Source organism: Pleurodeles waltl, chromosome 9 (assembly GCF_031143425.1).
Source record: "Pleurodeles waltl isolate 20211129_DDA chromosome 9, aPleWal1.hap1.20221129, whole genome shotgun sequence".
NCBI lineage: Eukaryota > Metazoa > Chordata > Amphibia > Caudata > Salamandridae > Pleurodeles > Pleurodeles waltl.
Window position 1 is genome coordinate 9,050,634 of NC_090448.1, and position 65,201 is coordinate 9,115,834.

Sequence of the window (65,201 nt, forward strand, 5' to 3'; positions counted from 1 at the left end):
GTCGCTGGCTCAGAGGCAGGGCTGCTCTAGGCGCTGAGAAGGGGGCAGAGTCGCTGGCTCAGAGGGGAGCAGAGTCGCTGGCGCAGGGGCAGGGCTGCTCTAGGAGCTGAGAAGGGGGCAGAGTCGCTGGCTCAGAGGCCGGGCTTCTCTAGGCACTGAGAAGGGGGCAGAGTCGCTGGCTCAGAGGCAGGGCTGCTCTAGGCACTGAGAAGGGGGCAGAGTCACTGGCTCAGAGGCAGGGATGCTCTAGGCACTGAGAAGGGAGCAGAGTCGCTGGCTCAGAGGCTGGGCTGCTCTAGGCACTGAGAAGGGAGCAGAGTCGCTGGCTCAGAGGCAGGGCTGCTCTAGGCATTGAGAAGGGGACAGAGGCGCTGGCTCAGAGGGGGCCAGAGTCGCTGGCTCAGAGGCAGGGCTGCTCTAGGCACTGAGAAGGGGGCAGAGTCGCTGGCTCAGAGGCAGGGATGCTCTAGGCACTGAGAAGGGGGCAGAGTCGCTGGCTCAGAGGCAGGGATGCTCTAGGCACTGAGAAGGGGGCAGAGTCGCTGGCTCAGAGGCAGGGATGCTCTAGGCACTGAGAAGGTGGCAGAGTCGCTGGCTCAGAGGCAGGGATGCTCTAGGCACTGAGAAGGGAGTAGAGTCGCTGGCTCAGAGGCAGGGATGCTCTAGGCACTGAGAAGGGGGCAGAGTCGCTGGCTCAGAGGCAGGGATGCTCTAGGCACTGAGAAGGTGGCAGAGTCGCTGGCTCAGAGGCAGGGATGCTCTAGGCACTGAGAAGGGAGTAGAGTCGCTGGCTCAGAGGCAGGGCTGCTCCAGGCACTGAGAAGGGGGCAGAGTCGCTGGCTCAGAGGCAGGGCTGCTCTAGGCACTGAGAAGGGGGCAGAGTCGCTGGCTCAGAGGCAGGGCTGCTCTAGGCACTGAGAAGGAAGCAGAGTCGCTGGCTCAGAGGCAGGGCTGCTCTAGGCACTGAGAAGGGAGCAGAGTCGCTGCTCAGGGCTGCTCTAGGCACTGAGAAGGGAGCAGAGTCGCTGGCTCAGAGGCTGGGCTGCTCTAGGCACTGAGAAGGGAGCAGAGTCGCTGGCTCAGAGGCAGGGCCTCTCTAGGCGCTGAGAAGGGGGCAGAGTCGCTGGCTCAGAGGGGAGCAGAGTCGCTGGCTCAGAGGCAGGGCTGCTCTAGGCACTGAGAAGGGGGCAGAGTCGCTGGCTCGGAGGCAGAGCTGCTCTAGCCACTGAGAAGGGAGCAGAGTCGCTGGCTCATAGCAAGGGCTGCTCTAGGCACTGAGAAGGGAGCAGAGTCGCTGGCTCGGAGGCAGGGCTGCTCTAGGCACTGAGAAGAGAGCAGAGTCGCTGGCTCAGAGGCAGGGCTGCTCTAGGCGCTGAGAAGGGAGCAGAGTCGCTGCTCAGAGGCAGGGCTGCTCTAGGCGCTGAGAAGGGAGCAGAGTCGCTGGCTCAGAGGCAGGGCTGCTCTAGGTGCTGAGAAGGGGGCAGAGCTGCTGGCTCAGAGGCAGGGCTGCTCTAGGCGCTGAGAAGGGGGCAGAGTCGCTGGCTCAGAGGCAGGGCTGCTCTAGGCGCTGAGAAGGGAGCAGAGTCGCTGGCTCAGAGGCAGGGCTGCTCTAGGCACTGAGAAGGGAGCAGAGTCGCTTGCTCAGAGGCAGGGCTGCTCTAGGCACTGAGAAGGGAGCAGAGTCGCTGCTCAGGGCTGCTCTAGGCACTGAGAAGGGAGCAGAGTCGCTGGCTCAGAGGCAGGGCTGCTCTAGGCACTGAGAAGGGAGCAGAGTCGCTGGCTCAGAGGCTGGGCTGCTCTAGGCACTGAGAAGGGAGCAGAGTCGCTGGCTCAGAGGCAGGGCTGCTCTAGGCGCTGAGAAGGGGGCATAGTCGCTGGCTCAGAGGGGAGCAGAGGCGCTGGCTCAGAGGCAGGGCGGCTCTAGGCGCTGAGAAGGGGCAGAGTCGCTGGCTCAGAGGCAGGGCTGCTCTAGGCACTGAGAAGGGGGCAGAGTCGCTGGCTCAGAGGCAGGGCTGCTCTAGGCACTGAGAAGGGGGCAGAGTCGCTGGCTCAGAGGCAGGGATGCTCTAGGCACTGAGAAGGTGGCAGAGTCGCTGGCTCAGAGGCAGGGATGCTCTAGGCACTGAGAAGGGAGTAGAGTCACTGGCTCAGAGGCAGGGATGCTCTAGGCACTGAGAAGGGGGCAGAGTCGCTGGCTCAGAGGCAGGATGCTCTAGGCACTGAGAAGGTGGCAGAGTCGCTGGCTCAGAGGCAGGGATGCTCTAGGCACTGAGAAGGGAGAAGAGTTGCTGGCTCGGAGGCAGGGCTGCCCTAGGCGTTGAGAAGGGAGCAGAGTCGCTGGCTCGGAGGCAGGGCTGCTCTAGGCACTGAGAAGGGGGCAGAGTCGCTGGCTCATAGGCAGGGCTGCTCTAGGCACTGAGAAGGGAGCAGAGTCGCTTGCTCAGAGGCAGGGCTGCTCTAGGCACTGAGAAGGGAGCAGAGTCGCTTGCTCAGAGGCAGGGCTGCTCTAGGCACTGAGAAGGGAGCAGAGTCGCTGCTCAGGGCTGCTCTAGGCACTGAGAAGGGAGCAGAGTCGCTGGCTCGGAGGCAGGGCTGCTCTAGGCACTGAGAAGGGAGCAGAGTCGCTGGCTCAGAGGCAGGGCTGCTCTAGGCGCTGAGAAGGGGACAGAGTCGCTGGCTCAGAGGGGAGCAGAGTCGCTGGCTCAGAAGCAGGGCTGCTCTAGGCGCTGAGAAGGGGGCAGAGTCGCTGGCTCAGAGGCAGGGCTGCTCTAGGCACTGAGAAGGGAGCAGAATCGCTGGCTCAGAGGCAGGGCTGCTCTAGGCGCTGAGAAGGGGGCAGAGTCGCTGGCTCAGAGGGGAGCAGAGTCGCTGGCTCAGAGGCAGGGCTGCTATAGACGCTGAGAAGGGGGCAGAGTCGCTGGCTCAGAGGCAGGGCTGCTCTAGGCACTGAGAAGGGGGCAGAGTCGCTGGCTCAGAGGCAGGGCTGCTCTAGGCACTGAGAAGGGAGCAGAGTCGCTGGCTCAGAGGCAGGGCTGCTCCAGGCACTGAGAAGGGAGCAGAGTCGCTGGCTCAGAGGCAGGGCTGCTCCAGGCACTGAGAAGGGAGCAGAGTCGCTGGCTCAGAGGCAGGGCTGCTCTAGGCACTGAGAAGGGGGCAGAGTCGCTGGCTCAGAGGCAGGGCTGCTCTAGGCACTGAGAAGGGAGCAGAGTCGCTGGCTCAGAGGCAGGGCTGCTCCAGGCACTGAGAAGGGAGCAGAGTCGCTGGCTCAGAGGCAGGGCTGCTCTAGGCACTGAGAAGGGGGCAGAGTCGCTGGCTCAGAGGCTGGGCTGCTCTAGGCACTGAGAAGGGAGCAGAGTCGCTGGCTCAGAGGCAGGGCTGCTCTAGGCGCTGAGAAGGGAGCAGAGTCGCTCGCTCAGAGGCAGGGCTGCTCTTGGCCCTGAGAAGGGAGCAGAGTCGCTGGCTCGGAGGCAGGGCTGCTCTAGGCGTTGAGAAGGGAGCAGAGTCGCTGGCTCGGAGGCAGGGCTGCTCTAGGCACTGAGAAGGGGGCAGAGTCGCTGGCTCATAGGCAGGGCTGCTCTAGGCACTGAGAAGGGAGCAGAGTCGCTTGCTCAGAGGCAGGGCTGCTCTAGGCACTGAGAAGGGAGCAGAGTCGCTGCTCAGGGCTGCTCTAGGCACTGAGAAGGGAGCAGAGTCGCTGGCTCAGAGGCAGGGCTGCTCTAGGCACTGAGAAGGGAGCAGAGTCGCTGGCTCAGAGGCAGGGCTGCTCTAGGCGCTGAGAAGGGGACAGAGTCGCTGGCTCAGAGGGGAGCAGAGTCGCTGGCTCAGAAGCAGGGCTGCTCTAGGCGCTGAGAAGGGGCAGAGTCGCTGGCTCAGAGGCAGGGCTGCTCTAGGCACTGAGAAGGGAGCAGAATCGCTGGCTCAGAGGCAGGGCTGCTCTAGGCGCTGAGAAGGGGGCAGAGTCGCTGGCTCAGAGGGGAGCAGAGTCGCTGGCTCAGAGGCAGGGCTGCTCTAGACGCTGAGAAGGGGGCAGAGTCGCTGGCTCAGAGGCAGGGCTGCTCTAGGCACTGAGAAGGGGGCAGAGTCGCTGGCTCAGAGGCAGGGATGCTCTAGGCACTGAGAAGGGGGCAGAGTCGCTGGCTCAGAGGCAGGGATGCTCTAGGCACTGAGAAGGTGGCAGAGTCGCTGGCTCAGAGGCAGGGATGCTCTAGGCACTGAGAAGGGAGTAGAGTCACTGGCTCAGAGGCAGGGATGCTCTAGGCACTGAAAAGGGGGCAGAGTCGCTGGCTCAGAGGCAGGATGCTCTAGGCACTGAGAAGGTGGCAGAGTCGCTGGCTCAGAGGCAGGGATGCTCTAGGCACTGAGAAGGGGGCAGAGTCGCTGGCTCAGAGGCAGGGCTGCTCTAGGCACTGAGAAGGGAGCAGAGTCGCTGGCTCAGAGGCAGGGCTGCTCCAGGCACTGAGAAGGGAGCAGAGTCGCTGGCTCAGAGGCAGGGCTGCTCCAGGCACTGAGAAGGGGGCAGAGTCGCTGGCTCAGAGGCTGGGCTGCTCTATGCACTGAGAAGGGAGCAGAGTTGCTGGCTCAGAGGCAGGGCTGCTCTAGGCGCTGAGAAGGGAGCAGAGTCGCTGGCTCGGAGGCAGGGCTGCTCTAGGCGCTGAGAAGGGAGCAGAGTCGCTGGCTGGGAGGCAGGGCTGCTCTAGGCGCTGAGAAGGGAGCAGAGTCGCTGGCTCGGAGGCAGGGCTGCTCTAGGCACTGAGAAGGGGGCAGAGTCGCTGGCTCATAGGCAGGGCTGCTGTAGGCACTGAGAAGGGAGCAGAGTCGCTTGCTCAGAGGCAGGGCTGCTCTAGGCACTGAGAAGGGAGCAGAGTCGCTGCTCAGGGCTGCTCTAGGCACTGAGAAGGGAGCAGAGTCGCTGGCTCAGAGGCAGGGCTGCTCTAGGCACTGAGAAGGGAGCAGAGTTGCTGGCTCAGAGGCTGGGCTTCTCTAGGCACTGAGAAGGGAGCAGAGTCGCTGGCTCAGAGGCAGGGCTGCTCTAGGCGCTGAGAAGGGGGCAGAGTCGCTGGCTCAGAGGGGAGCAGAGTCGCTGGCTCAGAGGCAGGGCTGCTCTAGGCGCTGAGAAGGGGGCAGAGTCGCTGGCTCAGAGGCAGGGCTGCTCTAGGCACTGAGAAGGGGGCAGAGTCGCTGGCTCAGAGGCAGGGCTGCTCTAGGCACTGAGAAGGTGGCAGAGTCGCTGGCTCAGAGGCAGGGATGCTCTAGGCACTGAGAAGGGAGTAGAGTCACTGGCTCAGAGGCAGGGATGCTCTAGGCGCTGAGAAGGGGGCAGAGTCGCTGGCTCAGAGGGGAGCAGAGTCGCTGGCTCAGAGGCAGGGCTTCTCTAGGCGCTGAGAAGGGGGCAGAGTCGCTGGTTCAGAGGGGAGCAGAGTGGCTGGCTCAGAGGCTGGGCTGCTCTAGGCACTGAGGAGGGAGCAGAGTCGCTGGCTCAGAGGCAGGGCTGCTCTAGGCGCTGAGAAGGGAGCAGAGTCGCTGGCTCAGAGGCAGGGCTGCTCTAGGCGCTGAGAAGGGAGCAGAGTCGCTGGCTCGGAGGCAGGGCTGCTCTAGGCACTGAGAAGGGGGCAGAGTCGCTGGCTCAGAGGCAGGGCTGCTCTAGGCACTGAGAAGGGAGCAGAGTCGCTTGCTCAGAGGCAGGGCTGCTCTAGGCACTGAGAAGGGAGCAGAGTCGCTGCTCAGGGCTGCTCTAGGCACTGAGAAGGGAGCAGAGTCGCTGGCTCAGAGGCTGGGCTGCTCTAGGCACTGAGAAGGGAGCAGAGTCGCTGGCTCAGAGGCAGGGCTGCTCTAGGCATTGAGAAGGGGACAGAGTCGCTGGCTCAGAGGGGAGCAGAGTCGCTGGCTCAGAGGCAGGGCTGCTCTAGGCACTGAGAAGGGGGCAGAGTCGCTGGCTCAGAGGCAGGGATGCTCTAGGCACTGAGAAGGGGGCAGAGTCGCTGGCTCAGAGGCAGGGATGCTCTAGGCACTGAGAAGGGGGCAGAGTCGCTGGCTCAGAGGCAGGGATGCTCTAGGCACTGAGAAGGTGGCAGAGTCGCTGGCTCAGAGGCAGGGATGCTCTAGGCACTGAGAAGGGAGTAGAGTCGCTGGCTCAGAGGCAGGGATGCTCTAGGCACTGAGAAGGGGGCAGAGTCGCTGGCTCAGAGGCAGGGATGCTCTAGGCACTGAGAAGGTGGCAGAGTCGCTGGCTCAGAGGCAGGGATGCTCTAGGCACTGAGAAGGGAGTAGAGTCGCTGGCTCAGAGGCAGGGCTGCTCCAGGCACTGAGAAGGGGGCAGAGTTGCTGGCTCAGAGGCAGGGCTGCTCTAGGCACTGAGAAGGGGGCAGAGTCGCTGGCTCAGAGGCAGGGCTGCTCTAGGCACTGAGAAGGAAGCAGAGTCGCTGGCTCAGAGGCAGGGCTGCTCTAGGCACTGAGAAGGGAGCAGAGTCGCTGCTCAGGGCTGCTCTAGGCACTGAGAAGGGAGCAGAGTCGCTGGCTCAGAGGCTGGGCTGCTCTAGGCACTGAGAAGGGAGCAGAGTCGCTGGCTCAGAGGCAGGGCCTCTCTAGGCGCTGAGAAGGGGGCAGAGTCGCTGGCTCAGAGGGGAGCAGAGTCGCTGGCTCAGAGGCAGGGCTGCTCTAGGCACTGAGAAGGGGGCAGAGTCGCTGGCTCGGAGGCAGAGCTGCTCTAGCCACTGAGAAGGGAGCAGAGTCGCTGGCTCATAGCAAGGGCTGCTCTAGGCACTGAGAAGGGAGCAGAGTCGCTGGCTCGGAGGCAGGGCTGCTCTAGGCACTGAGAAGAGAGCAAAGTCGCTGGCTCAGAGGCAGGGCTGCTCTAGGCGCTGAGAAGGGAGCAGAGTCGCTGCTCAGAGGCAGGGCTGCTCTAGGCGCTGAGAAGGGAGCAGAGTCGCTGGCTCAGAGGCAGGGCTGCTCTAGGTGCTGAGAAGGGGGCAGAGCCGCTGGCTCAGAGGCAGGGCTGCTCTAGGCGCTGAGAAGGGGGCAGAGTCGCTGGCTCAGAGGCAGGGCTGCTCTAGGCGCTGAGAAGGGAGCAGAGTCGCTGGCTCAGAGGCAGGGCTGCTCTAGGCACTGAGAAGGGAGCAGAGTCGCTTGCTCAGAGGCAGGGCTGCTCTAGGCACTGAGAAGGGAGCAGAGTCGCTGCTCAGGGCTGCTCTAGGCACTGAGAAGGGAGCAGAGTCGCTGGCTCAGAGGCAGGGCTGCTCTAGGCACTGAGAAGGGAGCAGAGTCGCTGGCTCAGAGGCTGGGCTGCTCTAGGCACTGAGAAGGGAGCAGAGTCGCTGGCTCAGAGGCAGGGCTGCTCTAGGCGCTGAGAAGGGGGCATAGTCGCTGGCTCAGAGGGGAGCAGAGTCGCTGGCTCAGAGGCAGGGCGGCTCTAGGCGCTGAGAAGGGGCAGAGTCGCTGGCTCAGAGGCAGGGCTGCTCTAGGCACTGAGAAGGGGGCAGAGTCGCTGGCTCAGAGGCAGGGCTGCTCTAGGCACTGAGAAGGGGGCAGAGTCGCTGGCTCAGAGGGGAGCAGAGTCGCTGGCTCAGAGGCAGGGATGCTCTAGGCACTGAGAAGGGGGCAGAGTCGCTGGCTCAGAGGCAGGGATGCTCTAGGCACTGAGAAGGTGGCAGAGTCGCTGGCTCAGAGGCAGGGATGCTCTAGGCACTGAGAAGGGAGTAGAGTCGCTGGCTCAGAGGCAGGGATGCTCTAGGCACTGAGAAGGGGGCAGAGTCGCTGGCTCAGAGGCAGGGATGCTCTAGGCACTGAGAAGGTGGCAGAGTCGCTGGCTCAGAGGCAGGGATGCTCTAGGCACTGAGAAGGGAGTAGAGTCGCTGGCTCAGAGGCAGGGCTGCTCCAGGCACTGAGAAGGGGGCAGAGTCGCTGGCTCAGAGGCAGGGCTGCTCTAGGCACTGAGAAGGGGGCAGAGTCGCTGGCTCAGAGGCAGGGCTGCTCTAGGCACTGAGAAGGAAGCAGAGTCGCTGGCTCAGAGGCAGGGCTGCTCTAGGCACTGAGAAGGGAGCAGAGTCGCTGCTCAGGGCTGCTCTAGGCACTGAGAAGGGAGCAGAGTCGCTGGCTCAGAGGCTGGGCTGCTCTAGGCACTGAGAAGGGAGCAGAGTCGCTGGCTCAGAGGCAGGGCCTCTCTAGGCGCTGAGAAGGGGGCAGAGTCGCTGGCTCAGAGGGGAGCAGAGTCGCTGGCTCAGAGGCAGGGCTGCTCTAGGCACTGAGAAGGGGGCAGAGTCGCTGGCTCGGAGGCAGAGCTGCTCTAGCCACTGAGAAGGGAGCAGAGTCGCTGGCTCATAGCAAGGGCTGCTCTAGGCACTGAGAAGGGAGCAGAGTCGCTGGCTCGGAGGCAGGGCTGCTCTAGGCACTGAGAAGAGAGCAGAGTCGCTGGCTCAGAGGCAGGGCTGCTCTAGGCGCTGAGAAGGGAGCAGAGTCGCTGCTCAGAGGCAGGGCTGCTCTAGGCGCTGAGAAGGGAGCAGAGTCGCTGGCTCAGAGGCAGGGCTGCTCTAGGTGCTGAGAAGGGGGCAGAGCTGCTGGCTCAGAGGCAGGGCTGCTCTAGGCGCTGAGAAGGGGGCAGAGTCGCTGGCTCAGAGGCAGGGCTGCTCTAGGCGCTGAGAAGGGAGCAGAGTCGCTGGCTCAGAGGCAGGGCTGCTCTAGGCACTGAGAAGGGAGCAGAGTCGCTTGCTCAGAGGCAGGGCTGCTCTAGGCACTGAGAAGGGAGCAGAGTCGCTGCTCAGGGCTGCTCTAGGCACTGAGAAGGGAGCAGAGTCGCTGGCTCAGAGGCAGGGCTGCTCTAGGCACTGAGAAGGGAGCAGAGTCGCTGGCTCAGAGGCTGGGCTGCTCTAGGCACTGAGAAGGGAGCAGAGTCGCTGGCTCAGAGGCAGGGCTGCTCTAGGCGCTGAGAAGGGGGCATAGTCGCTGGCTCAGAGGGGAGCAGAGGCGCTGGCTCAGAGGCAGGGCGGCTCTAGGCGCTGAGAAGGGGCAGAGTCGCTGGCTCAGAGGCAGGGCTGCTCTAGGCACTGAGAAGGGGGCAGAGTCGCTGGCTCAGAGGCAGGGCTGCTCTAGGCACTGAGAAGGGGGCAGAGTCGCTGGCTCAGAGGCAGGGATGCTCTAGGCACTGAGAAGGTGGCAGAGTCGCTGGCTCAGAGGCAGGGATGCTCTAGGCACTGAGAAGGGAGTAGAGTCACTGGCTCAGAGGCAGGGATGCTCTAGGCACTGAGAAGGGGGCAGAGTCGCTGGCTCAGAGGCAGGATGCTCTAGGCACTGAGAAGGTGGCAGAGTCGCTGGCTCAGAGGCAGGGATGCTCTAGGCACTGAGAAGGGAGAAGAGTTGCTGGCTCGGAGGCAGGGCTGCCCTAGGCGTTGAGAAGGGAGCAGAGTCGCTGGCTCGGAGGCAGGGCTGCTCTAGGCACTGAGAAGGGGGCAGAGTCGCTGGCTCATAGGCAGGGCTGCTCTAGGCACTGAGAAGGGAGCAGAGTCGCTTGCTCAGAGGCAGGGCTGCTCTAGGCACTGAGAAGGGAGCAGAGTCGCTTGCTCAGAGGCAGGGCTGCTCTAGGCACTGAGAAGGGAGCAGAGTCGCTGCTCAGGGCTGCTCTAGGCACTGAGAAGGGAGCAGAGTCGCTGGCTCGGAGGCAGGGCTGCTCTAGGCACTGAGAAGGGAGCAGAGTCGCTGGCTCAGAGGCAGGGCTGCTCTAGGCGCTGAGAAGGGGACAGAGTCGCTGGCTCAGAGGGGAGCAGAGTCGCTGGCTCAGAAGCAGGGCTGCTCTAGGCGCTGAGAAGGGGGCAGAGTCGCTGGCTCAGAGGCAGGGCTGCTCTAGGCACTGAGAAGGGAGCAGAATCGCTGGCTCAGAGGCAGGGCTGCTCTAGGCGCTGAGAAGGGGGCAGAGTCGCTGGCTCAGAGGGGAGCAGAGTCGCTGGCTCAGAGGCAGGGCTGCTATAGACGCTGAGAAGGGGGCAGAGTCGCTGGCTCAGAGGCAGGGCTGCTCTAGGCACTGAGAAGGGGGCAGAGTCGCTGGCTCAGAGGCAGGGCTGCTCTAGGCACTGAGAAGGGAGCAGAGTCGCTGGCTCAGAGGCAGGGCTGCTCCAGGCACTGAGAAGGGAGCAGAGTCGCTGGCTCAGAGGCAGGGCTGCTCCAGGCACTGAGAAGGGAGCAGAGTCGCTGGCTCAGAGGCAGGGCTGCTCTAGGCACTGAGAAGGGGGCAGAGTCGCTGGCTCAGAGGCAGGGCTGCTCTAGGCACTGAGAAGGGAGCAGAGTCGCTGGCTCAGAGGCAGGGCTGCTCCAGGCACTGAGAAGGGAGCAGAGTCGCTGGCTCAGAGGCAGGGCTGCTCTAGGCACTGAGAAGGGGGCAGAGTCGCTGGCTCAGAGGCTGGGCTGCTCTAGGCACTGAGAAGGGAGCAGAGTCGCTGGCTCAGAGGCAGGGCTGCTCTAGGCGCTGAGAAGGGAGCAGAGTCGCTCGCTCAGAGGCAGGGCTGCTCTTGGCCCTGAGAAGGGAGCAGAGTCGCTGGCTCGGAGGCAGGGCTGCTCTAGGCGTTGAGAAGGGAGCAGAGTCGCTGGCTCGGAGGCAGGGCTGCTCTAGGCACTGAGAAGGGGGCAGAGTCGCTGGCTCATAGGCAGGGCTGCTCTAGGCACTGAGAAGGGAGCAGAGTCGCTTGCTCAGAGGCAGGGCTGCTCTAGGCACTGAGAAGGGAGCAGAGTCGCTGCTCAGGGCTGCTCTAGGCACTGAGAAGGGAGCAGAGTCGCTGGCTCAGAGGCAGGGCTGCTCTAGGCACTGAGAAGGGAGCAGAGTCGCTGGCTCAGAGGCAGGGCTGCTCTAGGCGCTGAGAAGGGGACAGAGTCGCTGGCTCAGAGGGGAGCAGAGTCGCTGGCTCAGAAGCAGGGCTGCTCTAGGCGCTGAGAAGGGGCAGAGTCGCTGGCTCAGAGGCAGGGCTGCTCTAGGCACTGAGAAGGGAGCAGAATCGCTGGCTCAGAGGCAGGGCTGCTCTAGGCGCTGAGAAGGGGGCAGAGTCGCTGGCTCAGAGGGGAGCAGAGTCGCTGGCTCAGAGGCAGGGCTGCTCTAGACGCTGAGAAGGGGGCAGAGTCGCTGGCTCAGAGGCAGGGCTGCTCTAGGCACTGAGAAGGGGGCAGAGTCGCTGGCTCAGAGGCAGGGATGCTCTAGGCACTGAGAAGGGGGCAGAGTCGCTGGCTCAGAGGCAGGGATGCTCTAGGCACTGAGAAGGTGGCAGAGTCGCTGGCTCAGAGGCAGGGATGCTCTAGGCACTGAGAAGGGAGTAGAGTCACTGGCTCAGAGGCAGGGATGCTCTAGGCACTGAAAAGGGGGCAGAGTCGCTGGCTCAGAGGCAGGATGCTCTAGGCACTGAGAAGGTGGCAGAGTCGCTGGCTCAGAGGCAGGGATGCTCTAGGCACTGAGAAGGGGGCAGAGTCGCTGGCTCAGAGGCAGGGCTGCTCTAGGCACTGAGAAGGGAGCAGAGTCGCTGGCTCAGAGGCAGGGCTGCTCCAGGCACTGAGAAGGGAGCAGAGTCGCTGGCTCAGAGGCAGGGCTGCTCCAGGCACTGAGAAGGGGGCAGAGTCGCTGGCTCAGAGGCTGGGCTGCTCTATGCACTGAGAAGGGAGCAGAGTTGCTGGCTCAGAGGCAGGGCTGCTCTAGGCGCTGAGAAGGGAGCAGAGTCGCTGGCTCGGAGGCAGGGCTGCTCTAGGCGCTGAGAAGGGAGCAGAGTCGCTGGCTGGGAGGCAGGGCTGCTCTAGGCGCTGAGAAGGGAGCAGAGTCGCTGGCTCGGAGGCAGGGCTGCTCTAGGCACTGAGAAGGGGGCAGAGTCGCTGGCTCATAGGCAGGGCTGCTGTAGGCACTGAGAAGGGAGCAGAGTCGCTTGCTCAGAGGCAGGGCTGCTCTAGGCACTGAGAAGGGAGCAGAGTCGCTGCTCAGGGCTGCTCTAGGCACTGAGAAGGGAGCAGAGTCGCTGGCTCAGAGGCAGGGCTGCTCTAGGCACTGAGAAGGGAGCAGAGTTGCTGGCTCAGAGGCTGGGCTTCTCTAGGCACTGAGAAGGGAGCAGAGTCGCTGGCTCAGAGGCAGGGCTGCTCTAGGCGCTGAGAAGGGGGCAGAGTCGCTGGCTCAGAGGGGAGCAGAGTCGCTGGCTCAGAGGCAGGGCTGCTCTAGGCGCTGAGAAGGGGGCAGAGTCGCTGGCTCAGAGGCAGGGCTGCTCTAGGCACTGAGAAGGGGGCAGAGTCGCTGGCTCAGAGGCAGGGCTGCTCTAGGCACTGAGAAGGTGGCAGAGTCGCTGGCTCAGAGGCAGGGATGCTCTAGGCACTGAGAAGGGAGTAGAGTCACTGGCTCAGAGGCAGGGATGCTCTAGGCGCTGAGAAGGGGGCAGAGTCGCTGGCTCAGAGGGGAGCAGAGTCGCTGGCTCAGAGGCAGGGCTTCTCTAGGCGCTGAGAAGGGGGCAGAGTCGCTGGTTCAGAGGGGAGCAGAGTGGCTGGCTCAGAGGCTGGGCTGCTCTAGGCACTGAGGAGGGAGCAGAGTCGCTGGCTCAGAGGCAGGGCTGCTCTAGGCGCTGAGAAGGGAGCAGAGTCGCTGGCTCAGAGGCAGGGCTGCTCTAGGCGCTGAGAAGGGAGCAGAGTCGCTGGCTCGGAGGCAGGGCTGCTCTAGGCACTGAGAAGGGGGCAGAGTCGCTGGCTCAGAGGCAGGGCTGCTCTAGGCACTGAGAAGGGAGCAGAGTCGCTTGCTCAGAGGCAGGGCTGCTCTAGGCACTGAGAAGGGAGCAGAGTCGCTGCTCAGGGCTGCTCTAGGCACTGAGAAGGGAGCAGAGTCGCTGGCTCAGAGGCTGGGCTGCTCTAGGCACTGAGAAGGGAGCAGAGTCGCTGGCTCAGAGGCAGGGCTGCTCTAGGCATTGAGAAGGGGACAGAGTCGCTGGCTCAGAGGGGAGCAGAGTCGCTGGCTCAGAGGCAGGGCTGCTCTAGGCACTGAGAAGGGGGCAGAGTCGCTGGCTCAGAGGCAGGGATGCTCTAGGCACTGAGAAGGGGGCAGAGTCGCTGGCTCAGAGGCAGGGATGCTCTAGGCACTGAGAAGGGGGCAGAGTCGCTGGCTCAGAGGCAGGGATGCTCTAGGCACTGAGAAGGTGGCAGAGTCGCTGGCTCAGAGGCAGGGATGCTCTAGGCACTGAGAAGGGAGTAGAGTCGCTGGCTCAGAGGCAGGGATGCTCTAGGCACTGAGAAGGGGGCAGAGTCGCTGGCTCAGAGGCAGGGATGCTCTAGGCACTGAGAAGGTGGCAGAGTCGCTGGCTCAGAGGCAGGGATGCTCTAGGCACTGAGAAGGGAGTAGAGTCGCTGGCTCAGAGGCAGGGCTGCTCCAGGCACTGAGAAGGGGGCAGAGTTGCTGGCTCAGAGGCAGGGCTGCTCTAGGCACTGAGAAGGGGGCAGAGTCGCTGGCTCAGAGGCAGGGCTGCTCTAGGCACTGAGAAGGAAGCAGAGTCGCTGGCTCAGAGGCAGGGCTGCTCTAGGCACTGAGAAGGGAGCAGAGTCGCTGCTCAGGGCTGCTCTAGGCACTGAGAAGGGAGCAGAGTCGCTGGCTCAGAGGCTGGGCTGCTCTAGGCACTGAGAAGGGAGCAGAGTCGCTGGCTCAGAGGCAGGGCCTCTCTAGGCGCTGAGAAGGGGGCAGAGTCGCTGGCTCAGAGGGGAGCAGAGTCGCTGGCTCAGAGGCAGGGCTGCTCTAGGCACTGAGAAGGGGGCAGAGTCGCTGGCTCGGAGGCAGAGCTGCTCTAGCCACTGAGAAGGGAGCAGAGTCGCTGGCTCATAGCAAGGGCTGCTCTAGGCACTGAGAAGGGAGCAGAGTCGCTGGCTCGGAGGCAGGGCTGCTCTAGGCACTGAGAAGAGAGCAAAGTCGCTGGCTCAGAGGCAGGGCTGCTCTAGGCGCTGAGAAGGGAGCAGAGTCGCTGCTCAGAGGCAGGGCTGCTCTAGGCGCTGAGAAGGGAGCAGAGTCGCTGGCTCAGAGGCAGGGCTGCTCTAGGTGCTGAGAAGGGGGCAGAGCCGCTGGCTCAGAGGCAGGGCTGCTCTAGGCGCTGAGAAGGGGGCAGAGTCGCTGGCTCAGAGGCAGGGCTGCTCTAGGCGCTGAGAAGGGAGCAGAGTCGCTGGCTCAGAGGCAGGGCTGCTCTAGGCACTGAGAAGGGAGCAGAGTCGCTTGCTCAGAGGCAGGGCTGCTCTAGGCACTGAGAAGGGAGCAGAGTCGCTGCTCAGGGCTGCTCTAGGCACTGAGAAGGGAGCAGAGTCGCTGGCTCAGAGGCAGGGCTGCTCTAGGCACTGAGAAGGGAGCAGAGTCGCTGGCTCAGAGGCTGGGCTGCTCTAGGCACTGAGAAGGGAGCAGAGTCGCTGGCTCAGAGGCAGGGCTGCTCTAGGCGCTGAGAAGGGGGCATAGTCGCTGGCTCAGAGGGGAGCAGAGTCGCTGGCTCAGAGGCAGGGCGGCTCTAGGCGCTGAGAAGGGGCAGAGTCGCTGGCTCAGAGGCAGGGCTGCTCTAGGCACTGAGAAGGGGGCAGAGTCGCTGGCTCAGAGGCAGGGCTGCTCTAGGCACTGAGAAGGGGGCAGAGTCGCTGGCTCAGAGGCAGGGATGCTCTAGGCACTGAGAAGGGAGTAGAGTCACTGGCTCAGAGGCAGGGATGCTCTAGGCACTGAGAAGGGGGCAGAGTCGCTGGCTCAGAGGCAGGATGCTCTAGGCACTGAGAAGGTGGCAGAGTCGCTGGCTCAGAGGCATGGATGCTCTAGGCACTGAGAAGGGAGTAGAGTTGCTGGCTCAGAGGCAGGGCTGCTCCAGGCACTGAGAAGGGGGCAGAGTCGCTGGCTCAGAGGCAGGGCTGCTCTAGGCACTGAGAAGGGGGCAGAGTCGCTGGCTCAGAGGCAGGGCTGCTCTAGGCCCTGAGAAGGGAGCAGAGTCGCTGGCTCAGAGGCAGGGCTGCTCCAGGCACTGAGAAGGGAGCAGAGTCGCTGGCTCAGAGGCAGGGCTGCTCTAGGCACTGAGAAGGGGGCAGAGTCGCTGGCTCAGAGGCTGGGCTGCTCTAGGCACTGAGAAGGGAGCAGAGTCGCTGGCTCAGAGGCAGGGCTGCTCTAGGCGCTGAGAAGGGAGCAGAGTCGCTTGCTCGGAGGCAGGGCTGCTCTAGGCGTTGAGAAGGGAGCAGAGTCGCTGGCTCAGAGGCAGGGCTGCTCTTGGCCCTGAGAAGGGAGCAGAGTCGCTGGCTCGGAGGCAGGGCTGCTCTAGGCGTTGAGAAGGGAGCAGAGTCGCTGGCTCGGAGGCAGGGCTGCTCTAGGCACTGAGAAGGGGGCAGAGTCGCTGGCTCATAGGCAGGGCTGCTCTAGGCACTGAGAAGGGAGCAGAGTCGCTTGCTCAGAGGCAGGGCTGCTCTAGGCACTGAGAAGGGAGCAGAGTCGCTGCTCAGGGCTGCTCTAGGCACTGAGAAGGGAGCAGAGTCGCTGGCTCAGAGGCAGGGCTGCTCTAGGCACTGAGAAGGGAGCAGAGTCGCTGGCTCAGAGGCAGGGCTGCTCTAGGCGCTGAGAAGGGGGCAGAGTCGCTGGCTCAGAGGGGAGCAGAGTCGCTGGCTCAGAAGCAGGGCTGCTCTAGGCGCTGAGAAGGGGGCAGAGTCGCTGGCTCAGAGGCAGGGCTGCTCTAGGCACTGAGAAGGGAGCAGAATCGCTGGCTCAGAGGCAGGGCTGCTCTAGGCGCTGAGAAGGGGGCAGAGTCGCTGGCTCAGAGGGGAGCAGAGTCGCTGGCTCAGAGGCAGGGCTGCTCTAGACGCTGAGAAGGGGGCAGAGTCGCTGGCTCAGAGGCAGGGCTGCTCTAGGCACTGAGAAGGGGGCAGAGTCGCTGGCTCAGAGGCAGGGATGCTCTAGGCACTGAGAAGGGGGCAGAGTCGCTGGCTCAGAGGCAGGGATGCTCTAGGCACTGAGAAGGTGGCAGAGTCGCTGGCTCAGAGGCAGGGATGCTCTAGGCACTGAGAAGGGAGTAGAGTCACTGGCTCAGAGGCAGGGATGCTCTAGGCACTGAGAAGGGGGCAGAGTCGCTGGCTCAGAGGCAGGATGCTCTAGGCACTGAGAAGGTGGCAGAGTCGCTGGCTCAGAGGCAGGGATGCTCTAGGCACTGAGAAGGGAGTAGAGTCGCTGGCTCAGAGGCAGGGCTGCTCCAGGCACTGAGAAGGGGGCAGAGTCGCTGGCTCAGAGGCAGGGCTGCTCTAGGCACTGAGAAGGGGGCAGAGTCGCTGGCTCAGAGGCAGGGCTGCTCTAGGCACTGAGAAGGGAGCAGAGTCGCTGGCTCAGAGGCAGGGCTGCTCCAGGCACTGAGAAGGGAGCAGAGTCGCTGGCTCAGAGGCAGGGCTGCTCCAGGCACTGAGAAGGGGGCAGAGTCGCTGGCTCAGAGGCTGGGCTGCTCTATGCACTGAGAAGGGAGCAGAGTCGCTGGCTCAGAGGCAGGGCTGCTCTAGGCGCTGAGAAGGGAGCAGAGTCGCTGGCTCGGAGGCAGGGCTGCTCTAGGCGCTGAGAAGGGAGCAGAGTCGCTGGCTGGGAGGCAGGGCTGCTCTAGGCGCTGAGAAGGGAGCAGAGTCGCTGGCTCGGATGCAGGGCTGCTCTAGGCACTGAGAAGGGGGCAGAGTCGCTGGCTCATAGGCAGGGCTGCTGTAGGCACTGAGAAGGGAGCAGAGTCGCTTGCTCAGAGGCAGGGCTGCTCTAGGCACTGAGAAGGGAGCAGAGTCGCTGCTCAGGGCTGCTCTAGGCACTGAGAAGGGAGCAGAGTCGCTGGCTCAGAGGCAGGGCTGCTCTAGGCACTGAGAAGGGAGCAGAGTTGCTGGCTCAGAGGCTGGGCTGCTCTAGGCACTGAGAAGGGAGCAGAGTCGCTGGCTCAGAGGCAGGGCTGCTCTAGGCGCTGAGAAGGGGGCAGAGTCGCTGGCTCAGAGGGGAGCAGAGTCGCTGGCTCAGAGGCAGGGCTGCTCTAGGCGCTGAGAAGGGGGCAGAGTCGCTGGCTCAGAGGCAGGGCTGCTCTAGGCACTGAGAAGGGGGCAGAGTCGCTGGCTCAGAGGCAGGGCTGCTCTAGGCACTGAGAAGGTGGCAGAGTCGCTGGCTCAGAGGCAGGGATGCTCTAGGCACTGAGAAGGGAGTAGAGTCACTGGCTCAGAGGCAGGGATGCTCTAGGCGCTGAGAAGGGGGCAGAGTCGCTGGCTCAGAGGGGAGCAGAGTCGCTGGCTCAGAGGCAGGGCTTCTCTAGGCGCTGAGAAGGGGGCAGAGTCGCTGGCTCAGAGGGGAGCAGAGTGGCTGGCTCAGAGGCTGGGCTGCTCTAGGCACTGAGGAGGGAGCAGAGTCGCTGGCTCAGAGGCAGGGCTGCTCTAGGCGCTGAGAAGGGAGCAGAGTCGCTGGCTCAGAGGCAGGGCTGCTCTAGGCGCTGAGAAGGGAGCAGAGTCGCTGGCTCGGAGGCAGGGCTGCTCTAGGCACTGAGAAGGGGGCAGAGTCGCTGGCTCAGAGGCAGGGCTGCTCTAGGCACTGAGAAGGGAGCAGAGTCGCTTGCTCAGAGGCAGGGCTGCTCTAGGCACTGAGAAGGGAGCAGAGTCGCTGCTCAGGGCTGCTCCAGGCACTGAGAAGGGAGCAGAGTCGCTGGCTCAGAGGCAGGGCTGCTCTAGGCGCTGAGAAGGGAGCAGAGTCGCTGGCTCGGAGGCAGGGCTGCTCTAGGCGCTGAGAAGGGGGCAGAGTCGCTGGCTCAGAGGCAGGGCTGCTCTAGGTACTGAGAAGGGAGCAGAGTCGCTGGCTCAGAGGCAGGGCAGCTCTAGGCACTGAGAAGGGGCCAGAGTCGCTGGCTCAGAGGCTGGGCTGCTCTAGGCACTGAGAGGGGAGCAGAGTCGCTGGCTCAGAGGCAGGGCTGCTCTAGGCACTGAGAAGGGGGCAGAGTCGGAGGCTGGGCTGCTCTAGGCGCTGAGAAGGGAGCAGAGTCGCTGGCTCAGAGGCAGGGCTGCTCTAGGCACTGAGAAGGGGGCAGAGTCGCTGGCTCAGAGGCTGGGCTGTTCTAGGCACTGAGAAGGGAGCACAGTTGCTGCTCAGAGGCAGGGCTGCTCTAGGCACTGAGAAGGGAGCAGAGTCGCTGGCTCAGAGGCAGGGCTGCTCTAGGCGCTGAGAAGGGGGCAGAGTCGCTGGCTCAGAGGCAGGGCTGCTCTAGGCGCTGAGAAGGGGGCAGAGTCGCTGGCTCAGAGGCAGGGCTGCTCTAGGCGCTGAGAAGGGAGCAGAGTCGCTGGCTCAGAGGCAGGGCTGCTCTAGGCACTGAGAAGGGAGCAGAGTCGCTGGCTCAGAGGGGAGCAGAGTCGCTGGCTCAGAGGCAGGGCTTCTCTAGGCGCTGAGAAGGGGGCAGAGTCGCTGGCTCAGAGGGGAGCAGAGTGACTGGCTCAGAGGCTGGGCTGCTCTAGGCACTGAGAAGGGAGCAGAGTCGCTGGCTCAGAGGCAGGGCTGCTCTAGGCACTGAGAAGGGAGCAGAGTCGCTGCTCAGGACTGCTCTAGGCACTGAGAAGGGGGCAGAGTCGCTGGCTCAGAGGCAGGGCTGCTCTAGGCACTGAGAAGGGAGCAGAGTCGCTGGCTCAGAGGCAGGGCTGCTCCAGGCACTGAGAAGGGAGCAGAGTCGCTGGCTCAGAGGCAGGGCTGCTCTAGGCACTGAGAAGGGGGCAGAGTCGCTGGCTCAGAGGCTGGGCTGCTCTAGGCACTGAGAGGGGAGCAGAGTCGCTGGCTCAGAGGCAGGGCTGCTCTAGGCACTGAGAAGGGGGCAGAGTCGGAGGCTGGGCTGCTCTAGGCGCTGACAAGGGAGCAGAGTCGCTGGATCAGAGGCAGGGCTGCTCTAGGCACTGAGAAGGGGGCAGAGTCGCTGGCTCAGAGGCTGGGCTGCTCTAGGCACTGAGAAGGGAGCAGAGTCGCTGGCTCGGAGGCAGGGCTGCTCTAGGCACTGAGAAGGGGGCAGAGTCGCTGGCTCGGAGGCAGGGCTGCTCTAGGCGCTGAGAAGGGAGCAGAGTCGCTGGCTCGGAGGCAGGGCTGCTCTAGGCGCTGAGAAGGGAGCAGAGTCGCTGGCTCGGAGGCAGGGCTGCTCTAGGCACTGAGAAGGGAGCAGAGTCGCTGGCTCGGAGGCAGGGATGCTCTAGGCACTGAGAAGGGGGCAGAGTCGCTGGCTCGGAGGCTGGGCTGCTCTAGGCACAGAGAAGGGAGCAGAGTCGCTGGCTCGGAGGCTGGGCTGCTCTAGGCGCTGAGAAGCGGGCAGAGTCGCTGGCTCGGAGGCAGGGCTGCTCTAGGCGCTGAGAAGGGAGCAGAGTCGCTGGCTCGGAGGCTGGGCTGCTCTAGGCGCTGAGAAGAGAGCAGAGTCGCTGGCTCGGAGGCAGGGCTGCTCTAGGCACTGAGAAGGGAGCAGAGTCGCTGGCTCGGAGGCAGGGCTGCTCTAGGCACTGAGAAGGGGGCAGAGTCGCTGGCTCGGAGGCAGGGCTGCTCTAGGCACTGGGAAGGGGGCAGAGTCGCTGGCTCAGAGGCAGGGCTGCTCCAGGCACTGAGAAGGGAGCAGAGTCGCTGGCTCAGCGGCAGGGCTGCTCCAGGCACTGAGAAGGGAGCAGAGTCGCTGGCTCAGAGGCTGGGCTGCTCTAGGCGCTGAGAAGGGGGCAGAGTCGCTGGCTCAGAGGGGAGCAGAGTCGCTGGCTCAGAGGCAGGGCTTCTCTAAGCGCTGAGAAGGGGGCAGAGTCGCTGGCTCAGAGGGGAGCAGAGTGGCTGGCTCAGAGGCTGGGCTGCTCTAGGCACTGAGAAGGGAGCAGAGTCGCTGGCTCAGAGGCAGGGCTGCTCTAGGCACTGAGAAGGGAGCAGAGTCGCTGCTCAGGGCTGCTCTAGGCAGTGAGAAGGGGGCAGAGTCGCTGGCTCAGAGGCAGGGCTGCTCTAGGCACTGAGAAGGGAGCAGAGTCGCTGGCTCAGAGGCAGGGCTGCTCCAGGCACTGAGAAGGGAGCAGAGTCACTGGCTCAGAGGCAGGGCTGCTCTAGGCACTGAGACGGGGGCAGAGTCGCTGGCTCAGAGGCAGGGCTGCTCTAGGCGCTGAGAAGGGGGCAGAGTCGCTGGCTCAGAGGGGAGCAGAGTCGCTGGCTCAGAGGCAGGGCTGCTCTAGGCGCTGAGAAGGGGGCAGAGTCGCTGGCTCAGAGGCAGGGCTGCTCTAGGCACTGAGAAGGGGGCAGAGTCGCTGGCTCAGAGGCAGGGATGCTCTAGGCACTGAGAAGGGAGTAAAGTCACTGGCTCAGAGGCAGGGATGCTCTAGGCACTGAGAAGGGGACAGAGTCGCTGGCTCAGAGGCAGGATGCTCTAGACACTGAGAAGGTGGCAGAGTCGCTGGCTCAGAGGCAGGGATGCTCTAGGCACTGAGAAGGGAGTAGAGTCGCTGGCTCAGAGGCAGGGCTGCTCCAGGCACTGAGAAGGGGGCAGAGTCGCTGGCTCAGAGGCAGGGCTGCTCTAGGCACTGAGAAGGGGGCAGAGTCGCTGGCTCAGAGGCAGGGCTGCTCTAGGCACTGAGAAGAGAGCAGAGTCGCTGGCTCAGAGGAAGGGCTGCTCTAGGCACTGAGAAGGGAGCAGAGTCGCTGCTCAGGGCTGCTCTAGGCACTGAGAAGAGAGCAGAGTCGCTGGCTCAGAGGCTGGGCTGCTCTAGGCACTGAGAAGGGAGCAGAGTCGCTGGCTCAGAGGCAGGGCCTCTCTAGGCGCTGAGAAGGGGGCAGAGTCGCTGGCTCAGTGGGGAGCAGAGTCGCTGGCTCAGAGGCAGGGCTGCTCTAGGCACTGAGAAGGGGGCAGAGTCGCTGGCTCGGAGGCAGAGCTGCTCTAGGCACTGAGAAGGGAGCAGAGTCGCTGGCTCAGAGGCAGGGCTGCTCTAGGCACTGAGAAGGGAGCAGAGTCGCTGGCTCGGAGGCAGGGCTGCTCTAGGCACTGAGAAGGGAGCAGAGTCGCTGGCTCGGAGGCAGGGCTGCTCTAGGCGCTGAGAAGGGAGCAGAGTCGCTGCTCAGAGGCAGGGCTGCTCTAGGCGCTGAGAAGGCAGCAGAGTCGCTGGCTCAGAGGCAGGGCTGCTCTAGGTGCTGAGAAGGGGGCAGTGTCGCTGGCTCAGAGGCAGGGCTGCTCTAGGTGCTGAGAAGGGGGCAGAGTCGCTGGCTCAGAGGCAGGGCTGCTCTAGGCGCTGAGAAGGGAGCAGAGTCGCTGGCTCAGAGGCAGGGCTGCTCTAGGCACTGAGAAGGGAGCAGAGTCGCTGGCTCAGAGGCAGGGCGGCTCTAGGCAGTGAGAAGGGAGCAGAGTCGCTGGCTCAGAGGCAGGGCTGCTCTAGGCACTGAGAAGGGAGCAGAGTCGCTGGCTCAGAGGCTGGGCTGCTCTAGGCGCTGAGAAGGGGCAGAGTCGCTGGCTCAGAGGGGAGCAGAGTCGCTGGCTCAGAGGCAGGGCTTCTCTAGGCGCTGAGAAGGGGGCAGAGTCGCTGGCTCAGAGGGGAGCAGAGTGGCTGGCTCAGAGGCTGGGCTGCTCTAGGCACTGAGAAGGGAGCAGAGTCGCTGGCTCAGAGGCAGGGCTGCTCTAGGCACTGAGAAGGGAGCAGAGTCGCTGCTCAGGGCTGCTCTAGGCAGTGAGAAGGGGGCAGAGTCGCTGGCTCAGAGGCAGGGCTGCTCTAGGCACTCGAAGGGAGCAGAGTCGCTGGCTCAGTAGCAGGGCTGCTCCAGGCACTGAGAAGGGAGCAGAGTCGCTGGCTCAGAGGCAGGGCTGTTCTAGGCACTGAGAAGGGGGCAGAGTCGCTGGCTCAGAGGCTGGGCTGCTCTAGGCACTGAGAGGGGAGCAGAGTCGCTGGCTCAGAGGCAGGGCTGCTCTAGGCACTGAGAAGGGGGCAGAGTCGGAGGCTGGGCTGATCTAGGCGCTGAGAAGGGAGCAGAGTCGCTGGCTCAGAGGCAGGGCTGCTGTAGGCACTGAGAAGGGGGCAGAGTCGCTGGCTCAGAGGCTGGGCTGCTCTAGGCACTGAGAAGGGGGCAGAGTCCGAGGCTGGGCTGCTCTTGGCGCTGAGAAGGGGGCAGAGTCGCTGGCTCGGAGGCAGGGCTGCTGTAGGCACTGAGAAGGGGGCAGAGTCGCTGGCTCGGAGGCTGGGCTGATCTAGGCACTGACAAGGGAGCAGAGTCGCTGGCTCGGAGGCAGGGCTGCTCTAGGCGCCGAGAAGGGGGCAGAGTCGCTGGCTCGGAGGCAGGGCTGCTCTAGGCGCCGAGAAGGGAGCAGAGTCGCTGGCTCGGAGGCAGGGCTGCTCTAGGTGCTGAGAAGGGAGCAGAGTCGCTGGCTCGGAGGCAGGGCTGCTCTAGGCGCTGAGAAGGGAGCAGAGTCGCTGGCTCGGAGGCAGGGCTGCTCTATGCACTGAGAAGGGAGCAGAGTCGCTGGCTCGGAGGCAGGGCTGCTCTAGGCACTGAGAAGGGGGCAGAGTCGCCGGCTCGGAAGCAGGGCTGCTCTAGGCACTGAGAAGGTGGCAGAGTCGCCGGCTCGGAAGGCAGGGATGCTCTAGGCACTGAGAAGGGGGCAGAGTCGCCGGCTCAGAGGCTGGGCTGCTCTAGGCACTGAGAAGGGAGCAGAGTCGCCGGCTCAGAGGCAGGGCTGCTCTAGGCACTGAGAAGGGAGCAGAGTCGCCGGCTCAGAGGCTGGGCTACTCTAGGCACTGAGAAGGGAGCAGAGTCGCCGGCTCAGAGGCAGGGCTGCTCTAGGTGCTGAGAAGGGGGCAGAGTCGCTGGCTCAGAGGGGAGCAGAGTCGCTGGCTCAGAGGCTGGGCTGCTCTAGGCACTGAGAAGGGAGCAGAGTCGCTGGCTCAGAGGCAGGGCTGCTCTAGGCACTGAGAAGGGAGCAGAGTCGCTGGCTCAGAGGCAGGGCTGCTCTAGGCACTGAGAAGGGAGCAGAGTCGCTGGCTCAGAGGCTGGGCTGCTCTAGGCACTGAGAAGGGAGCAGAGTCGCTGGCTCAGAGGCAGGGCTGCTCTAGGCACTGAGAAGGGAGCAGAGTCGCTGGCTCAGAGGCAGGGCTGCTCTAGGCGCTGAGAAGGGGGCAGAGTCGCTGGCTCAGATTGGAGCAGAGTCGCTGGCTCAGAGGCAGGGCTGCTCTAGGCGCTGAGAAGGGGGCAGAGTCGCTGGCTCAGAGGCAGGGCTGCTCTAGGCACTGAGAAGGGGGCAGAGTCACTGGCTCAGAGGCAGGGATGCTCTAGGCACTGAGAAGGGAACAGAGTCGCTGGCTCAGAGGCAGGGCTGCTCTAGGCACTGAGAAGGGAGCAGAGTCGCTGGCTCAGAGGCAGGGCTGCTCTAGGTGCTGAGAAGGGGGCAGAGTCGCTGGCTCAGAAGGGAGCAGAGTCGCTGGCTCGGAGGCAGGGCTGCTCTAGGCACTGAGAAGGGAGCAGAGTCGCTGGCTCAGAGGCAGGGCTGCTCTAGGCACTGAGAAGGGAGCACAGTCGCTGGCTCGGAGGCAGAGCTGCTCTAGGCACTGAGAAGGGAGCAGAGTCGCTGGCTCGGAGGCAGGGCTGCTCTAGGCACTGAGAAGGGAGCAGAGTCGCTGGCTCAGAGGCTGGGCTGCTCTAGGCACTGAGAAGGGAGCAGAGTCGCTGGCTCAGAGGCAGGACTGCTCTAGGCACTGAGAAGGGAGCAGAGTCGCTGGCTCAGAGGCAGGGCTGCTCTAGGCACTGAGAAGGGGGCAGAGTCGCTGGCTCAGAGGCAGGGCTGCTCTAGGCACTGAGAAGGGGGCAGAGTCGCTGGCTCAGAGGCAGGGCTGCTCTAGGCACTGAGAAGGGGGCAGAGTCGCTGGCTCAGAGGCAGGGCTGCTCTAGGCACTGAGAAGGTGGCAGAGTCGCTGGCTCAGAGGTAGGGATGCTCTAGGCACTGAGAAGGGAGTAGAGTCACTGGCTCAGAGGCAGGGATGCTCTAGGCGCTGAGAAGGGGGCAGAGTCGCTGGCTCAGAGGGGAGCAGAGTCGCTGGCTCAGAGGCAGGGCTTCTCTAGGCGCTGAGAAGGGGGCAGAGTCGCTGGCTCAGAGGGGAGCAGAGTGGCTGGCTCAGAGGCTGGGCTGCTCTAGGCACTGAGGAGGGAGAAGAGTCGCTGGCTCAGAGGCAGGGCTGCTCTAGGCGCTGAGAAGGGAGCAGAGTCGCTGGCTCAGAGGCAGGGCTGCTCTAGGCGCTGAGAAGGGAGCAGAGTCGCTGGCTCGGAGGCAGGGCTGCTCTAGGCACTGAGAAGGGGGCAGAGTCGCTGGCTCAGAGGCAGGGCTGCTCTAGGCACTGAGAAGGGAGCAGAGTCGCTTGCTCAGAGGCAGGGCTGCTCTAGGCACTGAGAAGGGAGCAGAGTCGCTGCTCAGGGCTGCTCCAGGCACTGAGAAGGGAGCAGAGTCGCTGGCTCAGAGGCAGGGCTGCTCTAGGCACTGAGAAGGGAGCAGAGTCGCTGGCTCAGAGGCTGGGCTGCTCTAGGCACTGAGAAGGGAGCAGAGTCGCTGGCTCAGAGGCAGGACTGCTCTAGGCACTGAGAAGGGAGCAGAGTCGCTGGCTCAGAGGCAGGGCTGCTCTAGGCACTGAGAAGGGGGCAGAGTCGCTGGCTCAGAGGCAGGGCTGCTCTAGGCACTGAGAAGGGGGCAGAGTCGCTGGCTCAGAGGCAGGGCTGCTCTAGGCACTGAGAAGGGGGCAGAGTCGCTGGCTCAGAGGCAGGGCTGCTCTAGGCACTGAGAAGGGGGCAGAGTCGCTGGCTCATAGGCAGGGCTGCTCTAGGCACTGAGAAGGGAGCAGAGTCTCTGGCTCAGAGGCAGGTCTGCTCTAGGCACTGAGAAGGGAGCAGAGTCGCTGCTCAGGGCTGCTCTAGGCACTGAGAAGGGAGCAGAGTCGCTGGCTCAGAGGCAGGGCTGCTCTAGGCACTGAGAAGGGAGCAGAGTCGCTGGCTCAGAGGCTGGGCTGCTCTAGGCACTGAGAAGGGAGCAGAGTCGCTGGCTCAGAGGCAGGGCTGCTCTAGGCGCTGAGAAGGGGGCAGAGTCGCTGGCTCAGAGGGGAGCAGAGTCGCTGGCTCAGAGGCAGGGCTGCTCTAGGCACTGAGAAGGGAGCAGAGTCGCTGGCTCAGAGGCAGGGCTGCTCTAGGCGCTGAGAAGGGGGCAGAGTCGCTGGCTCAGAGGGGAGCAGAGTCGCTGGCTCAGAGGCAGGGCTGCTCTAGACGCTGAGAAGGGGGCAGAGTCGCTGGCTCAGAGGCAGGGCTGCTCTAGGCACTGAGAAGGTGGCAGAGTCGCTGGCTCAGAGGCAGGGCTGCTCTAGGCACTGAGAAGGGTGCAGAGTCGCTGGCTCAGAGGCAGGGCTGCTCTAGGCACTGAGAAGGTGGCAGAGTCGCTGGCTCAGAGGCAGGGATGCTCTAGGCACTGAGAAGGGAGTAGAGTCACTGGCTCAGAGGCAGGGATGCTCTAGGCACTGAGAAGGGGGCAGAGTCGCTGGCTCAGAGGAAGGATGCTCTAGGCACTGAGAAGGTGGCAGAGTCGCTGGCTCAGAGGCAGGGATGCTCTAGGCACTGAGAAGGGAGTAGAGTCGCTGGCTCAGAGGCAGGGCTGCTCCAGGCACTGAGAAGGGGGCAGAGTCGCTGGCTCAGAGGCAGGGCTGCTCCAGGCACTGAGAAGGGGGCAGAGTCGCTGGCTCAGAGGCAGGGCTGCTCTAGGCACTGAGAAGGGAGCAGAGTCGCTGGCTCAGAGGCAGGGCTGCTCCAGGCTCTGAGAAGGGAGCAGAGTCGCTGGCTCAGAGGCAGGGCTGCTCTAGGCGCTGAGAAGGGAGCAGAGTCGCTGGCTCGGAGGCAGGGCTGCTCTAGGCGCTGAGAAGGGGGCAGAGTCGCTGGCTCAGAGGCAGGGCTGCTCTAGGTACTGAGAAGGGAGCAGAGTCGCTGGCTCAGAGGCAGGGCTGCTCTAGGCACTGAGAAGGGGCCAGAGTTGCTGGCTCAGAGGCTGGGCTGCTCTAAGCACTGAGAGGGAAGCAGAGTCGCTGGCTCAGAGGCAGGGCTGCTCTAGGCACTGAGAAGGGGGCAGAGTCGGAGGCTGGGCTGCTCTAGGCGCTGAGAAGGGAGCAGAGTCGCTGGCTCAGAGGCAGGGCTGCTCTAGGCACTGAGAAGGGGGCAGAGTCGCTGGCTCAGAGGCTGGGCTGCTCTAGGCACTGAGAAGGGAGCAGAGTCGCTGGCTCAGAGGCAGGGCTGCTCTAGGCACTGAGAAGGGGGCAGAGTCGCTGGCTCGGAGGCAGGGCTGCTCTAGGCGCTGAGAAGGGAGCAGAGTCGCTGGCTCGGAGGCAGGGCTGCTCTAGGCGCTGAGAAGGGAGCAGAGTCGCTGGCTCGGAGGCAGGGCTGCTCTAGGCACTGAGAAGGGAGCAGAGTCGCTGGCTCAGAGGCAGGGATACTCTAGGCACTGAGAAGGGGGCAGAGTCGCTGGCTCGGAGGCTGGGCTGCTCTAGGCACAGAGAAGGGAGCAGAGTCGCTGGCTCGGAGGCTGGGCTGCTCTAGGCGCTGAGAAGCGGGCAGAGTCGCTGGCTCGGAGGCAGGGCTGCTCTAGGCGCTGAGAAGGGAGCAGAGTCGCTGGCTCGGAGGCAGGGCTGCTCTAGGCGCTGAGAAGGGGGCATAGTCGCTGGCTCAGAGGGGAGCAGAGTCGCTGGCTCAGAGGCAGGGCGGCTCTAGGCGCTGAGAAGGGGCAGAGTCGCTGGCTCAGAGGCAGGGCTGCTCTAGGCACTGAGAAGGGGGCAGAGTCGCTGGCTCAGAGGCAGGGCTGCTCTAGGCACTGAGAAGGGGGCAGAGTCGCTGGCTCAGAGGCAGGGATGCTCTAGGCACTGAGAAGGGAGTAGAGTCACTGGCTCAGAGGCAGGGATGCTCTAGGCACTGAGAAGGGGGCAGAGTCGCTGGCTCAGAGGCAGGATGCTCTAGGCACTGAGAAGGTGGCAGAGTCGCTGGCTCAGAGGCAGGGATGCTCTAGGCACTGAGAAGGGAGTAGAGTTGCTGGCTCAGAGGCAGGGCTGCTCCAGGCACTGAGAAGGGGGCAGAGTCGCTGGCTCAGAGGCAGGGCTGCTCTAGGCACTGAGAAGGGGGCAGAGTCGCTGGCTCAGAGGCAGGGCTGCTCTAGGCCCTGAGAAGGGAGCAGAGTCGCTGGCTCAGAGGCAGGGCTGCTCCAGGCACTGAGAAGGGAGCAGAGTCGCTGGCTCAGAGGCAGGGCTGCTCTAGGCACTGAGAAGGGGGCAGAGTCGCTGGCTCAGAGGCTGGGCTGCTCTAGGCACTGAGAAGGGAGCAGAGTCGCTGGCTCAGAGGCAGGGCTGCTCTAGGCGCTGAGAAGGGAGCAGAGTCGCTTGCTCGGAGGCAGGGCTGCTCTTGGCCCTGAGAAGGGAGCAGAGTCGCTGGCTCGGAGGCAGGGCTGCTCTAGGCGTTGAGAAGGGAGCAGAGTCGCTGGCTCGGAGGCAGGGCTGCTCTAGGCACTGAGAAGGGGGCAGAGTCGCTGGCTCATAGGCAGGGCTGCTCTAGGCACTGAGAAGGGAGCAGAGTCGCTTGCTCAGAGGCAGGGCTGCTCTAGGCACTGAGAAGGGAGCAGAGTCGCTGCTCAGGGCTGCTCTAGGCACTGAGAAGGGAGCAGAGTCGCTGGCTCAGAGGCAGGGCTGCTCTAGGCACTGAGAAGGGAGCAGAGTCGCTGGCTCAGAGGCAGGGCTGCTCTAGGCGCTGAGAAGGGGGCAGAGTCGCTGGCTCAGAGGGGAGCAGAGTCGCTGGCTCAGAAGCAGGGCTGCTCTAGGCGCTGAGAAGGGGGCAGAGTCGCTGGCTCAGAGGCAGGGCTGCTCTAGGCACTGAGAAGGGAGCAGAATCGCTGGCTCAGAGGCAGGGCTGCTCTAGGCGCTGAGAAGGGGGCAGAGTCGCTGGCTCACGAGGGAGCAGAGTCGCTGGCTCAGAGGCAGGGCTGCTCTAGACGCTGAGAAGGGGGCAGAGTCGCTGGCTCAGAGGCAGGGCTGCTCTAGGCACTGAGAAGGGGGCAGAGTCGCTGGCTCAGAGGCAGGGATGCTCTAGGCACTGAGAAGGGGGCAGAGTCGCTGGCTCAGAGGCAGGGATGCTCTAGGCACTGAGAAGGTGGCAGAGTCGCTGGCTCAGAGGCAGGGATGCTCTAGGCACTGAGAAGGGAGTAGAGTCACTGGCTCAGAGGCAGGGATGCTCTAGGCACTGAGAAGGGGGCAGAGTCGCTGGCTCAGAGGCAGGATGCTCTAGGCACTGAGAAGGTGGCAGAGTCGCTGGCTCAGAGGCAGGGATGCTCTAGGCACTGAGAAGGGAGTAGAGTCGCTGGCTCAGAGGCAGGGCTGCTCCAGGCACTGAGAAGGGGGCAGAGTCGCTGGCTCAGAGGCAGGGCTGCTCTAGGCACTGAGAAGGGGGCAGAGTCGCTGGCTCAGAGGCAGGGCTGCTCTAGGCACTGAGAAGGGAGCAGAGTCGCTGGCTCAGAGGCAGGGCTGCTCCAGGCACTGAGAAGGGAGCAGAGTCGCTGGCTCAGAGGCAGGGCTGCTCCAGGCACTGAGAAGGGGGCAGAGTCGCTGGCTCAGAGGCTGGGCTGCTCTATGCACTGAGAAGGGAGCAGAGTCGCTGGCTCAGAGGCAGGGCTGCTCTAGGCGCTGAGAAGGGAGCAGAGTCGCTGGCTCGGAGGCAGGGCTGCTCTAGGCGCTGAGAAGGGAGCAGAGTCGCTGGCTGGGAGGCAGGGCTGCTCTAGGCGCTGAGAAGGGAGCAGAGTCGCTGGCTCGGATGCAGGGCTGCTCTAGGCACTGAGAAGGGGGCAGAGTCGCTGGCTCATAGGCAGGGCTGCTGTAGGCACTGAGAAGGGAGCAGAGTCGCTTGCTCAGAGGCAGGGCTGCTCTAGGCACTGAGAAGGGAGCAGCGTCGCTGCTCAGGGCTGCTCTAGGCACTGAGAAGGGAGCAGAGTCGCTGGCTCAGAGGCAGGGCTGCTCTAGGCACTGAGAAGGGAGCAGAGTTGCTGGCTCAGAGGCTGGGCTGCTCTAGGCACTGAGAAGGGAGCAGAGTCGCTGGCTCAGAGGCAGGGCTGCTCTAGGCGCTGAGAAGGGGGCAGAGTCGCTGGCTCAGAGGGGAGCAGAGTCGCTGGCTCAGAGGCAGGGCTGCTCTAGGCGCTGAGAAGGGGGCAGAGTCGCTGGCTCAGAGGCAGGGCTGCTCTAGGCACTGAGAAGGGGGCAGAGTCACTGGCTCAGAGGCAGGGCTGCTCTAGGCACTGAGAAGGTGGCAGAGTCGCTGGCTCAGAGGCAGGGATGCTCTAGGCACTGAGAAGGGAGTAGAGTCACTGGCTCAGAGGCAGGGATGCTCTAGGCGCTGAGAAGGGGGCAGAGTCGCTGGCTCAGAGGGGAGCAGAGTCGCTGGCTCAGAGGCAGGGCTTCTCTAGGCGCTGAGAAGGGGGCAGAGTCGCTGGCTCAGAGGGGAGCAGAGTGGCTGGCTCAGAGGCTGGGCTGCTCTAGGCACTGAGGAGGGAGCAGAGTCGCTGGCTCAGAGGCAGGGCTGCTCTAGGCGCTGAGAAGGGAGCAGAGTCGCTGGCTCAGAGGCAGGGCTGCTCTAGGCGCTGAGAAGGGAGCAGAGTCGCTGGCTCGGAGGCAGGGCTACTCTAGGCACTGAGAAGGGGGCAGAGTCGCTGGCTCAGAGGCAGGGCTGCTCTAGGCACTGAGAAGGGAGCAGAGTCGCTTGCTCAGAGGCAGGGCTGCTCTAGGCACTGAGAAGGGAGCAGAGTCGCTGCTCAGGGCTGCTCCAGGCACTGAGAAGGGAGCAGAGTCGCTGGCTCAGAGGCAGGGCTGCTCTAGGCGCTGAGAAGGGAGCAGAGTCGCTGGCTCGGAGGCAGGGCTGCTCTAGGCGCTGAGAAGGGGGCAGAGTCGCTGGCTCAGAGGCAGGGCTGCTCTAGGTACTGAGAAGGGAGCAGAGTCGCTGGCTCAGAGGCAGGGCTGCTCTAGGCACTGAGAAGGGGCCAGAGTCGCTGGCTCAGAGGCTGGGCTGCTCTAGGCACTGAGAGGGGAGCAGAGTCGCTGGCTCAGAGGCAGGGCTGCTCTAGGCACTGAGAAGGGGGCAGAGTCGGAGGCTGGGCTGCTCTAGGCGCTGAGAAGGGAGCAGAGTCGCTGGCTCAGAGGCAGGGCTGCTCTAGGCACTGAGAAGGGGGCAGAGTCGCTGGCTCAGAGGCTGGGCTGTTCTAGGCACTGAGAAGGGAGCACAGTTGCTGCTCAGAGGCAGGGCTGCTCTAGGCACTGAGAAGGGAGCAGAGTCGCTGGCTCAGAGGCAGGGCTGCTCTAGGCGCTGAGAAGGGGGCAGAGTCGCTGGCTCAGAGGCAGGGCTGCTCTAGGCGCTGAGAAGGGGGCAGAGTCGCTGGCTCAGAGGCAGGGCTGCTCTAGGCGCTGAGAAGGGAGCAGAGTCGCTGGCTCAGAGGCAGGGCTGCTCTAGGCACTGAGAAGGGAGCAGAGTCGCTGGCTCAGAGGGGAGCAGAGTCGCTGGCTCAGAGGCAGGGCTTCTCTAGGCGCTGAGAAGGGGGCAGAGTCGCTGGCTCAGAGGGGAGCAGAGTGACTGGCTCAGAGGCTGGGCTGCTCTAGGCACTGAGAAGGGAGCAGAGTCGCTGGCTCAGAGGCAGGGCTGCTCTAGGCACTGAGAAGGGAGCAGAGTCGCTGCTCAGGGCTGCTCTAGGCACTGAGAAGGGGGCAGAGTCGCTGGCTCAGAGGCAGGGCTGCTCTAGGCACTGAGAAGGGAGCAGAGTCGCTGGCTCAGAGGCAGGGCTGCTCCAGGCACTGAGAAGGGAGCAGAGTCGCTGGCTCAGAGGCAGGGCTGCTCTAGGCACTGAGAAGGGGGCAGAGTCGCTGGCTCAGAGGCTGGGCTGCTCTAGGCACTGAGAGGGGAGCAGAGTCGCTGGCTCAGAGGCAGGGCTGCTCTAGGCACTGAGAAGGGGGCAGAGTCGGAGGCTGGGCTGCTCTAGGCGCTGACAAGGGAGCAGAGTCGCTGGCTCAGAGGCAGGGCTGCTCTAGACACTGAGAAGGGGGCAGAGTCGCTGGCTCAGAGGCTGGGCTGCTCTAGGCACTGAGAAGGGAGCAGAGTCGCTGGCTCGGAGGCAGGGCTGCTCTAGGCACTGAGAAGGGGGCAGAGTCGCTGGCTCGGAGGCAGGGCTGCTCTAGGCGCTGAGAAGGGAGCAGAGTCGCTGGCTCGGAGGCAGGGCTGCTCTAGGCGCTGAGAAGGGAGCAGAGTCGCTGGCTCGGAGGCAGGGCTGCTCTAGGCACTGAGAAGGGAGCAGAGTCGCTGGCTCGGAGGCAGGGCTGCTCTAGGCACTGAGAAGGGGGCAGAGTCGCTGGCTCGGAGGCTGGGCTGCTCTAGGCACAGAGAAGGGAGCAGAGTCGCTGGCTCGGAGGCTGGGCTGCTCTAGGCGCTGAGAAGCGGGCAGAGTCGCTGGCTCGGAGGCAGGGCTGCTCTAGGCGCTGAGAAGGGAGCAGAGTCGCTGGCTCGGAGGCTGGGCTGCTCTAGGCGCTGAGAAGAGAGCAGAGTCGCTGGCTCGGAGGCAGGGCTGCTCTAGGCACTGAGAAGGGAGCAGAGTCGCTGGCTCGGAGGCAGGGCTGCTCTAGGCACTGAGAAGGGGGCAGAGTCGCTGGCTCGGAGGCAGGGCTGCTCTAGGCACTGGGAAGGGGGCAGAGTCGCTGGCTCAGAGGCAGGGCTGCTCCAGGCACTGAGAAGGGAGCAGAGTCGCTGGCTCAGCGGCAGGGCTGCTCCAGGCACTGAGAAGGGAGCAGAGTCGCTGGCTCAGAGGCTGGGCTGCTCTAGGCGCTGAGAAGGGGGCAGAGTCGCTGGCTCAGAGGGGAGCAGAGTCGCTGGCTCAGAGGCAGGGCTTCTCTAAGCGCTGAGAAGGGGGCAGAGTCGCTGGCTCAGAGGGGAGCAGAGTGGCTGGCTCAGAGGCTGGGCTGCTCTAGGCACTGAGAAGGGAGCAGAGTCGCTGGCTCAGAGGCAGGGCTGCTCTAGGCACTGAGAAGGGAGCAGAGTCGCTGCTCAGGGCTGCTCTAGGCAGTGAGAAGGGGGCAGAGTCGCTGGCTCAGAGGCAGGGCTGCTCTAGGCACTGAGAAGGGAGCAGAGTCGCTGGCTCAGAGGCAGGGCTGCTCCAGGCACTGAGAAGGGAGCAGAGTCACTGGCTCAGAGGCAGGGCTGCTCTAGGCACTGAGACGGGGGCAGAGTCGCTGGCTCAGAGGCAGGGCTGCTCTAGGCGCTGAGAAGGGGGCAGAGTCGCTGGCTCAGAGGGGAGCAGAGTCGCTGGCTCAGAGGCAGGGCTGCTCTAGGCGCTGAGAAGGGGGCAGAGTCGCTGGCTCAGAGGCAGGGCTGCTCTAGGCACTGAGAAGGGGGCAGAGTCGCTGGCTCAGAGGCAGGGATGCTCTAGGCACTGAGAAGGGAGTAAAGTCACTGGCTCAGAGGCAGGGATGCTCTAGGCACTGAGAAGGGGACAGAGTCGCTGGCTCAGAGGCAGGATGCTCTAGACACTGAGAAGGTGGCAGAGTCGCTGGCTCAGAGGCAGGGATGCTCTAGGCACTGAGAAGGGAGTAGAGTCGCTGGCTCAGAGGCAGGGCTGCTCCAGGCACTGAGAAGGGGGCAGAGTCGCTGGCTCAGAGGCAGGGCTGCTCTAGGCACTGAGAAGGGGGCAGAGTCGCTGGCTCAGAGGCAGGGCTGCTCTAGGCACTGAGAAGAGAGCAGAGTCGCTGGCTCAGAGGAAGGGCTGCTCTAGGCACTGAGAAGGGAGCAGAGTCGCTGCTCAGGGCTGCTCTAGGCACTGAGAAGAGAGCAGAGTCGCTGGCTCAGAGGCTGGGCTGCTCTAGGCACTGAGAAGGGAGCAGAGTCGCTGGCTCAGAGGCAGGGCCTCTCTAGGCGCTGAGAAGGGGGCAGAGTCGCTGGCTCAGTGGGGAGCAGAGTCGCTGGCTCAGAGGCAGGGCTGCTCTAGGCACTGAGAAGGGGGCAGAGTCGCTGGCTCGGAGGCAGAGCTGCTCTAGGCACTGAGAAGGGAGCAGAGTCGCTGGCTCGGAGGCAGGGCTGCTCTAGGCACTGAGAAGGGAGCAGAGTCGCTGGCTCGGAGGCAGGGCTGCTCTAGGCACTGAGAAGGGAGCAGAGTCGCTGGCTCGGAGGCAGGGCTGCTCTAGGCGCTGAGAAGGGAGCAGAGTCGCTGCTCAGAGGCAGGGCTGCTCTAGGCGCTGAGAAGGCAGCAGAGTCGCTGGCTCAGAGGCAGGGCTGCTCTAGGTGCTGAGAAGGGGGCAGTGTCGCTGGCTCAGAGGCAGGGCTGCTCTAGGTGCTGAGAAGGGGGCAGAGTCGCTGGCTCAGAGGCAGGGCTGCTCTAGGCGCTGAGAAGGGAGCAGAGTCGCTGGCTCAGAGGCAGGGCTGCTCTAGGCACTGAGAAGGGAGCAGAGTCGCTGGCTCAGAGGCAGGGCGGCTCTAGGCAGTGAGAAGGGAGCAGAGTCGCTGGCTCAGAGGCAGGGCTGCTCTAGGCACTGAGAAGGGAGCAGAGTCGCTGGCTCAGAGGCTGGGCTGCTCTAGGCGCTGAGAAGGGGCAGAGTCGCTGGCTCAGAGGGGAGCAGAGTCGCTGGCTCAGAGGCAGGGCTTCTCTAGGCGCTGAGAAGGGGGCAGAGTCGCTGGCTCAGAGGGGAGCAGAGTGGCTGGCTCAGAGGCTGGGCTGCTCTAGGCACTGAGAAGGGAGCAGAGTCGCTGGCTCAGAGGCAGGGCTGCTCTAGGCACTGAGAAGGGAGCAGAGTCGCTGCTCAGGGCTGCTCTAGGCAGTGAGAAGGGGGCAGAGTCGCTGGCTCAGAGGCAGGGCTGCTCTAGGCACTCGAAGGGAGCAGAGTCGCTGGCTCAGTAGCAGGGCTGCTCCAGGCACTGAGAAGGGAGCAGAGTCGCTGGCTCAGAGGCAGGGCTGTTCTAGGCACTGAGAAGGGGGCAGAGTCGCTGGCTCAGAGGCTGGGCTGCTCTAGGCACTGAGAGGGGAGCAGAGTCGCTGGCTCAGAGGCAGGGCTGCTCTAGGCACTGAGAAGGGGGCAGAGTCGGAGGCTGGGCTGCTCTAGGCGCTGACAAGGGAGCAGAGTCGCTGGCTCAGAGGCAGGGCTGCTCTAGACACTGAGAAGGGGGCAGAGTCGCTGGCTCAGAGGCTGGGCTGCTCTAGGCACTGAGAAGGGAGCAGAGTCGCTGGCTCGGAGGCAGGGCTGCTCTAGGCACTGAGAAGGGGGCAGAGTCGCTGGCTCGGAGGCAGGGCTGCTCTAGGCGCTGAGAAGGGAGCAGAGTCGCTGGCTCGGAGGCAGGGCTGCTCTAGGCGCTGAGAAGGGAGCAGAGTCGCTGGCTCGGAGGCAGGGCTGCTCTAGGCACTGAGAAGGGAGCAGAGTCGCTGGCTCGGAGGCAGGGCTGCTCTAGGCACTGAGAAGGGGGCAGAGTCGCTGGCTCGGAGGCTGGGCTGCTCTAGGCACAGAGAAGGGAGCAGAGTCGCTGGCTCGGAGGCTGGGCTGCTCTAGGCGCTGAGAAGCGGGCAGAGTCGCTGGCTCGGAGGCAGGGCTGCTCTAGGCGCTGAGAAGGGAGCAGAGTCGCTGGCTCGGAGGCTGGGCTGCTCTAGGCGCTGAGAAGAGAGCAGAGTCGCTGGCTCGGAGGCAGGGCTGCTCTAGGCACTGAGAAGGGAGCAGAGTCGCTGGCTCGGAGGCAGGGCTGCTCTAGGCACTGAGAAGGGGGCAGAGTCGCTGGCTCGGAGGCAGGGCTGCTCTAGGCACTGGGAAGGGGGCAGAGTCGCTGGCTCAGAGGCAGGGCTGCTCCAGGCACTGAGAAGGGAGCAGAGTCGCTGGCTCAGCGGCAGGGCTGCTCCAGGCACTGAGAAGGGAGCAGAGTCGCTGGCTCAGAGGCTGGGCTGCTCTAGGCGCTGAGAAGGGGGCAGAGTCGCTGGCTCAGAGGGGAGCAGAGTCGCTGGCTCAGAGGCAGGGCTTCTCTAAGCGCTGAGAAGGGGGCAGAGTCGCTGGCTCAGAGGGGAGCAGAGTGGCTGGCTCAGAGGCTGGGCTGCTCTAGGCACTGAGAAGGGAGCAGAGTCGCTGGCTCAGAGGCAGGGCTGCTCTAGGCACTGAGAAGGGAGCAGAGTCGCTGCTCAGGGCTGCTCTAGGCAGTGAGAAGGGGGCAGAGTCGCTGGCTCAGAGGCAGGGCTGCTCTAGGCACTGAGAAGGGAGCAGAGTCGCTGGCTCAGAGGCAGGGCTGCTCCAGGCACTGAGAAGGGAGCAGAGTCACTGGCTCAGAGGCAGGGCTGCTCTAGGCACTGAGACGGGGGCAGAGTCGCTGGCTCAGAGGCAGGGCTGCTCTAGGCGCTGAGAAGGGGGCAGAGTCGCTGGCTCAGAGGGGAGCAGAGTCGCTGGCTCAGAGGCAGGGCTGCTCTAGGCGCTGAGAAGGGGGCAGAGTCGCTGGCTCAGAGGCAGGGCTGCTCTAGGCACTGAGAAGGGGGCAGAGTCGCTGGCTCAGAGGCAGGGATGCTCTAGGCACTGAGAAGGGAGTAAAGTCACTGGCTCAGAGGCAGGGATGCTCTAGGCACTGAGAAGGGGACAGAGTCGCTGGCTCAGAGGCAGGATGCTCTAGACACTGAGAAGGTGGCAGAGTCGCTGGCTCAGAGGCAGGGATGCTCTAGGCACTGAGAAGGGAGTAGAGTCGCTGGCTCAGAGGCAGGGCTGCTCCAGGCACTGAGAAGGGGGCAGAGTCGCTGGCTCAGAGGCAGGGCTGCTCTAGGCACTGAGAAGGGGGCAGAGTCGCTGGCTCAGAGGCAGGGCTGCTCTAGGCACTGAGAAGAGAGCAGAGTCGCTGGCTCAGAGGAAGGGCTGCTCTAGGCACTGAGAAGGGAGCAGAGTCGCTGCTCAGGGCTGCTCTAGGCACTGAGAAGAGAGCAGAGTCGCTGGCTCAGAGGCTGGGCTGCTCTAGGCACTGAGAAGGGAGCAGAGTCGCTGGCTCAGAGGCAGGGCCTCTCTAGGCGCTGAGAAGGGGGCAGAGTCGCTGGCTCAGTGGGGAGCAGAGTCGCTGGCTCAGAGGCAGGGCTGCTCTAGGCACTGAGAAGGGGGCAGAGTCGCTGGCTCGGAGGCAGAGCTGCTCTAGGCACTGAGAAGGGAGCAGAGTCGCTGGCTCAGAGGCAGGGCTGCTCTAGGCACTGAGAAGGGAGCAGAGTCGCTGGCTCGGAGGCAGGGCTGCTCTAGGCACTGAGAAGGGAGCAGAGTCGCTGGCTCGGAGGCAGGGCTGCTCTAGGCGCTGAGAAGGGAGCAGAGTCGCTGCTCAGAGGCAGGGCTGCTCTAGGCGCTGAGAAGGCAGCAGAGTCGCTGGCTCAGAGGCAGGGCTGCTCTAGGTGCTGAGAAGGGGGCAGTGTCGCTGGCTCAGAGGCAGGGCTGCTCTAGGTGCTGAGAAGGGGGCAGAGTTGCTGGCTCAGAGGCAGGGCTGCTCTAGGCGCTGAGAAGGGAGCAGAGTCGCTGGCTCAGAGGCAGGGCTGCTCTAGGCACTGAGAAGGGAGCAGAGTCGCTGGCTCAGAGGCAGGGCGGCTCTAGGCAGTGAGAAGGGAGCAGAGTCGCTGGCTCAGAGGCAGGGCTGCTCTAGGCACTGAGAAGGGAGCAGAGTCGCTGGCTCAGAGGCTGGGCTGCTCTAGGCGCTGAGAAGGGGCAGAGTCGCTGGCTCAGAGGGGAGCAGAGTCGCTGGCTCAGAGGCAGGGCTTCTCTAGGCGCTGAGAAGGGGGCAGAGTCGCTGGCTCAGAGGGGAGCAGAGTGGCTGGCTCAGAGGCTGGGCTGCTCTAGGCACTGAGAAGGGAGCAGAGTCGCTGGCTCAGAGGCAGGGCTGCTCTAGGCACTGAGAAGGGAGCAGAGTCGCTGCTCAGGGCTGCTCTAGGCAGTGAGAAGGGGGCAGAGTCGCTGGCTCAGAGGCAGGGCTGCTCTAGGCACTCGAAGGGAGCAGAGTCGCTGGCTCAGTAGCAGGGCTGCTCCAGGCACTGAGAAGGGAGCAGAGTCGCTGGCTCAGAGGCAGGGCTGTTCTAGGCACTGAGAAGGGGGCAGAGTCGCTGGCTCAGAGGCTGGGCTGCTCTAGGCACTGAGAGGGGAGCAGAGTCGCTGGCTCAGAGGCAGGGCTGCTCTAGGCACTGAGAAGGGGGCAGAGTCGGAGGCTGGGCTGATCTAGGCGCTGAGAAGGGAGCAGAGTCGCTGGCTCAGAGGCAGGGCTGCTGTAGGCACTGAGAAGGGGGCAGAGTCGCTGGCTCAGAGGCTGGGCTGCTCTAGGCACTGAGAAGGGGGCAGAGTCCGAGGCTGGGCTGCTCTTGGCGCTGAGAAGGGGGCAGAGTCGCTGGCTCGGAGGCAGGGCTGCTGTAGGCACTGAGAAGGGGGCAGAGTCGCTGGCTCGGAGGCTGGGCTGATCTAGGCACTGACAAGGGAGCAGAGTCGCTGGCTCGGAGGCAGGGCTGCTCTAGGCGCCGAGAAGGGGGCAGAGTCGCTGGCTCGGAGGCAGGGCTGCTCTAGGCGCCGAGAAGGGAGCAGAGTCGCTGGCTCGGAGGCAGGGCTGCTCTAGGTGCTGAGAAGGGAGCAGAGTCGCTGGCTCGGAGGCAGGGCTGCTCTAGGCGCTGAGAAGGGAGCAGAGTCGCTGGCTCGGAGGCAGGGCTGCTCTATGCACTGAGAAGGGAGCAGAGTCGCTGGCTCGGAGGCAGGGCTGCTCTAGGCACTGAGAAGGGGGCAGAGTCGCCGGCTCGGAAGCAGGGCTGCTCTAGGCACTGAGAAGGTGGCAGAGTCGCCGGCTCGGAAGGCAGGGATGCTCTAGGCACTGAGAAGGGGGCAGAGTCGCCGGCTCAGAGGCTGGGCTGCTCTAGGCACTGAGAAGGGAGCAGAGTCGCCGGCTCAGAGGCAGGGCTGCTCTAGGCACTGAGAAGGGAGCAGAGTCGCCGGCTCAGAGGCTGGGCTACTCTAGGCACTGAGAAGGGAGCAGAGTCGCCGGCTCAGAGGCAGGGCTGCTCTAGGTGCTGAGAAGGGGGCAGAGTCGCTGGCTCAGAGGGGAGCAGAGTCGCTGGCTCAGAGGCTGGGCTGCTCTAGGCACTGAGAAGGGAGCAGAGTCGCTGGCTCAGAGGCAGGGCTGCTCTAGGCACTGAGAAGGGAGCAGAGTCGCTGGCTCAGAGGCAGGGCTGCTCTAGGCACTGAGAAGGGAGCAGAGTCGCTGGCTCAGAGGCTGGGCTGCTCTAGGCACTGAGAAGGGAGCAGAGTCGCTGGCTCAGAGGCAGGGCTGCTCTAGGCACTGAGAAGGGAGCAGAGTCGCTGGCTCAGAGGCAGGGCTGCTCTAGGCGCTGAGAAGGGGGCAGAGTCGCTGGCTCAGATTGGAGCAGAGTCGCTGGCTCAGAGGCAGGGCTGCTCTAGGCGCTGAGAAGGGGGCAGAGTCGCTGGCTCAGAGGCAGGGCTGCTCTAGGCACTGAGAAGGGGGCAGAGTCACTGGCTCAGAGGCAGGGATGCTCTAGGCACTGAGAAGGGAACAGAGTCGCTGGCTCAGAGGCAGGGCTGCTCTAGGCACTGAGAAGGGAGCAGAGTCGCTGGCTCAGAGGCAGGGCTGCTCTAGGTGCTGAGAAGGGGGCAGAGTCGCTGGCTCAGAAGGGAGCAGAGTCGCTGGCTCGGAGGCAGGGCTGCTCTAGGCACTGAGAAGGGAGCAGAGTCGCTGGCTCAGAGGCAGGGCTGCTCTAGGCACTGAGAAGGGAGCACAGTCGCTGGCTCGGAGGCAGAGCTGCTCTAGGCACTGAGAAGGGAGCAGAGTCGCTGGCTCGGAGGCAGGGCTGCTCTAGGCACTGAGAAGGGAGCAGAGTCGCTGGCTCAGAGGCTGGGCTGCTCTAGGCACTGAGAAGGGAGCAGAGTCGCTGGCTCAGAGGCAGGACTGCTCTAGGCACTGAGAAGGGAGCAGAGTCGCTGGCTCAGAGGCAGGGCTGCTCTAGGCACTGAGAAGGGGGCAGAGTCGCTGGCTCAGAGGCAGGGCTGCTCTAGGCACTGAGAAGGGGGCAGAGTCGCTGGCTCAGAGGCAGGGCTGCTCTAGGCACTGAGAAGGGGGCAGAGTCGCTGGCTCAGAGGCAGGGCTGCTCTAGGCACTGAGAAGGTGGCAGAGTCGCTGGCTCAGAGGTAGGGATGCTCTAGGCACTGAGAAGGGAGTAGAGTCACTGGCTCAGAGGCAGGGATGCTCTAGGCGCTGAGAAGGGGGCAGAGTCGCTGGCTCAGAGGGGAGCAGAGTCGCTGGCTCAGAGGCAGGGCTTCTCTAGGCGCTGAGAAGGGGGCAGAGTCGCTGGCTCAGAGGGGAGCAGAGTGGCTGGCTCAGAGGCTGGGCTGCTCTAGGCACTGAGGAGGGAGCAGAGTCGCTGGCTCAGAGGCAGGGCTGCTCTAGGCGCTGAGAAGGGAGCAGAGTCGCTGGCTCAGAGGCAGGGCTGCTCTAGGCGCTGAGAAGGGAGCAGAGTCGCTGGCTCGGAGGCAGGGCTGCTCTAGGCACTGAGAAGGGGGCAGAGTCGCTGGCTCAGAGGCAGGGCTGCTCTAGGCACTGAGAAGGGAGCAGAGTCGCTTGCTCAGAGGCAGGGCTGCTCTAGGCACTGAGAAGGGAGCAGAGTCGCTGCTCAGGGCTGCTCCAGGCACTGAGAAGGGAGCAGAGTCGCTGGCTCAGAGGCAGGGCTGCTCTAGGCACTGAGAAGGGAGCAGAGTCGCTGGCTCAGAGGCTGGGCTGCTCTAGGCACTGAGAAGGGAGCAGAGTCGCTGGCTCAGAGGCAGGACTGCTCTAGGCACTGAGAAGGGAGCAGAGTCGCTGGCTTAGAGGCAGGGCTGCTCTAGGCACTGAGAAGGGGGCAGAGTCGCTGGCTCAGAGGCAGGGCTGCTCTAGGCACTGAGAAGGGGGCAGAGTCGCTGGCTCAGAGGCAGGGCTGCTCTAGGCACTGAGAAGGGGGCAGAGTCGCTGGCTCAGAGGCAGGGCTGCTCTAGGCACTGAGAAGGGGGCAGAGTCGCTGGCTCATAGGCAGGGCTGCTCTAGGCACTGAGAAGGGAGCAGAGTCTCTGGCTCAGAGGCAGGTCTGCTCTAGGCACTGAGAAGGGAGCAGAGTCGCTGCTCAGGGCTGCTCTAGGCACTGAGAAGGGAGCAGAGTCGCTGGCTCAGAGGCAGGGCTGCTCTAGGCACTGAGAAGGGAGCAGAGTCGCTGGCTCAGAGGCTGGGCTGCTCTAGGCACTGAGAAGGGAGCAGAGTCGCTGGCTCAGAGGCAGGGCTGCTCTAGGCGCTGAGAAGGGGGCAGAGTCGCTGGCTCAGAGGGGAGCAGAGTCGCTGGCTCAGAGGCAGGGCTGCTCTAGGCACTGAGAAGGGAGCAGAGTCGCTGGCTCAGAGGCAGGGCTGCTCTAGGCGCTGAGAAGGGGGCAGAGTCGCTGGCTCAGAGGGGAGCAGAGTCGCTGGCTCAGAGGCAGGGCTGCTCTAGACGCTGAGAAGGGGGCAGAGTCGCTGGCTCAGAGGCAGGGCTGCTCTAGGCACTGAGAAGGTGGCAGAGTCGCTGGCTCAGAGGCAGGGCTGCTCTAGGCACTGAGAAGGGTGCAGAGTCGCTGGCTCAGAGGCAGGGCTGCTCTAGGCACTGAGAAGGTGGCAGAGTCGCTGGCTCAGAGGCAGGGATGCTCTAGGCACTGAGAAGGGAGTAGAGTCACTGGCTCAGAGGCAGGGATGCTCTAGGCACTGAGAAGGGGGCAGAGTCGCTGGCTCAGAGGAAGGATGCTCTAGGCACTGAGAAGGTGGCAGAGTCGCTGGCTCAGAGGCAGGGATGCTCTAGGCACTGAGAAGGGAGTAGAGTCGCTGGCTCAGAGGCAGGGCTGCTCCAGGCACTGAGAAGGGGGCAGAGTCGCTGGCTCAGAGGCAGGGCTGCTCCAGGCACTGAGAAGGGGGCAGAGTCGCTGGCTCAGAGGCAGGGCTGCTCTAGGCACTGAGAAGGGAGCAGAGTCGCTGGCTCAGAGGCAGGGCTGCTCCAGGCTCTGAGAAGGGAGCAGAGTCGCTGGCTCAGAGGCAGGGCTGCTCTAGGCGCTGAGAAGGGAGCAGAGTCGCTGGCTCGGAGGCAGGGCTGCTCTAGGCGCTGAGAAGGGGGCAGAGTCGCTGGCTCAGAGGCAGGGCTGCTCTAGGTACTGAGAAGGGAGCAGAGTCGCTGGCTCAGAGGCAGGGCTGCTCTAGGCACTGAGAAGGGGCCAGAGTCGCTGGCTCAGAGGCTGGGCTGCTCTAAGCACTGAGAGGGGAGCAGAGTCGCTGGCTCAGAGGCAGGGCTGCTCTAGGCACTGAGAAGGGGGCAGAGTCGGAGGCTGGGCTGCTCTAGGCGCTGAGAAGGGAGCAGAGTCGCTGGCTCAGAGGCAGGGCTGCTCTAGGCACTGAGAAGGGGGCAGAGTCGCTGGCTCAGAGGCTGGGCTGCTCTAGGCACTGAGAAGGGAGCAGAGTCGCTGGCTCAGAGGCAGGGCTGCTCTAGGCACTGAGAAGGGGGCAGAGTCGCTGGCTCGGAGGCAGGGCTGCTCTAGGCGCTGAGAAGGGAGCAGAGTCGCTGGCTCGGAGGCAGGGCTGCTCTAGGCGCTGAGAAGGGAGCAGAGTCGCTGGCTCGGACGCAGGGCTGCTCTAGGCACTGAGAAGGGAGCAGAGTCGCTGGCTCAGAGGCAGGGATGCTCTAGGCACTGAGAAGGGGGCAGAGTCGCTGGCTCGGAGGCTGGGCTGCTCTAGGCACAGAGAAGGGAGCAGAGTCGCTGGCTCGGAGGCTGGGCTGCTCTAGGCGCTGAGAAGCGGGCAGAGTCGCTGGCTCGGAGGCAGGGCTGCTCTAGGCGCTGAGAAGGGAGCAGAGTCGCTGGCTCGGAGGCAGGGCTGCTCTAGGCACTGAGAAGGGAGCAGAGTCGCTGGCTCGGAGGCAGGGCTGCTCTAGGCACTGAGAAGGGGGCAGAGTCGCTGGCTCGGAGGCAGGGCTGCTCTAGGCACTGAGAAGGGGGCAGAGTCGCTGGCTCGGAGGCAGGGCTGCTCTAGGCACTGGGAAGGGGGCAGAGTCGCTGGCTCAGAGGCAGGGCTGCTCCAGGCACTGAGAAGGGAGCAGAGTCGCTGGCTCAGCGGCAGCGCTGCTCCAGGCACTGAGAAGGGAGCAGAGTCGCTGGCTCAGAGGCTGGGCTGCTCTAGGCGCTGAGAAGGGGGCAGAGTCGCTGGCTCAGAGGGGAGCAGAGTCGCTGGCTCAGAGGCAGGGCTTCTCTAAGCGCTGAGAAGGGGGCAGAGTCGCTGGCTCAGAGGGGAGCAGAGTGGCTGGCTCAGAGGCTGGGCTGCTCTAGGCACTGAGAAGGGAGCAGAGTCGCTGGCTCAGAGGCAGGGCTGCTCTAGGCACTGAGAAGGGAGCAGAGTCGCTGCTCAGGGCTGCTCTAGGCAGTGAGAAGGGGGCAGAGTCGCTGGCTCAGAGGCAGGGCTGCTCTAGGCACTGAGAAGGGAGCAGAGTCGCTGGCTCAGAGGCAGGGCTGCTCCAGGCACTGAGAAGGGAGCAGAGTCACTGGCTCAGAGGCAGGGCTGCTCTAGGCACTGAGACGGGGGCAGAGTCGCTGGCTCAGAGGCAGGGCTGCTCTAGGCGCTGAGAAGGGGGCAGAGTCGCTGGCTCAGAGGGGAGCAGAGTCGCTGGCTCAGAGGCAGGGCTGCTCTAGGCGCTGAGAAGGGGGCAGAGTCGCTGGCTCAGAGGCAGGGCTGCTCTAGGCACTGAGAAGGGGGCAGAGTCGCTGGCTCAGAGGCAGGGATGCTCTAGGCACTGAGAAGGGAGTAGAGTCACTGGCTCAGAGGCAGGGATGCTCTAGGCACTGAGAAGGGGACAGAGTCGCTGGCTCAGAGGCAGGATGCTCTAGGCACTGAGAAGGGGGCAGAGTCGCTGGCTCAGAGGCAGGGCTGCTCTAGGCACTGAGAAGGGGGCAGAGTCGCTGGCTCAGAGGCAGGGCTGCTCTAGGCACTGAGAAGAGAGCAGAGTCGCTGGCTCAGAGGAAGGGCTGCTCTAGGCACTGAGAAGGGAGCAGAGTCGCTGCTCAGGGCTGCTCTAGGCACTGAGAAGGGAGCAGAGTCGCTGGCTCAGAGGCTGGGCTGCTCTAGGCACTGAGAAGGGAGCAGAGTCGCTGGCTCAGAGGCAGGGCCTCTCTAGGCGCTGAGAAGGGGGCAGAGTCGCTGGCTCAGTGGGGAGCAGAGTCGCTGGCTCAGAGGCAGGGCTGCTCTAGGCACTGAGAAGGGGGCAGAGTCGCTGGCTCGGAGGCAGAGCTGCTCTAGGCACTGAGAAGGGAGCAGAGTCGCTGGCTCGGAGGCAGGGCTGCTCTAGGCACTGAGAAGGGGGCAGAGTCGCTGGCTCGGAGGCAGGGCTGCTCTAGGCACTGAGAAGGGGGCAGAGTCGCTGGCTCGGAGGCAGGGCTGCTCTAGGCACTGGGAAGGGGGCAGAGTCGCTGGCTCAGAGGCAGGGCTGCTCCAGGCACTGAGAAGGGAGCAGAGTCGCTGGCTCAGCGGCAGCGCTGCTCCAGGCACTGAGAAGGGAGCAGAGTCGCTGGCTCAGAGGCTGGGCTGCTCTAGGCGCTGAGAAGGGGGCAAAGTCGCTGGCTCAGAGGGGAGCAGAGTCGCTGGCTCAGAGGCAGGGCTTCTCTAAGCGCTGAGAAGGGGGCAGAGTCGCTGGCTCAGAGGGGAGCAGAGTGGCTGGCTCAGAGGCTGGGCTGCTCTAGGCACTGAGAAGGGAGCACAGTCGCTGGCTCAGAGGCAGGGCTGCTCTAGGCACTGAGAAGGGAGCAGAGTCGCTGCTCAGGGCTGCTCTAGGCAGTGAGAAGGGGGCAGAGTCGCTGGCTCAGAGGCAGGGCTGCTCTAGGCACTGAGAAGGGAGCAGAGTCGCTGGCTCAGAGGCAGGGCTGCTCCAGGCACTGAGAAGGGAGCAGAGTCACTGGCTCAGAGGCAGGGCTGCTCTAGGCACTGAGACGGGGGCAGAGTCGCTGGCTCAGAGGCAGGGCTGCTCTAGGCGCTGAGAAGGGGGCAGAGTCGCTGGCTCAGAGGGGAGCAGAGTCGCTGGCTCAGAGGCAGGGCTGCTCTAGGCGCTGAGAAGGGGGCAGAGTCGCTGGCTCAGAGGCAGGGCTGCTCTAGGCACTGAGAAGGGGGCAGAGTCGCTGGCTCAGAGGCAGGGATGCTCTAGGCACTGAGAAGGGAGTAGAGTCACTGGCTCAGAGGCAGGGATGCTCTAGGCACTGAGAAGGGGACAGAGTCGCTGGCTCAGAGGCAGGATGCTCTAGACACTGAGAAGGTGGCAGAGTCGCTGGCTCAGAGGCAGTGATGCTCTAGGCACTGAGAAGGGAGTAGAGTCGCTGGCTCAGAGGCAGGGCTGCTCCAGGCACTGAGAAGGGGGCAGAGTCGCTGGCTCAGAGGCAGGGCTGCTCTAGGCACTGAGAAGGGGGCAGAGTCGCTGGCTCAGAGGCAGGGCTGCTCTAGGCACTGAGAAGAGAGCAGAGTCGCTGGCTCAGAGGAAGGGCTGCTCTAGGCACTGAGAAGGGAGCAGAGTCGCTGCTCAGGGCTGCTCTAGGCACTGAGAAGGGAGCAGAGTCGCTGGCTCAGAGGCTGGGCTGCTCTAGGCACTGAGAAGGGAGCAGAGTCGCTGGCTCAGAGGCAGGGCCTCTCTAGGCGCTGAGAAGGGGGCAGAGTCGCTGGCTCAGTGGGGAGCAGAGTCGCTGGCTCAGAGGCAGGGCTGCTCTAGGCACTGAGAAGGGGGCAGAGTCGCTGGCTCGGAGGCAGAGCTGCTCTAGGCACTGAGAAGGGAGCAGAGTCGCTGGCTCAGAGGCAGGGATGCTCTAGGCACTGAGAAGGGGGCAGAGTCGCTGGCTCAGAGGCAGGGATGCTCTAGGCACTGAGAAGGTGGCAGAGTCGCTGGCTCAGAGGCAGGGATGCTCTAGGCACTGAGAAGGGAGTAGAGTCGCTGGCTCAGAGGCAGGGCTGCTCTAGGCACTGAGAAGGGAGCAGAGTCGCTGGCTCAGAGGCAGGGCTGCTCTAGGCACTGAGAAGGGAGCAGAGTCGCTGCTCAGGGCTGCTCTAGGCACTGAGAAGGGAGCAGAGTCGCTGGCTCAGAGGCAGGACTGCTCTAGGCACTGAGAAGGGAGCAGAGTCGCTGGCTCGGAGGCAGGGCTGCTCTAGGCACTGAGAAGGGAGCAGAGTCGCTGGCTCGGAGGCAGGGCTGCTCTAGGCGCTGAGAAGGGAGCAGAGTCGCTGCTCAGAGGCAGGGCTGCTCTAGGCGCTGAGAAGGCAGCAGAGTCGCTGGCTCAGAGGCAGGGCTGCTCTAGGTGCTGAGAAGGGGGCAGTGTCGCTGGCTCAGAGGCAGGGCTGCTCTAGGTGCTGAGAAGGGGGCAGAGTCGCTGGCTCAGAGGCAGGGCTGCTCTAGGCACTGAGAAGGGAGCAGAGTCGCTGGCTCAGAGGCAGGGCTGCTCTAGGCACTGAGAAGGGAGCAGAGTCGCTGGCTCAGAGGCTGGGCTGCTCTAGGCGCTGAGAAGGGGGCAGAGTCGCTGGCTCAGAGGGGAGCAGAGTCGCTGGCTCAGAGGCAGGGCTTCTCTAGGCGCTGAGAAGGGGGCAGAGTCGCTGGCTCAGAGGGGAGCAGAGTGGCTGGCTCAGAGGCTGGGCTGCTCTAGGCACTGAGAAGGGAGCAGAGTCGCTGGCTCAGAGGCAGGGCTGCTCTAGGCACTGAGAAGGGAGCAGAGTCGCTGCTCAGGGCTGCTCTAGGCAGTGAGAAGGGGGCAGAGTCGCTGGCTCAGAGGCAGGGCTGCTCTAGGCACTCGAAGGGAGCAGAGTCGCTGGCTCAGAAGCAGGGCTGCTCCAGGCACTGAGAAGGGAGCAGAGTCGCTGGCTCAGAGGCAGGGCTGTTCTAGGCACTGAGAAGGGGGCAGAGTCGCTGGCTCAGAGGCTGGGCTGCTCTAGGCACTGAGAGGGGAGCAGAGTCGCTGGCTCAGAGGCAGGGCTGCTCTAGGCACTGAGAAGGGGGCAGAGTCGGAGGCTGGGCTGATCTAGGCGCTGAGAAGGGAGCAGAGTCGCTGGCTCAGAGGCAGGGCTGCTGTAGGCACTGAGAAGGGGGCAGAGTCGCTGGCTCAGAGGCTGGGCTGCTCTAGGCACTGAGAAGGGGGCAGAGTCCGAGGCTGGGCTGCTCTAGGCGCTGAGAAGGGGGCAGAGTCGCTGGCTCGGAGGCAGGGCTGCTGTAGGCACTGAGAAGGGGGCAGAGTCGCTGGCTCGGAGGCTGGGCTGATCTAGGCACTGACAAGGGAGCAGAGTCGCTGGCTCGGAGGCAGGGCTGCTCTAGGCGCCGAGAAGGGGGCAGAGTCGCTGGCTCGGAGGCAGGGCTGCTCTAGGCGCCGAGAAGGGAGCAGAGTCGCTGGCTCGGAGGCAGGGCTGCTCTAGGTGCTGAGAAGGGAGCAGAGTCGCTGGCTCGGAGGCAGGGCTGCTCTTGGCGCTGAGAAGGGAGCAGAGTCGCTGGCTCGGAGGCAGGGCTGCTCTAGGCACTGAGAAGGGAGCAGAGTCGCTGGCTCGGAGGCAGGGCTGCTCTAGGCACTGAGAAGGGGGCAGAGTCGCCGGCTCGGAAGCAGGGCTGCTCTAGGCACTGAGAAGGTGGCAGAGTCGCCGGCTCGGAAGGCAGGGATGCTCTAGGCACTGAGAAGGGGGCAGAGTCGCCGGCTCAGAGGCTGGGCTGCTCTAGGCACTGAGAAGGGAGCAGAGTCGCCGGCTCAGAGGCAGGGCTGCTCTAGGCACTGAGAAGGGAGCAGAGTCGCCGGCTCAGAGGCTGGGCTACTCTAGGCACTGAGAAGGGAGCAGAGTCGCCGGCTCAGAGGCAGGGCTGCTCTAGGTGCTGAGAAGGGGGCAGAGTCGCTGGCTCAGAGGGGAGCAGAGTCGCTGGCTCAGAGGCTGGGCTGCTCTAGGCACTGAGAAGGGAGCAGAGACGCTGGCTCAGAGGCAGGGCTGCTCTAGGCACTGAGAAGGGAGCAGAGTCGCTGGCTCAGAGGCAGGGCTGCTCTAGGCACTGAGAAGGGAGCAGAGTCGCTGGCTCAGAGGCAGGGCTGCTCTAGGCACTGAGAAGGGAGCAGAGTCGCTGGCTCAGAGGCAGGGCTGCTCTAGGCACTGAGAAGGGAGCAGAGTCGCTGGCTCAGAGGCAGGGCTGCTCTAGGCGCTGAGAAGGGGGCAGAGTCGCTGGCTCAGATTGGAGCAGAGTCGCTGGCTCAGAGGCAGGGCTGCTCTAGGCGCTGAGAAGGGGGCAGAGTCGCTGGCTCAGAGGCAGGGCTGCTCTAGGCACTGAGAAGGGGGCAGAGTCACTGGCTCAGAGGCAGGGATGCTCTAGGCACTGAGAAGGGAACAGAGTCGCTGGCTCAGAGGCAGGGCTGCTCTAGGCACTGAGAAGGGAGCAGAGTCGCTGGCTCAGAGGCAGGGCTGCTCTAGGTGCTGAGAAGGGGGCAGAGTCGCTGGCTCAGAAGGGAGCAGAGTCGCTGGCTCGGAGGCAGGGCTGCTCTAGGCACTGAGAAGGGAGCAGAGTCGCTGGCTCAGAGGCAGGGCTGCTCTAGGCACTGAGAAGGGAGCACAGTCGCTGGCTCGGAGGCAGAGCTGCTCTAGGCACTGAGAAGGGAGCAGAGTCGCTGGCTCGGAGGCAGGGCTGCTCTAGGCACTGAGAAGGGAGCAGAGTCGCTGGCTCAGAGGCTGGGCTGCTCTAGGCACTGAGAAGGGAGCAGAGTCGCTGGCTCAGAGGCAGGACTGCTCTAGGCACTGAGAAGGGAGCAGAGTCGCTGGCTCAGAGGCAGGGCTGCTCTAGGCACTGAGAAGGGGGCAGAGTCGCTGGCTCAGAGGCAGGGCTGCTCTAGGCACTGAGAAGGGGGCAGAGTCGCTGGCTCAGAGGCAGGGCTGCTCTAGGCACTGAGAAGGGGGCAGAGTCGCTGGCTCAGAGGCAGGGCTGCTCTAGGCACTGAGAAGGTGGCAGAGTCGCTGGCTCAGAGGCAGGGATGCTCTAGGCACTGAGAAGGGAGTAGAGTCACTGGCTCAGAGGCAGGGATGCTCTAGGCGCTGAGAAGGGGGCAGAGTCGCTGGCTCAGAGGGGAGCAGAGTCGCTGGCTCAGAGGCAGGGCTTCTCTAGGCGCTGAGAAGGGGGCAGAGTCGCTGGCTCAGAGGGGAGCAGAGTGGCTGGCTCAGAGGCTGGGCTGCTCTAGGCACTGAGGAGGGAGCAGAGTCGCTGGCTCAGAGGCAGGGCTGCTCTAGGCGCTGAGAAGGGAGCAGAGTCGCTGGCTCAGAGGCAGGGCTGCTCTAGGCGCTGAGAAGGGAGCAGAGTCGCTGGCTCGGAGGCAGGGCTGCTCTAGGCACTGAGAAGGGGGCAGAGTCGCTGGCTCAGAGGCAGGGCTGCTCTAGGCACTGAGAAGGGAGCAGAGTCGCTTGCTCAGAGGCAGGGCTGCTCTAGGCACTGAGAAGGGATCAGAGTCGCTGCTCAGGGCTGCTCCAGGCACTGAGAAGGGAGCAGAGTCGCTGGCTCAGAGGCAGGGCTGCTCTAGGCACTGAGAAGGGAGCAGAGTCGCTGGCTCAGAGGCTGGGCTGCTCTAGGCACTGAGAAGGGAGCAGAGTCGCTGGCTCAGAGGCAGGACTGCTCTAGGCACTGAGAAGGGAGCAGAGTCGCTGGCTCAGAGGCAGGGCTGCTCTAGGCACTGAGAAGGGGGCAGAGTCGCTGGCTCAGAGGCAGGGCTGCTCTAGGCACTGAGAAGGGGGCAGAGTCGCTGGCTCAGAGGCAGGGCTGCTCTAGGCACTGAGAAGGGGGCAGAGTCGCTGGCTCAGAGGCAGGGCTGCTCTAGGCACTGAGAAGGGGGCAGAGTCGCTGGCTCATAGGCAGGGCTGCTCTAGGCACTGAGAAGGGAGCAGAGTCTCTGGCTCAGAGGCAGGGCTGCTCTAGGCACTGAGAAGGGAGCAGAGTCGCTGCTCAGGGCTGCTCTAGGCACTGAGAAGGGAGCAGAGTCGCTGGCTCAGAGGCAGGGCTGCTCTAGGCACTGAGAAGGGAGCAGAGTCGCTGGCTCAGAGGCTGGGCTGCTCTAGGCACTGAGAAGGGAGCAGAGTCGCTGGCTCAGAGGCAGGGCTGCTCTAGGCGCTGAGAAGGGGGCAGAGTCGCTGGCTCAGAGGGGAGCAGAGTCGCTGGCTCAGAGGCAGGGCTGCTCTAGGCACTGAGAAGGGAGCAGAGTCGCTGGCTCAGAGGCAGGGCTGCTCTAGGCGCTGAGAAGGGGGCAGAGTCGCTGGCTCAGAGGGGAGCAGAGTCGCTGGCTCAGAGGCAGGGCTGCTCTAGACGCTGAGAAGGGGGCAGAGTCGCTGGCTCAGAGGCAGGGCTGCTCTAGGCACTGAGAAGGTGGCAGAGTCGCTGGCTCAGAGGCAGGGCTGCTCTAGGCACTGAGAAGGGTGCAGAGTCGCTGGCTCAGAGGCAGGGCTGCTCTAGGCACTGAGAAGGTGGCAGAGTCGCTGGCTCAGAGGCAGGGATGCTCTAGGCACTGAGAAGGGAGTAGAGTCACTGGCTCAGAGGCAGGGATGCTCTAGGCACTGAGAAGGGGGCAGAGTCGCTGGCTCAGAGGAAGGATGCTCTAGGCACTGAGAAGGTGGCAGAGTCGCTGGCTCAGAGGCAGGGATGCTCTAGGCACTGAGAAGGGAGTAGAGTCGCTGGCTCAGAGGCAGGGCTGCTCCAGGCACTGAGAAGGGGGCAGAGTCGCTGGCTCAGAGGCAGGGCTGCTCCAGGCACTGAGAAGGGGGCAGAGTCGCTGGCTCAGAGGCAGGGCTGCTCTAGGCACTGAGAAGGGAGCAGAGTCGCTGGCTCAGAGGCAGGGCTGCTCCAGGCTCTGAGAAGGGAGCAGAGTCGCTGGCTCAGAGGCAGGGCTGCTCTAGGCGCTGAGAAGGGAGCAGAGTCGCTGGCTCGGAGGCAGGGCTGCTCTAGGCGCTGAGAAGGGGGCAGAGTCGCTGGCTCAGAGGCAGGGCTGCTCTAGGTACTGAGAAGGGAGCAGAGTCGCTGGCTCAGAGGCAGGGCTGCTCTAGGCACTGAGAAGGGGCCAGAGTCGCTGGCTCAGAGGCTGGGCTGCTCTAGGCACTGAGAGGGGAGCAGAGTCGCTGGCTCAGAGGCAGGGCTGCTCTAGGCACTGAGAAGGGGGCAGAGTCGGAGGCTGGGCTGCTCTAGGCGCTGAGAAGGGAGCAGAGTCGCTGGCTCAGAGGCAGGGCTGCTCTAGGCACTGAGAAGGGGGCAGAGTCGCTGGCTCAGAGGCTGGGCTGTTCTAGGCACTGAGAAGGGAGTACAGTTGCTGCTCAGAGGCAGGGCTGCTCTAGGCACTGAGAAGGGAGCAGAGTCGCTGGCTCAGAGGCAGGGCTGCTCTAGGCGCTGAGAAGGGGGCAGAGTCGCTGGCTCAGAGGCAGGGCTGCTCTAGGCGCTGAGAAGGGGGCAGAGTCGCTGGCTCAGAGGCAGGGCTGCTCTAGGCGCTGAGAAGGGAGCAGAGTCGCTGGCTCAGAGGCAGGGCTGCTCTAGGCACTGAGAAGGGAGCAGAGTCGCTGGCTCAGAGGGGAGCAGAGTCGCTGGCTCAGAGGCAGGGCTTCTCTAGGCGCTGAGAAGGGGGCAGAGTCGCTGGCTCAGAGGGGAGCAGAGTGACTGGCTCAGAGGCTGGGCTGCTCTAGGCACTGAGAAGGGAGCAGAGTCGCTGGCTCAGAGGCAGGGCTGCTCTAGGCACTGAGAAGGGAGCAGAGTCGCTGCTCAGGGCTGCTCTAGGCACTGAGAAGGGGGCAGAGTCGCTGGCTCAGAGGCAGGGCTGCTCTAGGCACTGAGAAGGGAGCAGAGTCGCTGGCTCAGAGGCAGGGCTGCTCCAGGCACTGAGAAGGGAGCAGAGTCGCTGGCTCAGAGGCAGGGCTGCTCTAGGCACTGAGAAGGGGGCAGAGTCGCTGGCTCAGAGGCTGGGCTGCTCTAGGCACTGAGAGGGGAGCAGAGTCGCTGGCTCAGAGGCAGGGCTGCTCTAGGCACTGAGAAGGGGGCAGAGTCGGAGGCTGGGCTGCTCTAGGCGCTGACAAGGGAGCAGAGTCGCTGGCTCAGAGGCAGGGCTGCTCTAGGCACTGAGAAGGGGGCAGAGTCGCTGGCTCAGAGGCTGGGCTGCTCTAGGCACTGAGAAGGGAGCAGAGTCGCTGGCTCAGAGGCAGGGCTGCTCTAGGCACTGAGAAGGGGGCAGAGTCGCTGGCTCGGAGGCAGGGCTGCTCTAGGCGCTGAGAAGGGAGCAGAGTCGCTGGCTCGGAGGGAGGGCTGCTCTAGGCGCTGAGAAGGGAGCAGAGTCGCTGGCTCGGAGGCAGGGCTGCTCTAGGCACTGAGAAGGGAGCAGAGTCGCTGGCTCAGAGGCAGGGATGCTCTAGGCACTGAGAAGGGGGCAGAGTCGCTGGCTCGGAGGCTGGGCTGCTCTAGGCACAGAGAAGGGAGCAGAGTCGCTGGCTCGGAGGCTGGGCTGCTCTAGGCGCTGAGAAGCGGGCAGAGTCGCTGGCTCGGAGGCAGGGCTGCTCTAGGCGCTGAGAAGGGAGCAGAGTCGCTGGCTCGGAGGCTGGGCTGCTCTAGGCGCTGAGAAGAGAGCAGAGTCGCTGGCTCGGAGGCAGGGCTGCTCTAGGCACTGAGAAGGGAGCAGAGTCGCTGGCTCGGAGGCAGGGCTGCTCTAGGCACTGAGAAGGGGGCAGAGTCGCTGGCTCGGAGGCAGGGCTGCTCTAGGCACTGAGAAGGGGGCAGAGTCGCTGGCTCGGAGGCAGGGCTGCTCTAGGCACTGGGAAGGGGGCAGAGTCGCTGGCTCAGAGGCAGGGCTGCTCCAGGCACTGAGAAGGGAGCAGAGTCGCTGGCTCAGCGGCAGCGCTGCTCCAGGCACTGAGAAGGGAGCAGAGTCGCTGGCTCAGAGGCTGGGCTGCTCTAGGCGCTGAGAAGGGGGCAGAGTCGCTGGCTCAGAGGGGAGCAGAGTCGCTGGCTCAGAGGCAGGGCTTCTCTAAGCGCTGAGAAGGGGGCAGAGTCGCTGGCTCAGAGGGGAGCAGAGTGGCTGGCTCAGAGGCTGGGCTGCTCTAGGCACTGAGAAGGGAGCAGAGTCGCTGGCTCAGAGGCAGGGCTGCTCTAGGCACTGAGAAGGGAGCAGAGTCGCTGCTCAGGGCTGCTCTAGGCAGTGAGAAGGGGGCAGAGTCGCTGGCTCAGAGGCAGGGCTGCTCTAGGCACTGAGAAGGGAGCAGAGTCGCTGGCTCAGAGGCAGGGCTGCTCCAGGCACTGAGAAGGGAGCAGAGTCACTGGCTCAGAGGCAGGGCTGCTCTAGGCACTGAGACGGGGGCAGAGTCGCTGGCTCAGAGGCAGGGCTGCTCTAGGCGCTGAGAAGGGGGCAGAGTCGCTGGCTCAGAGGGGAGCAGAGTCGCTGGCTCAGAGGCAGGGCTGCTCTAGGCGCTGAGAAGGGGGCAGAGTCGCTGGCTCAGAGGCAGGGCTGCTCTAGGCACTGAGAAGGGGGCAGAGTCGCTGGCTCAGAGGCAGGGATGCTCTAGGCACTGAGAAGGGAGTAGAGTCACTGGCTCAGAGGCAGGGATGCTCTAGGCACTGAGAAGGGGACAGAGTCGCTGGCTCAGAGGCAGGATGCTCTAGACACTGAGAAGGTGGCAGAGTCGCTGGCTCAGAGGCAGGGATGCTCTAGGCACTGAGAAGGGAGTAGAGTCGCTGGCTCAGAGGCAGGGCTGCTCCAGGCACTGAGAAGGGGGCAGAGTCGCTGGCTCAGAGGCAGGGCTGCTCTAGGCACTGAGAAGGGGGCAGAGTCGCTGGCTCAGAGGGTGGGCTGCTCTAGGCACTGAGAAGAGAGCAGAGTCGCTGGCTCAGAGGAAGGGCTGCTCTAGGCACTGAGAAGGGAGCAGAGTCGCTGCTCAGGGCTGCTCTAGGCACTGAGAAGGGAGCAGAGTCGCTGGCTCAGAGGCTGGGCTGCTCTAGGCACTGAGAAGGGAGCAGAGTCGCTGGCTCAGAGGCAGGGCCTCTCTAGGCGCTGAGAAGGGGGCAGAGTCGCTGGCTCAGTGGGGAGCAGAGTCGCTGGCTCAGAGGCAGGGCTGCTCTAGGCACTGAGAAGGGGGCAGAGTCGCTGGCTCGGAGGCAGAGCTGCTCTAGGCACTGAGAAGGGAGCAGAGTCGCTGGCTCAGAGGCAGGGCTGCTCTAGGCACTGAGAAGGGAGCAGAGTCGCTGGCTCGGAGGCAGGGCTGCTCTAGGCACTGAGAAGGGAGCAGAGTCGCTGGCTCGGAGGCAGGGCTGCTCTAGGCGCTGAGAAGGGAGCAGAGTCGCTGCTCAGAGGCAGGGCTGCTCTAGGCGCTGAGAAGGCAGCAGAGTCGCTGGCTCAGAGGCAGGGCTGCTCTAGGTGCTGAGAAGGGGGCAGTGTCGCTGGCTCAGAGGCAGGGCTGCTCTAGGTGCTGAGAAGGGGGCAGAGTCGCTGGCTCAGAGGCAGGGCTGCTGTAGGCGCTGAGAAGGGAGCAGAGTCGCTGGCTCAGAGGCAGGGCTGCTCTAGGCACTGAGAAGGGAGCAGAGTCGCTGGCTCAGAGGCAGGGCTGCTCTAGGCACTGAGAAGCGAGCAGAGTCGCTGGCTCAGAGGCAGGGCTGCTCTAGGCACTGAGAAGGGAGCAGAGTCGCTGGCTCAGAGGCTGGGCTGCTCTAGGCACTGAGAAGGGGGCAGAGTCGCTGGCTCAGAGGGGAGCAGAGTCGCTGGCTCAGAGGCAGGGCTTCTCTAGGCGCTGAGAAGGGGGCAGAGTCGCTGGCTCAGAGGGGAGCAGAGTGGCTGGCTCAGAGGCTGGGCTGCTCTAGGCACTGAGAAGGGAGCAGAGTCGCTGGCTCAGAGGCAGGGCTGCTCTAGGCACTGAGAAGGGAGCAGAGTCGCTGCTCAGGGCTGCTCTAGGCAGTGAGAAGGGGGCAGAGTCGCTGGCTCAGAGGCAGGGCTGCTCTAGGCACTCGAAGGGAGCAGAGTCGCTGGCTCAGAAGCAGGGCTGCTCCAGGCACTGAGAAGGGAGCAGAGTCGCTGGCTCAGAGGCAGGGCATCTCTAGGCACTGAGAAGGGGGCAGAGTCGGAGGCTGGGCTGATCTAGGCGCTGAGAAGGGAGCAGAGTCGCTGGCTCAGAGGCAGGGCTGCTGTAGGCACTGAGAAGGGGGCAGAGTCGCTGGCTCAGAGGCTGGGCTGCTCTAGGCACTGAGAAGGGGGCAGAGTCCGAGGCTGGGCTGCTCTAGGCGCTGAGAAGGGGGCAGAGTCGCTGGCTCGGAGGCAGGGCTGCTGTAGGCACTGAGAAGGGGGCAGAGTCGCTGGCTCGGAGGCTGGGCTGATCTAGGCACTGACAAGGGAGCAGAGTCGCTGGCTCGGAGGCAGGGCTGCTCTAGGCGCCGAGAAGGGGGCAGAGTCGCTGGCTCGGAGGCAGGGCTGCTCTAGGCGCCGAGAAGGGAGCAGAGTCGCTGGCTCGGAGGCAGGGCTGCTCTAGGTGCTGAGAAGGGAGCAGAGTCGCTGGCTCGGAGGCAGGGCTGCTCTAGGCGCTGAGAAGGGAGCAGAGTCGCTGGCTCGGAGGCAGGGCTGCTCTAGGCACTGAGAAGGGAGCAGAGTCGCCGGCTCGGAGGCAGGGCTGCTCTAGGCACTGAGAAGGGGGCAGAGTCGCCGGCTCGGAAGCAGGGCTGCTCTAGGCACTGAGAAGGTGGCAGAGTCGCCGGCTCGGAAGGCAGGGATGCTCTAGGCACTGAGAAGGGGGCAGAGTCGCCGGCTCAGAGGCTGGGCTGCTCTAGGCACTGAGAAGGGAGCAGAGTCGCCGGCTCAGAGGCAGGGCTGCTCTAGGCACTGAGAAGGGAGCAGAGTCGCCGGCTCAGAGGCTGGGCTACTCTAGGCACTGAGAAGGGAGCAGAGTCGCCGGCTCAGAGGCAGGGCTGCTCTAGGTGCTGAGAAGGGGGCAGAGTCGCTGGCTCAGAGGGGAGCAGAGTCGCTGGCTCAGAGGCTGGGCTGCTCTAGGCACTGAGAAGGGAGCAGAGTCGCTGGCTCAGAGGCAGGGCTGCTCTAGGCACTGAGAAGGGAGCAGAGTCGCTGGCTCAGAGGCAGGGCTGCTCTAGGCACTGAGAAGGGAGCAGAGTCGCTGGCTCAGAGGCTGGGCTGCTCTAGGCACTGAGAAGGGAGCAGAGTCGCTGGCTCAGAGGCAGGGCTGCTCTAGGCACTGAGAAGGGAGCAGAGTCGCTGGCTCAGAGGCAGGGCTGCTCTAGGCGCTGAGAAGGGGGCAGAGTCGCTGGTTCAGATTGGAGCAGAGTCGCTGGCTCAGAGGCAGGGCTGCTCTAGGCGCTGAGAAGGGGGCAGAGTCGCTGGCTCAGAGGCAGGGCTGCTCTAGGCACTGAGAAGGGGGCAGAGTCGCTGGCTCAGAGGCAGGGCTGCTCTAGGCACTGAGAAGGGGGCAGAGTCACTGGCTCAGAGGCAGGGATGCTCTAGGCACTGAGAAGGGGGCAGAGTCACTGGCTCAGAGGCAGGGATGCTCTAGGCACTGAGAAGGGAACAGAGTCGCTGGCTCAGAGGCAGGGCTGCTCTAGGCACTGAGAAGGGAGCAGAGTCGCTGGCTCAGAGGCAGGGCTGCTCTAGGCGCTGAGAAGGGGGCAGAGTCGCTGGCTCAGAAGGGAGCAGAGTCGCTGGCTCGGAGGCAGGGCTGCTCTAGGCACTGAGAAGGGAGCAGAGTCGCTGGCTCGGAGGCAGGGCTGCTCTAGGCACTGAGAAGGGAGCACAGTCGCTGGCTTGGAGGCAGAGCTGCTCTAGGCACTGAGAAGGGAGCAGAGTCGCTGGCTCGGAGGCAGGGCTGCTCTAGGCGCTGAGAAGGGAGCAGAGTCGCTGGCTCGGAGGCAGGGCTGCTCTAGGCGCTGAGAAGGGAGCAGAGTCGCTGGCTCGGAGGCAGGGCTGCTCTAGGCGCTGAGAAGGGAGCAGAGTCGCTGCTCAGAGGCAGGGCTGCTCTAGGCGCTGAGAAGGGGGCAGAGTCGCTGGCTCAGAGGTAGGGCTGCTCTAGGCGCTGAGAAGGGGGCAGAGTCGCTGGCTCAGAGGCAGGGCTGCTCTAGGCACTGAGAAGGGAGCAGAGTCGCTGGCTCAGAGGCAGGGCTGCTCTAGGCACTGAGAAGGGAGCAGAGTCGCTGGCTCAGAGGCTGGGCTGCTCTAGGCGCTGAGAAGGGGGCAGAGTCGCTGGCTCAGAGGGGAGCAGAGTGGCTGGCTCAGAGGCTGGGCTGCTATAGGCACTGAGAAGGGAGCAGAGTCGCTGGCTCAGAGGCAGGGCTGCTCTAGGCACTGAGAAGGGAGCAGAGTCGCCGCTCAGGGCTGCTCTAGGCACTGAGAAGGGGGCAGAGTCGCTGGCTCAGAGGCAGGGCTGCTCTAGGCACTGAGAAGGGAGCAGAGTCGCTGGCTCAGAGGCAGGGCTGCTCCAGGCGCTGAGAAGGGAGCAGAGTCGCTGGCTCAGAGGCAGGGCTGCTCTAGGCGCTGAGAAGGGAGCAGAGTCGCTGGCTCGGAGGCAGGGCTGCTCTAGGCGCTGAGAAGGGAGCAGAGTCGCTGGCTCGGAGGCAGGGCTGCTCTAGGCACTGAGAAGGAGGCAGAGTCGCTGGCTCGGAGGCAGGGCTGCTCTAGGCACTGAGAAGGAAGCAGAGTCGCTTGCTCAGAGGCAGGGCTGCTCTAGGCACTGAGAAGGGAGCAGAGTCGCTGCTCAGGGCTGCTCTAGGCACTGAGAAGGGAGCAGAGTCGCTGGCTCAGAGGCAGGGCTGCTCTAGGCACTGAGAATGGAGCAGAGTCGCTGGCTCAGAGGCTGGGCTGCTCTAGGCACTGAGAAGGGAGCAGAGTCGCTGGCTCAGAGGCAGGGCTGCTCTAGGCGCTGAGAAGGGGGCAGAGTTGCTGGCTCAGAGGGGAGCAGAGTCGCTGGCTCAGAGGCAGGGCTGCTCTAGGCGCTGAGAAGGGGGCAGAGTCGCTGGCTCAGAGGCAGGGCTGCTCTAGGCACTAAGAAGGGGGCAGAGTCGCTGGCTCAGAGGCAGGGCTGCTCTAGGCACTGAGAAGGGGGCAGAGTCGCCGGCTCGGAAGCAGGGCTGCTCTAGGCACTGAGAAGGTGGCAGAGTCGCTGGCTCGGAAGGCAGGGATGCTCTAGGCACTGAGAAGGGGGCAGAGTCGCCGGCTCAGAGGCTGGGCTGCTCTAGGCACTGAGAAGGGAGCAGAGTCGCCGGCTCAGAGGCAGGGCTGCTCTAGGCACTGAGAAGGGAGCAGAGTCGCCGGCTCAGAGGCTGGGCTACTCTAGGCACTGAGAAGGGAGCAGAGTCGCCGGCTCAGAGGCAGGGCTGCTCTAGGTGCTGAGAAGGGGGCAGAGTCGCTGGCTCAGAGGGGAGCAGAGTCGCTGGCTCAGAGGCTGGGCTGCTCTAGGCACTGAGAAGGGAGCAAAGTCGCTGGCTCAGAGGCAGGGCTGCTCTAGGCACTGAGAAGGGAGCAGAGTCGCTGGCTCAGAGGCAGGGCTGCTCTAGGCACTGAGAAGGGAGCAGAGTCGCTGGCTCAGAGGCTGGGCTGCTCTAGGCACTGAGAAGGGAGCAGAGTCGCTGGCTCAGAGGCAGGGCTGCTCTAGGCACTGAGAAGGGAGCAGAGTCGCTGGCTCAGAGGCAGGGCTGCTCTAGGCGCTGAGAAGGGGGCAGAGTCGCTGGCTCAGATTGGAGCAGAGTCGCTGGCTCAGAGGCAGGGCTGCTCTAGGCGCTGAGAAGGGGGCAGAGTCGCTGGCTCAGAGGCAGGGCTGCTCTAGGCACTGAGAAGGGGGCAGAGTCACTGGCTCAGAGGCAGGGATGCTCTAGGCACTGAGAAGGGAACAGAGTCGCTGGCTCAGAGGCAGGGCTGCTCTAGGCACTGAGAAGGGAGCAGAGTCGCTGGCTCAGAGGCAGGGCTGCTCTAGGCGCTGAGAAGGGGGCAGAGTCGTTGGCTCAGAAGGGAGCAGAGTCGCTGGCTCGGAGGCAGGGCTGCTCTAGGCACTGAGAAGGGAGCAGAGTCGCTGGCTCAGAGGCAGGGCTGCTCTAGGCACTGAGAAGGGAGCACAGTCGCTGGCTCGGAGGCAGAGCTGCTCTAGGCACTGAGAAGGGAGCAGAGTCGCTGGCTCGGAGGCAGGGCTGCTCTAGGCACTGAGAAGGGAGCAGAGTCGCTGGCTCGGAGGCAGGGCTGCTCTAGGCGCTGAGAAGGGAGCAGAGTCGCTGGCTCGGAGGCAGGGCTGCTCTAGGCGCTGAGAAGGGAGCAGAGTCGCTGCTCAGAGGCAGGGCTGCTCTAGGCGCTGAGAAGGGGGCAGAGTCGCTGGCTCAGAGGTAGGGCTGCTCTAGGCGCTGAGAAGGGGGCAGAGTCGCTGGCTCAGAGGCAGGGCTGCTCTAGGCACTGAGAAGGGAGCAGAGTCGCTGGCTCAGAGGCTGGGCTGCTCTAGGCGCTGAGAAGGGGGCAGAGTCGCTGGCTCAGAGGGGAGCAGAGTGGCTGGCTCAGAGGCTGGGCAGCTATAGGCACTGAGAAGGGAGCAGAGTCGCTGGCTCAGAGGCAGGGCTGCTCTAGGCACTGAGAAGGGAGCAGAGTCGCCGCTCAGGGCTGCTCTAGGCACTGAGAAGGGGGCAGAGTCGCTGGCTCAGAGGCAGGGCTGCTCTAGGCACTGAGAAGGGAGCAGAGTCGCTGGCTCAGAGGCAGGGCTGCTCCAGGCGCTGAGAAGGGAGCAGAGTCGCTGGCTCAGAGGCAGGGCTGCTCTAGGCGCTGAGAAGGGAGCAGAGTCGCTGGCTCGGAGGCAGGGCTGCTCTAGGCGCTGAGAAGGGAGCAGAGTCGCTGGCTCTGAGGCAGGGCTGCTCTAGGCACTGAGAAGGGGGCAGAGTCGCTGGCTCGGAGGCAGGGCTGCTCTAGGCACTGAGAAGGAAGCAGAGTCGCTTGCTCAGAGGCAGGGCTGCTCTAGGCACTGAGAAGGGAGCAGAGTCGCTGCTCAGGGCTGCTCTAGGCACTGAGAAGGGAGCAGAGTCGCTGGCTCAGAGGCAGGGCTGCTCTAGGCACTGAGAATGGAGCAGAGTCGCTGGCTCAGAGGCTGGGCTGCTCTAGGCACTGAGAAGGGAGCAGAGTCGCTGGCTCAGAGGCAGGGCTGCTCTAGGTGCTGAGAAGGGGGCAGAGTTGCTGGCTCAGAGGGGAGCAGAGTCGCTGGCTCAGAGGCAGGGCTGCTCTAGGCGCTGAGAAGGGGGCAGAGTCGCTGGCTCAGAGGCAGGGCTGCTCTAGGCACTAAGAAGGGGGCAGAGTCGCTGGCTCAGAGGCAGGGCTGCTCTAGGCACTGAGAAGGGGGCAGAGTCGCTGGCTCAGAGGCAGGGATGCTCTAGGCACTGAGAAGGTGGCAGAGTCGCTGGCTCAGAGGCAGGGATGCTCTAGGCACTGAGAAGGGAGTAGAGTCACTGGCTCAGAGGCAGGGATGCTCTAGGCACTGAGAAGGGGACAGAGTCGCTGGCTCAGAGGCAGGATGCTCTAGGCACTGAAAAGGTGGCAAAGTCGCTGGCTCAGAGGCAGGGATGCTCTAGGCACTGAGAAGGGAGAAGAGTCGCTGGCTCAGAGGCAGGGCTGCTCCAGGCACTGAGAAGGGAGCAGAGTCGCTGGCTCAGAGGCAGGGCTGCTCTAGGCACTGAGAAGGGGGCAGAGTCGCTGGCTCAGAGGCAGGGCTGCTCCAGGCACTGAGAAGGGAGCAGAGTCGCTGGCTCAGAGGCAGGGCTGCTCTAGGCACTGAGAAGGGGGCAGAGTCGCTGGCTCAGAGGCTGGGCTGCTCTAGGCACTGAGAGGGGAGCAGAGTCGCTGGCTCAGAGGCAGGGCTGCTCTAGGCACTGAGAAGGGGGCAGAGTCGGAGGCTGGGCTGCTCTAGGTGCTGAGAAGGGAGCAGAGTCGCTGGCTCAGAGGCAGGGCTGCTCTAGGCACTGAGAAGGGGGCAGAGTCGCTGGCTCAGAGGCTGGGCTGCTGTAGGCGCTGAGAAGGGAGCAGAGTCGCTGGCTCAGAGGCAGGGCTGCTCTAGGCGCTGAGAAGGGAGCAGAGTCGCTGGCTCAGAGGCAGGGCTGCTCTAGGCGCTGAGACGGGAGCAGAGTCGCTGGCTCAGAGGCAGGGCTGCTCTAGGCGCTGAGATGGGAGCAGAGTCGCTGGCTCGGAGGCAGGCCTGCTCTAGGCACTGAGAAGGGGGCAGAGTCGCTTGCTCAGAGGCAGGGCTGCTCTAGGCACTGAGAAGGGAGCAGAGTAGCTGCTCAGGGCTGCTCTAGGCACTGAGAAGGGAGCAGAGTCGCTGGCTCAGAGGCAGGGCTGCTCTAGGCACTGAGAAGGGAGCAGAGTCGCTGGCTCAGAGGCTGGGCTGCTCTAGGCACTGGAAGGGAGCAGAGTCGCTGGCTCAGAGGCAGGGCTGCTCTAGGTGCTGAGAAGGGGGCAGAGTCGCTGGCTCAGAGGCAGGGCTGCTCTAGGCGCTGAGACGGGAGCAGAGTCGCTGGCTCAGAGGCAGGGCTGCTCTAGGCGCTGAGAAGGGAGCAGAGTCGCTGGCTCGGAGGCAGGGCTGCTCTAGGCACTGAGAAGGGGGCAGAGTCGCTTGCTCAGAGGCAGGGCTGCTCTAGGCACTGAGAAAGGAGCAGAGTTGCTGCTCAGGGCTGCTCTAGGCACTGAGAAGGGAGCAGAGTCGCTGGCTCAGAGGCAGGGCTGCTCTAGGCACTGAGAAGGGAGCAGAGTCGCTGGCTCAGAGGCTGGGCTGCTCTAGGCACTGAGAAGGGAGCAGAGTCGCTGCCTCAGAGGCAGGGCTGCTCTAGGTGCTGAGAAGGGGGCAGAGTCGCTGGCTCAGAGGGAAGCAGAGTCGCTGGCTCAGAGGCAGGGCTGCTCTAGGCACTGAGAAGGGGGCAGAGTCGCTGGCTCAGAGGCAGGGCTGCTCTAGGCACTGAGAAGGGGGCAGAGTCGCTGGCTCAGAGGCAGGGCTGCTCTAGGCACTGAGAAGGGGGCAGAGTCACTGGCTCAGAGGCAGGGATGCTCTAGGCACTGAGAAGGGAGTAGAGTCACTGGCTCAGAGGCAGGGATGCTCTAGGCGCTGAGAAGGGGGCAGAGTCGCTGGCTCAGAAGGGAGCAGAGTCGCTGGCTCAGAGGCAGGGCTTCTCTAGGCGCTGAAAAGGGGGCAGAGTCGCTGGCTCAGAGGGGAGCAGAGTGGCTGGCTCAGAGGCTGGGCTGCTCTAGGCACTGAGAAGGGAGCAGAGTCGCTGGCTCAGAGGCAGGGCTGCTCTAGGCGCTGAGAAGGGAGCAGAGTCGCTGGATCAGAGGCAGGGCTGCTCTAGGCGCTGAGAAGGGAGCAGAGTCGCTGGCTCGGAGGCAGGGCTGCTCTAGGCACTGAGAAGGGGGCAGAGTCGCTGGCTCAGAGGCAGGGCTGCTCTAGGCACTGAGAAGGGAGCAGAGTCGCTTGCTCAGAGGCAGGGCTGCTCTAGGCACTGAGAAGGGAGCAGAGTCGCTGCTCAGGGCTGCTCTAGGCACTGAGAAGGGAGCAGAGTCGCTGGCTCAGAGGCAGGGCTGCTCTAGGCACTGAGAAGGGAGCAGAGTCGCGGGCTCAGAGGCTGGGCTGCTCTAGCCACTGAGAAGGGAGCAGAGTCGCTGGCTCCGAGGCAGGGCTGCACTAGGCGCTGAGAAGGGGGCAGAGTCGCTGGCTCAGAGGGGAGCAGAGTCACTGGCTCAGAGGCAGGGCTGCTCTAGGCGCTGAGAAGGGGGCAGAGTCGCTGGCTCAGAGGCAGGGCTGCTCTAGGCATTGAGAAGGGGGCAGAGTCGCTGGCTCAGAGGCAGGGCTGCTCTAGGCACTGAGAAGGGGGCAGAGTCGCTGGCTCAGAGGCAGGGATGCTCTAGGCACTGAGAAGGTGGCAGAGTCGCTGGCTCAGAGGCAGGGATGCTCTAGGCACTGAGAAGGGAGTAGAGTCACTGGCTCAGAGGCAGGGATGCTCTAGGCACTGAGAAGGGGCAGAGTCGCTGGCTCAGAGGCAGGATGCTCTAGGCACTGAGAAGGTGGCAGAGTCGCTGGCTCAGAGGCAGGGATGCTCTAGGCACTGAGAAGTGAGTAGAGTCGCTGGCTCAGAGGCAGGGCTGCTCCAGAAACTGAGAAGGGGGCAGAGTCGCTGGCTCAGAGGCAGGGCTGCTCTAGGCACTGAGAAGGGAGCAGAGTCGCTGGCTCAGAGGCAGGGCTGCTCTAGGCACTGAGAAGGGAGCAGAGTCGCTGCTCAGGGCTGCTCTAGGCACTGAGAAGGGAGCAGAGTCGCTGGTTCAGAGGCTGGGCTGCTCTAGGCACTGAGAAGGGAGCAGAGTTGCTGGCTCAGAGGCAGGGCCTCTCTAGGCGCTGAGAAGGGGGCAGAGTCGCTGGCTCAGAGGGGAGCAGAGTCGCTGGCTCAGAGGCAGGGCTGCTCTAGGCACTGAGAAGGGGGCAGAGTCGCTGGCTCGGAGGCAGAGCTGCTCTAGGCACTGAGAAGGGAGCAGAGTCGCTGGCTCAGAGGCAGGGCTGCTCTAGGCACTGAGAAGGGAGCAGAGTCGCTGGCTCAGAGGCAGGGCTGCTCTAGGCACTGAGAAGGGAGCAGAGTCGCTGGCTCGGAGGCAGGGCTGCTCTAGGCACTGAGAAGGGAGCACAGTCGCTGCTCAGAGGCAGGGCTGCTCTAGGTACTGAGAAGGGAGCAGAGTCGCTGGCTCAGAGGCAGGGCTGCTCTAGGCGCTGAGAAGGGGGCAGAGTCGCTGGCTCAGAGGCAGGGCTGCTCTAGGCGCTGAGAAGGGGGCAGAGTCGCTGGCTCAGATGCAGGGCTGCTCTAGGCGCTGAGAAGGGAGCAGAGTCGCTGGCTCAGAGGCAGGGCTGCTCTAGGCACTGAGAAGGGAGCAGAGTCGCTGGCTCAGAGGGGAGCAGAGTCGCTGGCTCAGAGGCAGGGCTTCTCTAGGCGCTGAGAAGGGGGCAGAGTCGCTGGCTCAGAGGGGAGCAGAGTGGCTGGCTCAGAGGCTGGGCTGCTCTAGGCACTGAGAAGGGAGCAGAGTCGCTGGCTCAGAGGCAGGGCTGCTCTAGGCACTGAGAAGGGAGCAGAGTCGCTGCTCAGGGCTGCTCTAGGCACTGAAAAGGGGGCAGAGTCGCTGGCTCAGAGGCAGGGCTGCTCTAGGCACTGAGAATGGAGCAGAGTCGCTGGCTCAGAGGCTGGGCTGCTCTAGGCACTGAGAAGGGAGCAGAGTCGCTGGCTCAGAGGCAGGGCTGCTCTAGGCGCTGAGAAGGGGGCAGAGTTGCTGGCTCAGAGGGGAGCAGAGTCGCTGGCTCAGAGGCAGGGCTGCTCTAGGCGCTGAGAAGGGGGCAGAGTCGCTGGCTCGGAGGCAGGGCTGCTCTAGGCACTGAGAAGGAAGCAGAGTCGCTTGCTCAGAGGCAGGGCTGCTCTAGGCACTGAGAAGGGAGCAGAGTCGCTGCTCAGGGCTGCTCTAGGCACTGAGAAGGGAGCAGAGTCGCTGGCTCAGAGGCAGGGCTGCTCTAGGCACTGAGAATGGAGCAGAGTCGCTGGCTCAGAGGCTGGGCTGCTCTAGGCACTGAGAAGGGAGCAGAGTCGCTGGCTCAGAGGCAGGGCTGCTCTAGGCGCTGAGAAGGGGGCAGAGTTGCTGGCTCAGAGGGGAGCAGAGTCGCTGGCTCAGAGGCAGGGCTGCTCTAGGCGCTGAGAAGGGGGCAGAGTCGCTGGCTCAGAGGCAGGGCTGCTCTAGGCACTAAGAAGGGAGCAGAGTTGCTGGCTCAGAGGCAGGGCCTCTCTAGGCGCTGAGAAGGGGGCAGAGTCGCTGGCTCAGAGGGGAGCAGAGTCGCTGGCTCAGAGGCAGGGCTGCTCTAGGCACTGAGAAGGGGGCAGAGTCGCTGGCTCGGAGGCAGAGCTGCTCTAGGCACTGAGAAGGGAGCAGAGTCGCTGGCTCAGAGGCAGGGCTGCTCTAGGCACTGAGAAGGGAGCAGAGTCGCTGGCTCAGAGGCAGGGCTGCTCTAGGCACTGAGAAGGGAGCAGAGTCGCTGGCTCGGAGGCAGGGCTGCTCTAGGCACTGAGAAGGGAGCACAGTCGCTGCTCAGAGGCAGGGCTGCTCTAGGTACTGAGAAGGGAGCAGAGTCGCTGGCTCAGAGGCAGGGCTGCTCTAGGCGCTGAGAAGGGGGCAGAGTCGCTGGCTCAGAGGCAGGGCTGCTCTAGGCGCTGAGAAGGGGGCAGAGTCGCTGGCTCAGATGCAGGGCTGCTCTAGGCGCTGAGAAGGGAGCAGAGTCGCTGGCTCAGAGGCAGGGCTGCTCTAGGCACTGAGAAGGGAGCAGAGTCGCTGGCTCAGAGGGGAGCAGAGTCGCTGGCTCAGAGGCAGGGCTTCTCTAGGCGCTGAGAAGGGGGCAGAGTCGCTGGCTCAGAGGGGAGCAGAGTGGCTGGCTCAGAGGCTGGGCTGCTCTAGGCACTGAGAAGGGAGCAGAGTCGCTGGCTCAGAGGCAGGGCTGCTCTAGGCACTGAGAAGGGAGCAGAGTCGCTGCTCAGGGCTGCTCTAGGCACTGAGAAGGGAGCAGAGTCGCTGGTTCAGAGGCTGGGCTGCTCTAGGCACTGAGAAGGGAGCAGAGTTGCTGGCTCAGAGGCAGGGCCTCTCTAGGCGCTGAGAAGGGGGCAGAGTCGCTGGCTCAGAGGGGAGCAGAGTCGCTGGCTCAGAGGCAGGGCTGCTCTAGGCACTGAGAAGGGGGCAGAGTCGCTGGCTCGGAGGCAGAGCTGCTCTAGGCACTGAGAAGGGAGCAGAGTCGCTGGCTCAGAGGCAGGGCTGCTCTAGGCACTGAGAAGGGAGCAGAGTCGCTGGCTCAGAGGCAGGGCTGCTCTAGGCACTGAGAAGGGAGCAGAGTCGCTGGCTCGGAGGCAGGGCTGCTCTAGGCACTGAGAAGGGAGCACAGTCGCTGCTCAGAGGCAGGGCTGCTCTAGGTACTGAGAAGGGAGCAGAGTCGCTGGCTCAGAGGCAGGGCTGCTCTAGGCGCTGAGAAGGGGGCAGAGTCGCTGGCTCAGAGGCAGGGCTGCTCTAGGTGCTGAGAAGGGGGCAGAGTCGCTGGCTCAGATGCAGGGCTGCTCTAGGCGCTGAGAAGGGAGCAGAGTCGCTGGCTCAGAGGCAGGGCTGCTCTAGGCACTGAGAAGGGAGCAGAGTCGCTGGCTCAGAGGGGAGCAGAGTCGCTGGCTCAGAGGCAGGGCTTCTCTAGGCGCTGAGAAGGG